This window comes from Tiliqua scincoides, chromosome 2 (assembly GCF_035046505.1).
Source record: "Tiliqua scincoides isolate rTilSci1 chromosome 2, rTilSci1.hap2, whole genome shotgun sequence".
Taxonomy (NCBI): domain Eukaryota; kingdom Metazoa; phylum Chordata; class Lepidosauria; order Squamata; family Scincidae; genus Tiliqua; species Tiliqua scincoides.
This window is the reverse complement of record NC_089822.1, coordinates 42,114,562-42,186,650: the sequence shown is the minus strand read 5'-3', so window position 1 is coordinate 42,186,650 and position 72,089 is coordinate 42,114,562. Positions and strand designations below refer to the sequence as shown.

Genomic DNA, 72,089 nt, shown 5'->3' with positions numbered 1-72,089 from the left:
CAAACCAAAGCCACTTACAATGCAATAAAATAGAACACATCAAGTAAAACAAAAGAAGTGGTTTTTAAGAGCAGTATCAAAGGAACCAAAATCCATAACTGAAAGCCCAGATGGGCAGCCCAATCCTATCCCCCACTGGTCCATAGCATGCAGCACCATCTGCAGAGTGTGTGTTGCGTGCTGTGGTGGTGGTGACCAGATGGCCTGGGACAGGCAAATAAAAATATTTTATACATATGTCTCCAGAGCCCATCTGGCTGTCAGTGGGTCTCCTTGGAGCCATGCCAACTCCTTTGCTGGCATAAATCTAAGGAGAGTCAGGTGGCAGGTCCAGGCTTGGAAAGGGGGATTGGATTTGGCACACATTGCTGCTCCTGAGATCCAAATCCTCCCACCCTGGCACACCCCTTGTTCTTCCCCCAAATACCCTAATCTTCCACTGAAGGACCCACAGCCTGTTTCCGCTGCCACTTTACCTGCTCTAAGTGGTTGACTGGCAGGTGTGTGTAGGCCCCAGTCATTTGTGCCAATGGCTCCAGAGTTCCTGACAGCAGCATAACTTTTGTGGTGCTATAACTGCACTTAACAGCAGCGGATTGTGAGATCTGTTGCCATGGGCCCTGGATAGGATTGTACCATCAGTGTCTCCACCACAACCACTGCAAATGACACTCTCCTCCCAAAGCCAAATGAAAAAGTCCAGTTTTTATTATTCTCCTAATAGAAGGGGCACAAACTAGGAGCCAGCTACATCTCCATAGGGAGAGCATTTGAGAAGTTTGGTGCCCCTGGCACCTAAGAGTATGGGTGTGATTCCATGGATAGGACAATATATGTTCAAATCCTGTACTATCCACCTCTTCCTATATTTATATATAGTACATATACAGTATGTCACTCTCTTTCCTGCACATTTGCTTCCACATGCATTCATGTCACAGGAGCATCTCAGAAAATGAACTAAGGTGGATGATCCCTAATAGACACTTCTCACCTCTGAACTTGCTGAAGTACACCTGCAATTCCTTCCTAGGATTACATGAAAAGGATCCCACTGTTTCCTCAATAGCAACTCTAACCCCTTAGAGTGGCAGGAAACCATAGAGCAGAGATATCAAAGCAGGGTTTTCTGTGGATTGCAATGACTAGCAATGATTAATTCATAGACCCTTATGGCTGAAAGATACTTTAGCAACAAGCTGTGCTCCCAATGGCTGGAAATTATTAAAATTATTAATGGAAATTATTAAAAGTGCACAACGTGCCAATCCAGAGGGGAATTACTAGATTCACCACCCCCTCTGGAACAAGTCTTTGGGCTATTGGAGAATGTGCTGGCACCAGTTGAATCATGGGCATTGAAGGAAAATGTAATGTCAAAAGAAAATCACATTTTTCACAGGAAAACTCAAATCTATCACTGTATCTCCTCAATGCATTATGTCCCCAGGAGCATATGCAGGTGGCACACATAACAGGTGAACATGGCAAATTACTGTGACTTTACAGTAAATCCCACAACATGGTGGTTTAAAAAGAGGGGTAAAAGGTGGGGTCTATAGGCAAAAACAAATACAGTAAAGAAAAAGTACTGCCGTAATGATAGAAGTTGCCAGGAGAATGTTGTAGCTGAATCTGTAGACATCACAAGCCCAGTACTCTGCAAGAGGGATCTGAAGGCCTTAGGAGTGGACCTCAACAAGTGGGAAACCCTGGCCTCTGAGCGACCCGCTTGGAGGCAGGCTGTGCAGCATGGCCTCTCCCAGTTTGAAGAGACACTTGGCCAACAGACTGAGGCAAAGAGGCAAAGAAGGAAGACCCATAGTCAGGGAGACAGACCAGGGACAGACTGCTCTTGCTCCCGGTGTGGAAGGGATTGTCACTCCCGAATTGGCTTTTTCAGCCACACTAGACACTGTTCCAGAACCACCATTCAGAGCGCGATACCATAGTCTTTCGAGACTGAAGGTTGCCAACAACAACAACAACTGTACAGGGTGTCCACAAAAACACTCCCTGATTTCATGATGTTATGATATCTGAACTAATTCAAATATATTGATAAACGTGTTGTGAACCGATTCTCTAACAACAGTTATTTCATTTCTGCTGTACCAGAGAGGACAGTGTATGGCCTTTCTTCTTTGAGGAAGGAACTGTTACTGGTCAAAGTTACCTGGAGATGCTGACCAATTGGGTGTTTCCACAACTAGCTGCTGAGGGTGATGACTACCTTTTCCAGCAAGATAGTGCTCCGCTGCACTGGCATCTTGCTGTCAGGAGATTTCTCAATGAGCACCTGCCAAACAGATAGATTGGTTTGCTGGACGAGATGATCAGGTGTTCTGCAAGTGGCCTGCGAGGTCACCGGACCTAACTGTTTGTGACTTCTTTCTTTGGGGGTACGCGAAGAGCACAGTTTAAGTACCACCACTACCTGCAACCCTGGAGGAGCTGAAAATTTCGATCACTGAAGCAGTTTGCATGATAAATCCAGATATGCTGCAGAGCGTCTCGACCGAACTGGACTATCGCATCCATGTTTGCCGAGCAACCAGAGGGGCGCACATTGAGTGCCTTTAATGCTACCCTGTACCACATGAAACTGAATGAAATCCTGCAACTGAAGCCACTAACTGTGAAAGATTATTACAATAAAGTTGCATGTTATACCTGTTTGAAATCAGGGAGTGTTTTTGTGGACACCCTGTATTAGAAATAAACACCTTATTATCCCTCTCCCTTGAGGGGTCCCATCTGCCTGTCCCATTCCTCCCCATAGCCTTGAATCAGAAGGATCACCCTCATCCTAATCCTATGTGCTACCAGTATGCTAACCCCCAAGTCCAGGAACCAAACCTGCAGCCTGGGTCTATGGAGACCTGCACCAGCTATTTACCCGTAACAGGTCTGAGTAGACCCCTTAAACCCTTTACATTGTAATGTGCCAGTCTCCCCCGCTTCTCTTCCAGCTCCCATTTTTCCTAGGCCAGAAAAGGAAGATGGGGCAGAGCAGAAGAGGAAGATAAAGGAGAATGTTGACTAGAGCACCAGAGCACTCTAGCCCAGGGGTTCTCACACATTTAGCACCAGGATCCACTTTTTAGAATGAGAATCTGTCAAGACCCACCGGAACTGATGTCATAGCTGGAAGTGACATCATGAAGCAGGAAAATTTTTAACAATCCTAGGCTGCAATCTTACTCACACTTACCCAGGAGTAAGTCCCATTGACTATCATTGATAAAAGAATATACATAGTGGCTTGTTAAAAGTACAGATCTGTAACATTTCCCCAAATGTTACATGTTACAGGTATGTTACAATGTCACATACCATGGGAGCATTGTCTAATTCAGGCATAAAACTGGTTTGTTGTTGTTGTTGTCTAATATATTAAAAATAAAATGAATGGGGATCCACTTGAAATGGGCTCGCAACCCACCTAGTGGGTCCCAACCCACAATTTGAAAAACACTGCTCTAGCCTATTATCTTCCTTTCCTTCGCATTTCCTCTTCCAGTCTATTCCTATTTTCTTTTTTGTATTCAGGGAGTGGGAGTTTAATTTTTTTTAAAAAAGGATCAGAAGGGAGAAGAGGCAGGAACTGTCCACCAATCCACTATCTGAGGCAACTGTTGCAGTCTTCCTCATGGATGGGTCATCCTCATTCGTATTTCATGAAGATACATTTAAAAAGGAACCTGAACCTTTATAAAGCAAAGATTTTTAGTAGCTTGTGGAGATCCAGAGAAAAAAACTCAGTTCGGGCAGCTGCACACCCTAGGAAAGCATCATTGTCTTGTATTCATTATTTTAGTTCATGTACACTCACTGTTTAAACAAACAAAAAATGTTATGCTTCTTAGATGCAGGGAAGCATTTTTCTCTCAGTGAAAGATGGACCATAAAAAAGGACCAGGAGGAAACATAAAATCAGTAATGATTTGCCTTGACAAGGCCTGCCCGCTATTAATTTCTATAGCAATTTCAGTAAACCAAAAGCTTTACCATTCTCACCCCATTAATTCCCACAATAATTAGGGGAGGTAGTTGAGGCTGATTACAGTCACTTACCCATGGCCACTGATTGAACCCTATCATTTTGCAAGAGGGGCTTCCACTCCAAACTTACAACCTATACCAGGTGATTGTGTTGGGGGAAAAGTAACAACACAAAGGTTCCTCGACTTTCCTAAGAAAGCCTCCATGTAAGAGCCATGCACAAACATAAGTTTTCCTCACACCTGCAATTTAACAGAGACAAAGGCAGTGCAATGGTTAGAGTACTGGCCAGTTGGTCAAACTACACAGGACATTTACTGCCTGAGTAGTAGTTGTGTGTCTTTCTGAATAGCAACTAGAGGCAGTCTATTCTGAGTGAAGTTAAAGTCCCTTCTCCCTGCCACCATAGTCCCAATCTGAATCAACTCTCCAGAGCTGCAATTTGGAAATAAAAGATTGCACCTATTAAGCACACAGTAAATGCCTCATCTAGTTTGAGTCTAACCCTTTTCATATGCTGTGGCTATGTAGAGTGCTAAAGGGGTGGGGTGGGGAGAATGGGAATACACCAGCTATCCAAAGCTTCCCTGCACCAGTGCACTCCTTGGCCATGCCTGCTGGCTCTCCGCAATCACTGTGTCTGAGCCTAGCTCAACCTGCCTCACAGGATTCTTGTGAGGACAGAATCATCAGGTTGAACTGCAGGAAGAAATTCTTGACAGTAAGGGCAGTTCAGCAGTGGAACAAATTGCCAAGGGAGAAGGTCTTCCTCATTGGAGAACTTCAAGCAGAGCCTTGACAGGCACCTAATGGAGATGCACTAGGGGGATTTCCTGCCATGGGCAGGGGGTTGGACTAGATGTCCTTGTTGGTCCCTTCTAACTATGATTCTATGAAAGTTGTGTGTGTGTGGTGGGGAGGAATCCAAGCATACCGTAATGAGTACTTTGCAGAAAGGGCAGTATAAAACTGTAATACTGTTAAAAGCTTGATTGCCGTTGCAGAATGGAAACCATAGCTGCCTAGATAACAAAATGGTGCAAATCTTTTCCCCCCACTCATTAGTATTTTCTTTTAATGACAGCACAAAGCTAAGCCACAAGTTTGTTCTCCTGTTACAAACTTGTAACAGGACCTATTAGAGAACTGTCCCTTCTTTTTCACTTGTTTCCTACCTGACAGTCTGTTGTGCTCTGAGCAATCTTTGGCCTTTCTGATGAAGAGGACTCCCTTCTAAACTCTCCAGGATACTTTGAAAAATAAAAATAAACAAATAGTTCCACTCAGAAAGAAGCGTATGACAGTTGGTGCTTGGCATTACTAAAAGTTAAACAAAGGTCAGCTGTTTGTTCAAATTGTAACATTTCACCTGGAGCCATTTCACCTTTTACTTTCTGAACTTCTGCTGCGTGGAAGTGCTGGTTCACTTGCAACGTTAAATAGCTGCTGAGGGAGGGTGAGGTTTTTTAGTGGGAAAATGAAATGGAGCAGTAGCATCACTAGGGAGTGCAGAGGGTGTGAGTCGCACTGGGTGATGCTCATGGGGGGGTGACATCACTACTCACCAAAATTTTTAAAAACTTGGCATTTTCTAATAATACCATCATATTTCATGTCAATCAATGTGTAATTTCATGCAGAATGCAATGAAACAAACCATGTTGAAACACCTCTATTCTATCAAATGTTATAGCCAAAAAACCCAGCAGGATGGGGTGATGGTACATCACCATGCCCACCACCTGGAGCATTGCCCTGCCCACTGCATGGGAGGAGGTCCATCATGGGGTGATGCGCTAGCCTCCTGCGCCATGTGACACAAACCCTAGTCGCACCACCGAAATGGAGACAAATGCCTTCTACTTCAGCAATGATCTGAGTTCCACATGGCTGCTACCCATGAAGAGAGATGCGATTTTTCAGTGATATTGAAATGAAGACACATAACACCGCTTTCAGTACTTTTTAAAAAAAAACACCCGCCCACCGCCCACCCCCCAAAAAATCTCTAAATATTGGTCACTGTAGACTGGTTGGATTGGACTGGGGGGTGGATGGGTAATGACTCTGGCTGCACTATACCACTTATATCACCTACCTAGTACACTTTCAACGTGATTACAATTTATAAAAATTGTAATTTTTATTACAATGGAAATATTGGAAAATTGGATAGGATCGGGCTCTAAGTTGCTGTACCTCCCCCAAATGGATTGGCTCCAGAGCTGACCCAAGGCATCCTGACACCTGAGGAGGCATTCCAAATGCTCCGCTTACCCAATGTTGTGCCAGACTCTGCTCCTCCCACTCTCTAATATCCTAGTTTCGCTCTCTCCTCCACATTTTCTCTTCTTCTCTGTTCCCCTTTCCCCTTTTCTAATCTGGGGAATGGGAAGGAAGGTCAGGAGAAGCATGGAGGCAGACAGGTATGGATAACCCCCCACCACCACCACATAAATCTGCTGCCTGAGGCAATCACTTCAGTTGGCCTCATAGATGCCCAACCCTGCTTGACTCACCTGAATAAATGATGGAGGGCTCAATCCTATCCCCTCCACTGCCTATTGTTGCAATGGTGTCAAAATGGTAATTGGTCCATCCTATGTGGGGGTAGTCAGGTCTCTTCTAGGTAAGGGAGTAATTGTTCCCTTATCTGGAAGTAAGCTTCTGCAGTGTGGGTAGGTCTATTTGAACTTACAACAGCCATTTTGCTGGTGCAGGTTTGCTGCACCGCCAATCCTGTCCCTCCTCCCAGGACCTGATCCACCCCCTCCCCACTCCTGTTTTGCCCTCCCAGCACTCCTCCTGCCATTCTTGTCAAGTTACCTGCTCCAATGAGTGGGGGAACATCCAATGATACAGGTGGGAAGGTGCAAGTCTTCCCACTGGTGTCCCAGAAGTGCACTAAATTACATGCTTTATATCAGTTGGCACAATTGTAAAGAGAAACCAGCATCAGCCAGTTCTTCATAGTAAATATAAGATGGTGCTGTAAGACATTTGGATCTTTGGCATTGCTTCTATTGCACTCTCTGTGGCACACGTATCCTGGAAAGCATGAACAAGCCTGAGAAAAGTGTTCACAATCAACTGTTTATGGACAAAGCGTTGGTCTTAATGTTCTTTGGATTCCCTTCTGAGAAACAGCAATAACGTTGGTATGCTCTAACCAAGGAATGTTGGTTCAACCAAGCAGAACCAAGCAGAACCAATGTTGGTTCAACCAAGCATGTGATACAGTTAGTGCTTGAATGATGGGGGCAGAAGGCAACTTTTGTGGTGGTCCCCTTATCTACTGAAATCAAAGGTTATACAAGCACAACATGTATACTTCTCCATATAAAAACCCCTGCATCTGGAAAGCTAATCGATCAGGATAACAGGTAGAACAGATGCTTTTTCCTGCGCCATGTAAACTTTCCATCTATAGGGAATTGTTGACATGAGAGAGCATTAAGTCACATGACTGACTAGTTGCAGTTTGAAGTGACACTGCACTTACCATCCTATTAAGACTGTGTTTTTCCTGAACATGCTGCTGTTCAGTGTGTGTGTGTGTGTGTGTGTGTGTGTGTGTGTGTGTGTGTGTGTGTGTGTGTGTGAATTCATACAAGATGTAGAAGCATGGCTGATGTTTTGGTAGGTCCCTTACAAAAATAAGAGTAGGAGAAGGGCTGCTTCTGTTTCTTGGAGGCCCCGGATTGGCCCTGGTTCTTGGTTTCTTGGTTAAAACAGACAAACCCATTGAGAACAACCGCTGCCCAAAATGTTCTTAAACAGCCTAACCAATGTAGTAATTCAATTGAGCTTGAAGATATATATTACACACTATTTGAACAGTAAACAGGATTGTTCAGTTAAATCTGTAGCAGGGCTCATTCTTTAATTAAACTAAACCGATCTGCAAATGGAGTCCTGTTCAAACATACCACTGGCATGTGGCATGTTTGAACAAAGCAAACATTCTGAACAAAAGACAAAAGAATGATTGGTGGAAAGCAGCCTAGAAAAACACATTGACTATAGTAGCCCTTCTCAAAGATGAGAGGGGCAATTAACTAGCTTGGAGGTACTGCAGGCTAAAGAGGGTGATCCACTTGTATGATTTTAGGTGCTAGAACAACATGATCAATCATAAAAAGAGCTTCTAATTATACATTTTATATGGGATGGTAACCACTACTGGTTGGATACTTGAGAAACCGATTTACAGATATTTATTCAAATTTGAAAACATATTTGCAATGCATTTTTGCCCTCTTTTAGGTTAAATATTTATTAAGAAGATTTCTAAACTACTTTTCTCCAGGTGATAAATATTCAAATGTTTTCCAACAGGTCTGATCCTACTAGAAGCAGTGAGTCACTTTTCCCAGAAAGTTCCAAAAGAAGTGCTTTCCACGGAAACAATAACATCCCCTAAAAGAACCAGATTCAAATGTCGTAGGCTCAGTTGATCAAATCCCCAGCTTAGCTCTTGCTTGGTGCCTCTGGTCATTCACGCCATTGCTGCACCATTCAGTAAGTGTGAATTGTTTTTCTTCCTGGTTTTTACACTTATTGTTGATGTCCACATGGGAGAAATGTGTGAAAGCTATCAACAGTCTGAAATTGGGGGCACTGACCCCCAACTCTTCGTGTGACTACACCAGCTTGCAAGAGGGAACAGCTGACTTCTATTACCAGTAGTTTTGATGCCTCAGATGCAGTTGACTGGGTGGCAGTGCTGCAGCTAGTTGGAAGCTGTGAGGTACTCAGGAAATCAATGGAGTTTCAACTGGCCCTTTCAAACCTCAGGCCTGGATCCTCAGTCTACTCTAAGCAATGTGTTTTTCAAGAAAAGTTCAAGTGTCTTTCTCCATGAGAGCCTGTCTTTCTACCACAGCAATGACCAGGCTTCTTTCTGCTCAGTTTGGCTGTAGCTCCATCTCCAATCAAGACAATGTGCTCCGTAGTTCTAATGTTCAAAGAACTGCCCTGGGAGAGATGTAAAAACTACCATCTTGGTTACCAGAAGAAGTGAAAAAAACCCAGTGTGACTCCCTGCTATTTTCAGTTCTCCTGCAGCCTTCCATGTACAAAATTGCCCTGGGAAGGGAAGAAAGAGCCCTTGCTGGCAAATGTACAGTCCCAAGATGCATTAAACACAGTTTTCTACATATGCTGCTTTAAGCATACAGGCACACCACCATCATCATCTGAACAGTATTAACATATACTATTAGCCCACGTTTAGAAGCTCTGTAGGATGTGAATTAAGTCGGTCATTTTCTACCCCAAGCAGTGATTCAACAGTGGACACAGAATCCAAGGCAACAATTTTGAGTTTGGCTGGAGCTAACTTATGGACTTTTGTGACTGTCGCCCTGCTGTCAAGTGTAAATGAACACCAGGGACAGTGTAGAGGTTGGCCAGTGTCAAAGTTTGGCCAGCCAGAAGGCTCTTCTTCCAGTACACATCAGTCACTACCATTTTCCTCCCTATCCACCAAAGGGAAGAATGGGAGAAGCTGCCTCCTGCTGTTGTCACCCATCTGTTTGAAGGGCCCCCCCCCCAGCTTTGGCCAGGGCCTCTGTCCAGAAGCCTGATACCAGCACCACTGAGCTCACACAGCTGTCTCTGTGATAACCAATCATCTTTAAGAAGCAAGCAAAGTTGATTGGACATTTGGGGGACAAGAAAAGATACCGTTCTGCACATCTACCCTCGAATCTACCCATCTACCCTCGATGCTCCTGCATCTCTATTTCTTTAGTTTTTCACATAGCACTCTCTGTTCACTTTCTATGTCTTTTGGTTGAATTAATCGGAGAGTTTAAATAAACAGCTGGAGACAAGTTGCTAAGAATGGAAAGTTGAAGGTTGTTCACCACTGCGGCTTCCTGCTTGCTCACAGTGGACAGAGGAGGCAATGCGTGGTGTCATTAGAGCCCTCTTCAATAGCATGGATGGCTGGGAGGACATGTTTGCCTTTCATTTATTCAGCTACTGTTAGCCGTTGTCATTGTTTGCCTGCAGTAAAACTGAAAATGTGTCATGCACTATTACACAAGCAAATGCTGTGCCTCAAAATAAACACACACGATTAATTTGCAGGCAGTAATTGAAGTAAAAGCAGATGTTTCCTATATTCTTTGTGATTGCTTAAACAATGGAGATCTCTTATATTAGCTTTCAATCACTTGGGGATGTGCACTAGCAGGAAAGAAAGATACAGTGCTGATGAAAAGAACCAGGGTTTTGAAAGGGTTCTTTAGTCTACAACCAAATTAAATTCAGCCAGGATAGCTCTTTTAGATAGTTAAAAAATTAAAGTTAATGACTCACTATAGGCAATGGTTCAGTCACCAAATTATGGTTTTCATTGACTGTATTTCCTGATTGGATTTAGCCAATTAAAGTCAAATGCTACACCATGTTACAAAAAAACTCAAGTGTCTCCCTGTTAGTACCTGGTATTCAGTGTGTGAAAAAGGACTCTAGCAAAATAACTCTAACTCTACCACAATTTACTGTATTAAGGTTGTATTCCTCCTGTAACAACATTTACTTTTCTGAAGTCCTATTTCATCACTGCTTTGTACAACCTGTGACATACAGCTGAGCATTTGTTATCAGCAACAACTGCGATTTTCCCAGTGATATGGTGGGTTAATTTATGATCAAAAGAGGCAGCAGATCACAATTTGGAAGAGAGTTTGAACAGGGTTACAGTTCAGGGGCTAACCCATAACTATGAGCAAAGAATGGTCTGGGAGCTGATCCCCAGCAACTTTTCTCCATTTATACTATTTTGAAAACATTATAAATGTCATTGATGAGTGACCAAATTGAAGGTCAACCCCTATGCTATCAGTCTTAGCCAGATCCATCCAGCTTCCAAACCTTGCCTTTTGTAATAGCAAAAGGTATAATAGCAAAGCCAAAAAAATCAAATTTAACAGACAGTATTTTCTTTTTTCCTAGAGAAGTGATTCTCAAACTTGTTTAGCACTGAGACCAACTTTTTAGAATGACAATTCTTCAGGACCCATTGTCATTAACTTGGAAGTGATGTCATTAACTTGGAAGTGATGTCATAGCAACCAATTCATCAATTAAGTAAATAAATCGAAAGTTTACAATAATGGTTAATTTAGAAATTTATTTAAAATAACCTGGAAAATTTTTAATACCCTCATACGACAAAACCAAATCAATTAAGTAAATTAAAAGTCTACAGTAAGGATGTTAAAAAATTTATTTAAAATAATTACCCTCCTAAACCTCTCAGGCAGTTGCTGATTTGTTAAAAAAAATTCCCCAAACATCCCAATGGCTGCATTTCTATCCACACTTACCCAGAAGTAAACCCCACTACTATTAGTGTAACAGGCATATACATAGTAGCCTGTTAGAGGTACAGATTTGTAACATTTCCACAAATGCAGTCACATACCATGGTAGCAGCAAGTCTAATACACTAAAAATACACACTGAAATGAATGGGGACCCACCTGAAATTGGCTTGCAACCCACCTAGTGGAACCCAATCTGCAGTTTGAGAAACACTTTCCTAGAGAACATTCTGTCTTTCAAACAAGATTGCAAGATGTCAACCTGTAGATTATGCCTGCACTTTTAATAGATCAAAAGCAGCAAGAGAGGACATAGCCATTTTGCATCTTGCGCTTCCCTTCTTTTAGCTGCTTACTTCTTGGGGACCATTGAAGTTGGCTTGCTTCAGAGTTCTTAAAAAAAAAAAAGGTAATGAGCACAGTAGCCCCAGTGTCCTTGTTTTCAGTAGAAGACTAAGGTCCCAATCCTATCCAACTTTCCAGCATTGGTGCAGCCACAATGCAGCCCCAAGGTAAGGGAACAAATGTTTCCTTACCTTAAGGAGGTCTCTGGAACTGCCACCCCACCACAGGATGCAGTGTATGCCCCATTGGCACAGCTGCACCAGCACTGGAACATTGGATAGGATTGGGCCCTTACACTCCAGTTCTATCCTTGAGATATGCCAGGATATCACCACGTTCACTGGCACAATTATAGCCCTGTGGGCGGAGAAGTCTGTCCACTAATCGATGTTCCTTGGACACCAGTGCAAAGTCAGAAAAACACCATGTCCGTACCAGCACAATTCTGCAAACAGAGAGGCCAAAATGAGGAGGAGTTTGTGGTATAATGTGGGAGGGACATGACCAGGATGAAGAGCAACTGAAATATACCATATAGGAACCTCCCCCAAGAGGAAAGACATGCCCCTGACACCCCAAAAAATGTTAGGTCAATGGAAGAGCTAGTCTCAGTAGGATTAACCCCAAAGGGAAAAATACAGCAGGGAAAAGCAGCAGAAAATTACAACGCCTGTGCCCTGCCCACTCCTCCACAACAGAGCATAGGATACAAACTACATTTGGCAGCCAATCACAGTACGCCAACACCAAGCCCATGCCAAGAAGACTACAGCTTAGATGATAAAACAGGTGGCATGGGGCTATACCTCTTCAGTCTTTCAAAGGGGAACATTGATGATGGTGAAAGGACACAATTTGGGTGCGCTAAAGAGGTAGTTTCCACAAACAACCCTCACAACATGTATGGCAATATATATGAACACTTGCTTTCTCAGAATTCATATTGAAGGTACTCTGCCCCAAGAGGAATCCATGCACAAATACCCATGTAGAACCTCAACCTCACCACCCCAATGGGGATGCAAGGACAATGCACCCTATACAGGAAAGCATAGGGGTGGGGGAAGGAATTTCATGCTGCAATGTATGATGCTGCATCTCGGTGTCATGTCTCTGCCACCCTGCCTCCTGATCCCTCAGTCCCTTCAGGACTGCACCATTGCTACAGGGACTTAAATATTGATCCTCTGCAGAATTCCATTGCACCACCACCACCACCATGACCCAGGAGAGGAAAAGACAATGTTCAAAGCCACCATGGTATCTCTGTGGTCTGTATCGTATGCTCTCCCATAGGAATGTGAACAGGGTGGAGGGATGGCAAAAGCTGGGACTTTCTAGAGTTTTCTTCTGGCCCATTTTTTCCTGGGACTTTGAAAATGCCTACTCAGCTCTGACACCAATGTAGTGTTTTGCTGGAGTATGCCTGCCAACTGAAGGGGATTTAGGATAAGATGTACGTCGATTTCTCTTGTACCACCCATGTCCTCCCATATCTCCACCTCATTTGTGAGTTTACATCTGTGATAGTTGTACTTCTGTCATAGATATGTTGGCGCAGCCTTCTGCCAGCTTCTGTGTGTATCCATCAATGGAACTGGGGCTACAGTGATGGAACTATCATTACGCTGGCGCAGCTGTCTGAAGGCATATATTCTATGCTTCTCAGACTAGCATTTCAGAAGTATAAGCTTGCACCATTCGGTTCTCTGCAGCAGAATATATTTAGCTGTTGTACCATTGGGTATTCCACAGCATAAACAAACCTATAACTCAGAACCACCACCGCAGGAACAATATTTACGAAACACAAAAGCACCGTGCTCATCTTTCCCTGATGCTACTATGTGGGTTATTGTTTTTACATCTAGTCATAAGATGACAGCAGTAGACAAGACTGGAGAACTTGCTTCATTTTGTTGAACCAAATGTATCAAATATTTCTTTAGGTACTTCATACCAGCATAGGATTGAGGGTTTTTTTTTGGAAACTGGTAATTCATGGTAATTCTAAATTAAACTGTAGATCAATACCTTAAGCCTGTATTGAAAATCAAAAGGTTAAAAACAAATATACTTTTTGAAAAACCTACTGGATTTCAAGCCTGTGCATTTCAAGAAGAGAAAGCAAGAACTTTTAAAGCAGTAGTGTAAGGCTACAGCTTGTAATACATAGTTATTGACAATAATATTTGTATGTGACTTTAAAAAAAAGTTCTCAGAGCAATACATAGATAAACAGTTCCCTGTCCCAAAAGAGCTTATGATCTAAAAAAGATCTATGTAAAACTAACACAGAGGTGTATGTTGTCAACCTTCAGTCTCGAAAGACTATGGTATCGCGCTCTGAATGGTGGTTTTGGAACAGTGTCTAGTGTGGCTGAAAAGGCCGATTTGGGAGTGACAGTCCCTTCCACACTGGGAGCAAGTGCAGTCTGTCCCTGGTCTGTCTCCCTGGCTATGGGCCATCCTTCTTTGCTTCTTTGCCTCAGTCTGTTGGCCAAGTGTCTCTTCAAACTGGGAAAGGCCATGCTGCACAGCCTGTCTCCAAGCGGGCCGCTCAGTGGCCAGGGTTTCCCACCTGTTGAGGTCCACTCCTAAGGCCTTCAGATCCCTCTTGCAGATGTATCACAGCTGTAGTCTACCTGTAGGACGCTTTCCTTGACGAGTTCTCCATAGAGGAGATCCTTTGGGATCCGACCATCCTCCATTCTTACGACATGACCAAGCCAACTCAGGCGTCTCTGTTTCAGCAATGCATACATGCTAGGGATTCCAGCACATTCCAGGACTATGTTGTTTGGAACTTTGTCCTGCCAGGTGATGCCGAGGATGCGTCGGAGGCAGCGCATGTGGAAAGCGTTCAGTTTCCTCTCCTGTTGTGAGCGAAGAGTCCATGACTCGCTGCAGTACAGAAGTGTACTCAGGACACAAGCTCTGTAGACCTGGATCTTGGTATGTTCCGTCAGCTTCTTGTTGGACCAGACTCTCTTTGTGAGTCTGGAAAACATGGTAGCTGCTTTACCGATGCGTTTGTTTAGCTCGGTATAGAGAGAAAGAGTGTCGGAGATAGTTGGGCCAAGGTACACAAAGTCATGGACAACCTCCAGTTCATGTGCAGAGACTGTAATGCAGGGAGGTGAGTCCACATCCTGAACCATGACCTATGTTTTCTTCAGGCTGATGGTCAGTCCAAAATCTTGGCAGGCCTTGCTAAAATGATCCATGAGCTGCTGGAGATCTTTGGCAGTGTGGGTAGTGACAGCTGCATCGTTGGCAAAGAGGAAGTCACGCAGACATTTCAGCTGGACTTTGGACTTTGCTCTCAGTCTGGAGAGGTTGAAGAGCTTTCCGTCTGATCTGGTCCGGAGATAGATGCCTTCTGTTGTAGTTCCAAAGGCCTGCTTCAGCAGGACAGCGAAGAAAATCCCAAACAAGGTTGGCGCAAGAACACAGCCCTGCTTCACTCCGCTTTGGATGTCAAAGGGGTCTGATGTGGAGCCATCGAAGACAGCAGTGCCCTTCATGTCCTCGTGGAAAGAACTGATGATGCTAAGGAGCCTGGGTGGACATCCGATCTTGGGGAGAATCTTGAAGAGGAATCTTGAAGAGAATCTTGAAGAGGTAACATTACACAGAGGTAATGTTAACCTAATGACAGATGTCATCACCAAATAAGGTTAGTGGTTGAACAGAAAGCTAGAAGGAGCAAGGCAGGGTGTGGACTAAACTGGGCACACCTCAGTGAATCTTTCTATCCTGATATTGACAAGCTGACAGGCTACACTCTACCCCTTAGAAGCTAGTTATCCATCTCCCAACAGTGTTGTTCTTGATGCAAACGATATTTATATGCTGCTTTTCAATAACATATAGCAGAGAGAGAGAAAGAGAGAGCGAGCAGCTATTCACCCCAGCATAGCATCTTCTCCAGGGGCTGTTGCTGGTGATTTACTTGTGCCTCTTCTAGATTTTGAGCTCCTTTGGGACAGTGAGTCATTTTTAAACTTCTTTAATTTTAATTTTTTAATTAAATTGTATTAAATTTAATATTAACATTTAAATTTTTTAATCTTTAATTTTCATAATGCCTCCTTGCCCAAGTATCAAAGGATATATACATTGCACTGCAAAGGATTCATAATTAGACAGCAAGATGGTGATCCATTTTTTTTTCAGCATCGAGTTGAGATGTCACCATGTATAAGAATAGCAATGGTCATATGTTCTTCCTGAGTAGCTGATGCCAGGAATCCACCAACATGTATCAGCTGAGCTGCAAGTATTTATCGTGAGAAAAGAGGTGTATCCTCTGCGCAAATGCGTGCAAATGGAATATTTGTAAAATGAACAAAAAACAATGATCCAGTATTGAGGCAACTAGATGCCACACACGATCAGGTTCTTCCATTAAAAAAAATTATTATAATAGCAGACATGCGGATGGAGGCAAGACTGAAGCACTGTGCAAGCCTGTAATTGTTTAAAATCCTTAAATTCCCCTATACAATATATTCAATTTCATGGAAAGACATGTCACATTAAAAAAAAATTATATTCCTTTGTATACTAAAAGGTATTTTGAAAGTGGTTCAGTGAATAGTTTAGAAGATGTACAGTCCTGCTCCCATTTGCGCATATCTTTTCCTACTACTACTGACCTTTCTCATTGCTTTTGGGTCAGAAAACACATGTGTGTCTTATCCATACTCTTATCCATACTGAAGACATACAAGACTGTAGTGTCTTATCCATACTCCCACTATTTTCTCTCAGAAGCTCTATTTTCAAAAGCTCCGAGGCTTCTCAAAATTTCTGCCATCTCTATTTTTACTAAATGCACCCAGACTCTCACAACCTTTATCAAGATGAATTAACACAGAAAAACCACCACTCCCTCTTCCTTACTAAAAATAATGAATGGAGATTAGAATCACTTAACAACCATAAATATGATTTGCATTTTAACCATATTGCCACCCCCAGCCCTAAATAACCAATCCAGGTGCCTCCAAGTCATCCGATGCCAAGGCCAGACATGAGACCCACTTCGGTCAGCACCACTCCACCACCGAATCCTAAAACTAAACTTGAAAATGCTGAAAGAAATATGTTTTACCAATGCTTAAAATTGTGCAAGGAAACGTACAACAAAAGCAGAACAAATAAAATGCAACAATCCATGCTGTTAGAATACAGTGGCAGCTTGCAAGAACAAGGTGTGAGGACCTCAGCCCAGTTACCTAAGACAGAGTACAATAAGTAGTAGGTTCACGAAACAAGTAGCAAATGCAGATTGGGAGGGGCAGAACAAACGGATTCCAATCTTCTCTTCCTGAAATTTGAAAAAAAAAAATACAAGAAGTTGGAGGCTGGAGGAAACAGGACTGAGTAAAGTGAAATGAACAAGGTTGAGCAGAGAAGGAAATTTTCAGGAGAAAGGAAAGTCCCTGAAAGAGAAGGGGGGATTCAAAGAAGGGAGGACAAAGACTGATGAAACAACTTGAAGGGCATAGTGGGGAGAAAGGCGGAGAAAGGGGGTAAATAACACAATAGAATGCTGGCATAGCACCTGAGGATTATATGGTAGACATGTCAAGAGGTAGGCATGTCAAATGGTCAGGTCAAGAAATGCAACCCACTAAGAAAAGCAAAATATGTTAGCAGAAGGTGGTCCTGTCCACCTCCTCTTCCAATATTTGTTTTGATGGCAGGAAAGCCTGACACTTTTAGCCATCTCTGGATGTACCCACCATCAATAGTCAGTAGGACTCCCAAGTAGTACTGAAAATTGCTTGTAAGGTCCCTGTGGCATATAAAAGAGACCTCCATCACAATAGAATAGAACAGAATAGAATAGAAACCCAGCAGAGGTGTATGCAGCAATGGAAAAAGGGCTCAACTAAGTCCAACTTAGTCCATATGGTACTAAGTCCATATGGCTAACCACATGGCTCACAAGCTAAGTTAGAGTGGCCATAAAGGGCAAGCAAGCTTCCTTCTGTAAATGGAAGGAGGAGAATAAAAAGGAACATAAACAGTGGCAAAAGAAATGTAAAAAGGTGATACGGGAGGCCAAGAGAGACTATGAGGAACACATGGCCAGCAACATTAAAGGGAATAATAGCAACTATTAACCTGCACATGCCTGATCTCGTCTGATTTCGGAAGCTAAGCAGGGTCAGGCCTGGTTAGTACTTGGATGGGAGACCGCTTGGGAATACAAGGTGCTGTAGGCTTATACCATAGTCTTTCGAGACTGAAGATTGCCAACCAAAAGTTTCTTCAAATATGTAAGAAGCAGAAAACGTGCAAGAGAAGCAGCTGCCCCTCTCAATAGTGAGGGAGGGAAGAGGAGTTAAAAGGAGACTTAGAGAAGGCAGAGAAATTAAATGATTTCTTTGCATCTGTCTTCACGGCACAAGACCTCAGGCAGATACTGCTGCCCGAATGACCCCCCTAATCAAGGAATTATACTGGATAGAGGTTAAGATGTTTCAGACCTAATTGACAAATTAAAGATCAATAAGTCACCAGGCCCTGATGGTATCCACCCAGGAGTTATTAAGGAATTGAAGAATGAAGTTGCTGATATCTTGACTAAAATATGCAACTTGTCCCTTGAAACGGCCATGGTGCCAGAAGATCGGAGGATATCAAATGTCACACTGATCTTTAAAAAGGGAAGGAGAGGGGACCTGGGAAACTATAGGCCAGTCAGCCTAACATCTATACCAGGTAAGATGGTGGAATGCCTCATCAAAGATAGAATCTCAAAACACATAGACGAACATGCCTTGCTGAGGGAGAATCAGCATGTCTTCTGTAAGGATTAGTGTTGCCTCACAAACCTTTTAGAAATCTTTGAAAAGGTCAACAGGCATGTGGATGTGGGAGAACCCATGAACATTATATATCTGGACTTTCAGAAGGCGTTCGACACGGTCCCTCATCAAAGGCTGCTGAGAAAACTCCACAGTCAGAGGGCAGGTCCTCTCCTGAATTAGGAACTGGTTGAGGTCCAGGAAGCAGAGAGTGGGTGTCAATGGGTAATTTTCACAATGGAGAGAGGTGGAAAGTGGAGTGCCCTAGGACCTGTACTTTTCAACCTGTTCATAAATGAACTGGAGGCAGGGCTAAGCAGTGAGATGGCCAAGTTTGCAGATGACACCAAACTTTTCTGAGTGGTGAAGACCAGAAGAGACTGTGAAGAGCTCCAGAAGGATCCCTCCAAACTGGGAGACTGGGCAGCAAAAAGGCAGGTGCATTTCAATGTAAGTAAGTGTAAAGTAATGCACACTGGGGCTACAAATCAAAACTTTAGATTAGGCTAATGGGTTCTGAGCTGTCTGAGACAGATCAGGAGAGAGCTCTTGGTGTGCTTGTTGACAGCTCAATGAAAGTGTTGACCCAATGTGCAGCGGCAGTGAAGAGAGCTAATTCCATGCTTGGGATCATTAGGAAAGGCATTGAGAATAAGACAGCTAATATTGTAATGCCATTGTACAAATCGATGGTTAGGCCACACCAGGAGTATTGTGTCCAGTTCTGGTCACCACATCTCCAAAAGAACATAGTGGAAATGGAAAAGGTGCAAAAGAGAGCGACAAAAATGATTACTGGGCTGGGGTACCTTCCCTATGAGGAGAGGCTACAGCGTTTGGGCCTCTAGAAAAGAGGCGTCTGAGGGGGGACATGATTGAGACATATAAAATCATGCATGGTGTTGCACGACCTTGGGAGCAGCAGGACTCAGAGGCCCAGCTGCTGGATGTGATACAGGGGCAGAAGCAATGAATAGACAGCAGACAGGTTTCAAAGTATAGATGTGGGGGGGGGGGGAGAGCCAGGAGTTGAAGAAGGAGATAGATCCCTCCCAGCCTCCTACAAGCCCCTTTTATTCATTCTCAGACAATTCAGAACAAACTGAGTTTACTGTCAGTCAAAAGATTACACTAGCTGCAACCAGCTAGCAGCAACATTCCACAGACTACGATAAGAAGCGCATCTCCAAAATACTCTCCATCCGGTTGTTTACCGCACTGGGCTTGAAGGCTCAGCATATTCTGAAGGCCAGCAAAGTGTGTTCTGCGCAACGGCAAATGTGTTTGCCTGTTATTGCCAAATATGCTAAAACATATCACAGCCCAGTGCTTGTGCTTATAATCACCACAGCATGGGAAGGATAAAGTGGATAGAGAGACGCTCTTTTCCCTCTCACATAACAGCAGAACCAGGGGACATCCACAAAAGTTGAGTGTTGGGAGAGTTAGGACAGACAGAACAAAATATTTCTTTACCCAGCATGTAATTAGTTTGTGGAACTCTTTGCCACAGGAAGTAGTGATGGCATCTTGCTTGGATGCCTTTAAGAGGGGATTGGACAAATTTCTGGAGGAGAAGTTCATTACGGGTTACAAGTCATGGTAGGTATGTGCAAGCTCTTGGTTTTAGAGGCAGGCTGCCTCTGATTGCCAGATGCAGGAGAGGGCACCGGGACACAGATTGTGTCTGTTGTCTTGTGTGCTCCCTGGGACATTTAATGGGCCACTGTGAGATACAGGAAACTGGACTAGATGGGCCTTTGGCCTGATCCAGCAGGGCTCATCTTATGTTCTTGTGTTCTTAATATAGGATACACTGATACATATATCAATGCATGATACATTGACTTGCAGTCCCTGAATTCTTAAGAGATACTCATGTTGGTGTTGGTTAACAGACAGTTTGGCTTGACGAGCCAGCAAAAATGATGGGAGGAGCAGCTGGAAATAGGATGATCATATCCAGATAGTATCCAAATCGGAAACCCAAGAGATACAAGCTTAATGGAAGAAGTTATAAAAATGGACTTTAAGGCTGCTAGAATGTTATTATTAAAGCCATTTCTGCCCAACGTTGCATATACACAACAGGGATCAAATGTGTACACCTGTGGGTTGGGCAGGGATTGGTTAATAATTACAAGCAGTGTACACCCAACCCATCTTCCATGATGCAACTGTCAATGGTGTAGAAAGCTCCCAGGAAGTCTCTCCACCACTCATACTTAGCATGAGTAAAATTGTTGTATCATATGCCATGCCTGGGACATCACAGCCCCCACATACACATCCAAAGACTGCTCATGTTTTAGTACATTCCTAGTCTGGGGGCGAGGAAACAGTCTTTCCAATTGAAATAGTGTGATGCTGGGAGGTGGAGAGCCTTCAGGATTTGTTGTTCAGCTCCCCCCCCCCCATGTTGTGCATTTCTGTTGTGAAAGCCCAAATAAATATATAACTGCTCCTGAGAGTTGTGGGGAGGGGCATCGCTACCCTTTTCCTGCAGGCTGGGTAGGCAGAGGGATGTTCAACCAGTTTGGTGAAAAACTGCAGGCGGGAGCAAGCGCGGGCAAGGGTGACTCACGGTCAGTCCTTTCCTTCTCCAAGACTACTAAGAAGCTGACCGTCGATCGAGTCCATTCTAATCTCTGAGAACCTTTTGGGCACATTTTTTTTTTTGCCTGCCAAAGTCTACAGGAGGCTTTGGACCATCTGAACCAGAGAGCTTCAGAAAGAAGACATCAGATCAGGGAAGTCACTGCTTAAAAGGAAAAACAAACAAACAAAAAAACACAGGTTGTTGATTTAGATCTGGATCAATTAGCAGCCTCAGGGAGCAAACAGAAATTGACCAACCAAAGGTGGGCGGTCTGTGGCCGAAGTCCTGTCCTCACTTCCCTGGGAGGAAGCTCCATTGACTACAATGGACTTACTTCTGAATAGACAGGCATAGGATCTGGCTCTGATGCTGCAATCCTATCCACACTTCCCTGGGAAGAAGCCCCATTGACTACAATGGGACTTACTTCTGAGGAGACAGGCATAGGATCGGGCTCTGAGGCTGCAATCCTATCACACTTCCCTGGGAGGAAGCTCCATTGACTACAATGGGACTTACTTCTGAGGAGACAGGCATAGGATCGGGCTCTGAGGCTGCAATCCTATCACACTTCCCTGGGAGGAAGCTCCATTGACTACAATGGGACTTACTTCTGAGGAGACAGGCATAGGATCGGGCTCTGAGGCTTCAGTCCTATCCACACTTCCCTGGGAGGAAGCTCCATTGACTACAATGGGACTTACTTCTGAGGAGACAGGCATAGGATCGGGCTCTGAGGCTGCAATCCTATCACACTTCCCTGGGAGGAAGCTCCATTGACTACAATGGGACTTACTTCTGAGGAGACAGGCATAGGATCGGGCTCTGAGGCTGCAATCCTATCACACTTCCCTGGGAGGAAGCTCCATTGACTACAATGGGACTTACTTCTGAGGAGACAGGCATAGGATCGGGCTCTGAGGCTTCAGTCCTATCCACACTTCCCTGGGAGGAAGCTCCATTGACTACAATGGGACTTACTTCTGAGGAGACAGGCATAGGATCGGGCTCTGAGGCTGCCCACAGGCGCTGGCGAGCAGGGCATCCACCATGGACAGCTCCTGAGAGGCGCGCGGCATTTCCCCCTCCTCTTCCTCGCCCTGGTGCCCCCTCCCCGCGAAGCCCGGAGCAGCCCCCGCCCGCGCGCCCGGCAAACGCCTCCTGCTCCTCCTCTCCCTGGGGAAGGACCGTCGAGCTCCGAGTCCGGGAGATTTGACGTCAGGGAGCGCTTTCGTCGTTTTGACGTGTAAACACACTCATTGCCATTCTGGCTGTGGCGGGTCTGGGTCCGGATCGGCAGGGAGGGCTGCTCCATGATCTCAGCAAGACTCCCTCCCGATGGACCGCCTGCTCCTCGCGTAGCAACCAGAGCCAAGGAGTCCTCCACGCCTTCGTTCAGTCCGCCCTGCTCCGGGCACTGGATTGCCTGAACTCTTCCTCCCTGGGCTCTCCGGGCGTCATGGAAGGGAGATGCCTGCTGGTGGCTCTGCTGGGCGCCTCCAGCCTGCTGATCCTGGCCAAGGCAGAGAGGCAGTTCCTCAATGAATGGGCAGCAGAGATCCCGGGAGGTCCAGAAGCGGCTAAGGCCATAGCAGATGACCTGGAGTATGAGCTTTTGGGGCAGGTAAGGAGCACCCCTTGGCTGGCACAGATAAGTTGGCTCCCCCCCCCACACACACACGCTTTCTCTAACCCATCGATTTTCAACCACTGTGCCGTGGCACACTGGTGTGCCACAGACAGTCCACAGGTGTGCCGCAGGACTTTGGGGAGGATCATTTCTTAGTTGGGTAATGGGGGGTTTGAGCCCCCTACCAGCAGCATGGTGTGCCTTGGCAATGGTCCAAAAACTGATGGTGTGCCTTGACAATTTTAGCGTCTTGTCAGTGTGCTGTGAGATGAAAAAGGTTGAAAATCGCTGTTCTAATCCAACTGAGTTGGGTTGATGCCTCCCAGTGTTATAGATATGCTCCTGATGTAACTGACCAGAAATGGAAGACCTGTTACATGCAATTGGCAACTGTGTGTTTATGCCTATGGCCACGCTACACACCAAAAGTGCTTTAAATGATTGTACTTTCCACCTTTCTTTTCTTTAAAGGGTGAGGGATTCCTTGTCCTTCCTGGTCTTATAGCCCCCCTCATCCTTTGAGCAACTCCTGAGAATTTCCAACTTCTCTCCTGTTCTGTCTTCCCAAGATTGTGGTTGCTTAATCTCTTACTCCCCCCCCCCCACCCTTGTACAGGGTATTGCTTGAAGCCTGGGATGACTTGGTGCCAGTGGCTAGAGGGCTGCATACTCCATTGAGCTGTGCAATCAGTTGCTTTCCCAGAGACAATACTGAGTGCAGTGAGGTGGAGTGGAGTAGCAGCAGATGCTGGAAATTACAGCTCAGGGAACTGAAAGATGTCCACCAGGAGGAAGCCCCACAGGGAATTCAAGAGGGCTTTGCTGTAACCCCTGCAGCTCCCTGAGTGCCATTAAGGAACATGTTTTAAAATTCCTCTAGCTGGATCTAATTCTCAGGACCGATTTTAGTTGCTGGGGCTCAGCTTTGGGAGATGTGAAATAGGAATGGAATGGAGAAGACTTCTGTGCATACTCAGAATGCTCTTTTGTTACAGGCACCTGCAGTTGTGCAGGCAGAACACCCCAAATTTATGGACCTAGCTCCCACAGTCAGAGATGAGCTCCAACGCCTCTCTTTGTTTAATTTTTTTTAAAGGACAAATGACTAAAGTTCCTCTAGCCCAGAAGACTGGAACTATTTACCACCTCTAGGTCCTTTATTTTTTAAAGGAGACCTTTGTGCCTCTGTGGATTGGTGGTGCCATGTGGCAGGCTCTGTGGGTCATCCAGTGGGACTCAAACTGGAAGGGGGGGGGAGGGCAGGAAATCAACCATTCATCATCTTCAACCATTATGCTCCTTTGTAGGTAGTTTCCTCCATATGGTCTGCTTTTCCTTTTGGCAAGTCATGACATCAGTGTTGTCAGGGCTGAGTAATTTCATTTATGTAATAGCACACCAAGGCTTCTGTTATCTTGTAGAGCTTGCTAACTGTATCCTGCAGTCCAGCTGTTGACTTCGTCAGTGTTGAGGAAACCAAACTCTTCTGGTTTGGTTTCTAAAGGAACAACCCAATTCACAGCACAAAGACAGGCAGTGATACTGAAAATGAAAAAAGGTGGAGATCAAAGTCTAACATCTGCTCCCTTTATTACCCTTCGTTTGCCATCATCTCAGGCAAGCTCTGATGTTGGTGCTGAAAGCTAATGTAACCTTGTTTATTTGTTTGTTCCACAAATGATGACTAATAGCTGAATTCAGCGAACTGCTGTGCTTGCAAATAAGTGTGAGGGGATCTGATTCACTATTTGTGCCATGTGTCATTGTGCCAGTAACACAAACTGACCCCAAATGGGACACCACTGGATGTTGATAATATTGGACTAGCACCTGCTAAGAATACTGGTTGAATCAATGTAGCAGCACCTAGATGTGGACTAGTTATAAGGGATGAACAGCAAGACAAGTGCAGGTCTAAAGCCAACAACTCCAGATATGCCAGCCCACGGGCTTTTCTACAACTGTGGAGTCTGCTACGTGGCTGCAACACAAACCTGTTGCCTGCAACAATGTGATGAACTGTTATTGAGGGATTGCAACTGATAGGCAGCAAAGCAGAAGAGATTTGCACTTGCTCTCTTACCCAGGAGAGAGAGTATATATGAAGGCAGGTTGGTGTAGTGGTTTGGGGTTGGACTTAGACATGGAATATCTAGGTTCAAATCCCTGCTCAGTCATGAAGCTTCCTGGGTGACCTTGGGTCAGTCACTCTCAGCCTCACCTACTTCACAGGGCTGTTGTGAGGACAAAAGAAGCGGAGGAACTATGTATACCATCCTGAGTTTCTTGGAGGAAGGGCAGTATAAAAACGAGAAAAATAAAATAAATATTGTGGATACGAGCAGCTCTAACATTAGGGTTCTTCTATCTACTCAAATCTGCTAATTCTCATATATGGCAATACCGCCTCTTGATTAATACACAGTTTGATTTGAGCTAGTGATCTACCCAGCTCAGCAGGAGAATCTGATTTGCAAGCCAGAATTCACCCCTGAAATTTATGAGTTATGTATGGTGAAAGAAGTATAATCAGCATGTATTTAGAAATGTCTTCTTCTTGATGGTCTCCTTTTTCAACATGAGTCTGGAATGAGAAGGCAGGTCTTCTAGATCAAATGTTATTGTTCCACTGCTACAATTCTATTCACATTTACCTGGGAGTAAGCCCCGTTGAATATAACAGCCCAATCCTATCCCCACTTACCTGGGAGTAAGCCCTATTGACTCTAGTGGGACTTACTTCTGAGTAGCAGGCATAGGATTGGGCTGTTACTTCTGAATAGGCATGCATAGGATTGAGCTCTGTTGAGTATGAGTCCTGGTCCTGTAAGTAAAAAAACACTGCAAAGAAACAAAACTGGGATATGAACTTCTATGGCCCAATTAGTGTGTGCGTGCGTGCGTGTGTGTGTGTGTGTGTGTGTGTGAGAGAGAGAGAGAGAGAGAGAGAGAGAGAGAGAGAGAGAGAGAGAATACTGGCATGGGTAGTTACATGCCCCTAGCAAGGTCTGACCAAAAACACTACAACTTTGCCATGAAGCCCCATGCTGAAACCCCTTTTTTCTGTGGCAGTCACCCTGCATTCATAATGTGTGAATCAGGCAACAGATGTAGTTCTAGGGGTACATAATTTCTATCCAAATTGAAAATCTAGTAATAAATAGTGTGGGACCAATCTCATTGCTCTTTAATAGAAGTGAAATCACTCAGTCGTGTGCCTCTGGAGTAGTTACTTTAAATGTTCTTTTTAGAACTCTAATAGTACAATTTTAAGCATGTCTGCACAGAAGTATGTCATATTGTGTTCAATAGGGCTTGCTCCCAGGAAAGTGTGTATAGGATTGTAGCATAACTGTGTAGTAGCTGCCAGCCACCTTTTGATTCTAGTATATGGTGTTTATCCCCATGTCTAAGTCCCCAGGTTTTCTTAATTTGTTACATATTGTGGTAATTGAGTAGTACTATGTTCCACTTTAACTAAGGAATCTAGAGCAATATATACTTCACAGTATTTGAATATAAAACAGAATAACAAATCCAAAGCAAACTGTCTGACTTCTCTGCTGAGAGATATTTTAATAAGCTCTAAGATGTAGAAAAACTTCAGAAAAAGTTTGGAAATTTGTAAGAAGTAAATGGCCATTGAAATAAAACTGTCTTCTCCTCCCCCATTGTTACATACAACATGAGTTCTATATGCCAAAACATTAAGTGGTGAAAATAAGAGTTCTAACTTTGAAGCAAGAAACAATTTGAGTCTTAAGTCTCGAGTCTATACCAGCTATTTTGGCAGTGCAGACTTGAGTTCAGCATTCGGTGAGGCAGAGCTCCACTGGTCCTACCCCCTCCCATCCTGGTTTTTTTTCCACCCCACCCTCCACCTGCCCCATTCCACCCACTCGCTGCCTCCCCCCTGCCCTGACACTATTTACCATGGGTGGTGCTGTTGGAACACCAGCTGGTCTTCTGAGTGGCTCTGAGGCTCAGCACCAACAGGCACTGGCCAGCCCCTCCTCTCCGGGTGCTGCAGAAGTGCCTTATGGAATGTTTGTGACACCCTGCACTGGCGCTGCTACTGTTTAGGATTAGACCCTAAAGTTTAGTGATTATCAGTTGATGGTGAGAACTGGAGGGCTCCTAAGTACACTGCATTCAGGCTGCCAGTAATTCCAGCTGGAGTGGATCTAGAACAGGAGAAGATGATAGGGTGTGGAAAATCAGTCACGAGGCAAGTAACTTATGATAAGGACAGGGGACCATTTGGATAAGAGAAAAAGTAGGGATGTCGAGTTTGTGTGGGAGTCTGTGTGTGATTTATACTATTGTTATTTTGACATGGTTGGTAAGGAATTGGATTGGACTAAGGAAACAAGGAAACTAATACTGTAAAGAGATTTTGTTCCACGGGAAGAGACCTGTTGTGTTTCAGTGCTCCAGAGCAATTTCAGATCTCAGCAGTAGCTTCTGCAAGTGCCCCTCAATCTGAGCCAATATATTTGCACTCTTCTTTCCAGCTGAGTAGGGAGAATTTCTGTAATTCCAAAAAGAAGTCACCAGGGAGAAAAGAGAAAATTGGGACATATCTAAATGGGGAGTATAGTGACAAAATATGCACTCCTTCCCATTTCTTAGTCCTGTTGTATACCAGAAGTATAACTTTTTGTTTCTGTTCTGTAATTAGCATGTACAATGGATCAGAGTTTCTCATTCTTTAAAGATGTAAAGATGTTTTGAAAGTGGGATCATTGTTTCTGGCACACACACTCATCCACTTTTGATTCTGGTAAACAGTTCTTGCATTTTTAAATATCTTAGCTTATTATTTCAAAAACTTGCAAACTGTGCTCGGCCAGAGGCAACTGTGGGGCAAAACAAATATGGGTGTCTACGCTATGGAAAGTAAAATAACTCTTGGACCGGTTTCTTCAACTCTCTTAAATGATTGTCTCTAACCAATTCCTTCTTTTTACAATTGGCTCTACTCCTCAGTGGGTGTTTTATTGTTTCTTTGAAACGCATCTAATTAAATACAATGATCAATATTTAGGTCCTGAAAATGTTTTCCTCTTGAAATCCATGAAACAATCAACAGTAACATTAAACATATTCAGTTCTTTGAGAACAAAATACTTTCACAAATGAAAACGACTCCCTGATGGCATGGAAGTGAATGTTTTCAAAGAAAACGTGCTTTCAAAATGACAAACAGGTACTCATAAAAATGATTAACTGAAATCTCAAAAAATTAGACACTTGAATTCAGGAGGCCCATTGGCAGCCAGGCAGCTTAGGAGGAAGTAAGTAAGGAAAATCTTGTCTTTTGTGGGCTGTTTGGTTGCCCCAACTCCATAGCATGCATAGTGTGCACTCTGGCAGCGGCACTGTGTGCTATTGACTGGCAGAAGATAGGATTAGGCCCTTAGGATGCAACCCAGTGTCTCAGCCATACATTCAGCACTCCACTTAATTTGATATGCATTGCTGTTTGAGTAAAAAAAGAAAAAAAAAGAAACAGTATATATTATATATTTGCAATTGCTTTTATTTTTAATTGAGGACACCAACCATTGGAAAATATTGGGGGCATATAATTCTGGTCCTCCAGTCCTTGTACCTGTGTTTCGATATAAAGATTTTATCAAGAAAAATCAAATTTTAAAAGAATTGTAAGGCATCTCTGGGAAACCCTTCGTTACCAATTGCTCTCAACTGTCATTCACAATGGAACAATATCTCAGAGGTGGTCTTGTGTCTTACAGATTGGATCGCTTGAAAATCATTACCTATTTAGGCATAAGAGTCATCGCACAAGGTCTCGAAGAAGTGCTACTCACATCACTAAGAGACTCTTGGATGATCATCGTGTAAGTGTTGAATTTACAGTTTCCCATACTCCATCTTCTAATAGCCAATTCAAATGTCTGGAACTGTTGTGGAAACTTTCCAACCTATTAAGAGTCCAAGTATCAGGGAGAACATTTGTAGCCTTGCCTTATAGAGGACACTTCACACAGGAAATTTTACTCCATATGAAATCTGAGGTATCACCTTGATTTCTGCACATATGAATTGGCTTTCATCTTACAATAATGCCATATTTTGGCTTATCATGACCTCCAAATTGTGTAATCTCTGAACCATACCCTGTTTTTTGCCTCATTTAAAACCTTGATTCTAAATTTGGTGTCTGAGTTTTGCATCACTGTGGTTGCGGCAGAACATTGTATCACATCAGAATATTTATAAACCCTTTTTCTGCAAGCATAACATTCATTGACATAATGTTCAGTCATTATTTCATATTTAAGGAGAAAAAAATTGAGCACTTTCCAAAGTAGCAGGTGGCATTTCAGAGATGATCTTGCATTTATGATTTATGATTCCATAAATGATTCAGATTAGTTCTTGAGCTAATGAACTGCAATTTCAAAATTAGGAAGTTCAAAAACACAAGTATATTGCTTGGCAGTTTTACAAGACCCCCTGTTCCCAAAATATACTTTAGCTCAAGAGCAACCTACTTCAAACTGGTTGAATTAAAATACAATGTGCAAAGGCAAAAAAAAGAAACCTGCCCCATCTCCAACTTCATATGCACATTCCAATAATTTGAATATCAACCACTGAATATGGAAGGGGAAAATTTGACCTGCAGTAGTCTGCAGGAAGAATTCATTTTTTGCAGTTTCAGAATGAAAACTTATACTTTCACCTCCAATAGTTAGGTCACACCGGTGACCAAAAGCGCTGACCAAAAGAATAGGCACAGCACCAGTTATGACCATTTAATTTGGACAGGTGTCTTGTTACGCTGTCTTTGTCTCTGTGCTCGCTATGCTCTCTATTGCTTTAGGACCCAATCCTAACAGGCCTCAGTGCAGGCACTGAGCTCCAGCACTGGTGCTGGGTATTGCAAACATGCCATAAGGCATGTCCACGACACCAAGTGAGGAGTCAGTGCTAGCACCAGCCCAGCACCAGTCAGCTCTGAGCCCAGTGCCAGACAGACTCTGCCCAGAGCATGATAGGAGCTCCGGGCAGTGGTGAGGGCCTTGGGGTGGGGGGAGGCATTCCAGGGGAAAGATGGGGCAGGGGGAAGAACTGGGGCAGAAGGAGGGTGGGACTGGTGAAGCCCTGCTCTGCCGGAGCGTATGGTCTGTGTTGGGCTGAAAAGTCCGACACAGAACTCCTCCAGTCTGCGCCAGCAAAATAACTGTGGCCCCTGTGCCCTTTCTTGAGGGAAGGAGACTTTTGGAGGAGGCCTCCAGTAGCTCCGGCGGTGCCACTGGATGCAATGATAACTATTTTGGCACTGCTGCACCCCGTGGAGCCACCAGGGATAGGATTGAGCTGTTAGGGTCCAATCCTATCCAACTTTCCAGCACTGATGCAGCTGTGCTAACAGGGCTTGAGTTGCATTGTGTGGTGGTGGGGGCAATCACAGAAGCCTCCTCAAAGTAAAGGAACATTTGTTCCCTTACCTTGGGACTGCATCAGCGCTGAGACATTGGATAGGATTGGTCCCTTAGTCAATATAATTCCCAACTATCTGCTAGTAAATATATGCACTCATAGAAAATTAATTTGGGTGTAACCCACTAACATGGATGGACTTGTTCTATTATTAGCTATGACCTAATAGTAACAGTTTTCTTACTGTGGCTGCTTTGCAATGAGATGCAATTGTGGTGCCATTTGGAGCAACATATGGACTGTGAATAACAGCTTCACTCCTGGTATAACAAGACTGTCTCTTCCATACTCTGTGCTATAATTGTTTTCTAGTTCATACAGACAAATGTTAAGCTGTAGACCAAGTAGTGACACTGATTAGCATTTTATGTTCCTGAGACAGTTCCGCTCCTCAGATAGAGAATATTTTATGTACAATGAATGCCAGCCTTACAGGTACAATCAAACTATTGTATTAGTCTACCCCTCCCAAATGTGTGAGGCATGCCTTATGGCACAATGCTATGCATCTCTGCTCAGATGCAAGTCTTATTATATTCAGTGGTGCTTACTCCCAGGAAAGTATGTATATGATTGCAGCCTCAATCTTTAAGTTCTCATGCAGTGCAATCCTGTGTATGCTTTCTTGGATAAAAACTTCCATTTTAGAGGGACCAAGGTCCACCCCAGATGTAGAGTTATTCCATGGGAAAATCCATCTATGAGTCATAGTCATCACCTTCAAACCCACATGGGATTTGCAACCAAAAATGAATCCAATCCATGGATTTATTTGTGGCAGAAGCTGTGCTAGTCCCTCTTCCAGCACTGCCAGTCAGTGCAATCACTTCCAATGTCTGCAAGTATCCCAGCAGTACTAGCCAAACAAAATGGCTGAGAGTTTCCCCTGAAGATTTGCCCTTCTGAGGGCAGTAAACTTCCTGTTCCTGCAGTGTGACAGTGTGTTTTATGCTTACTGTGTTTGTTTACTGTGCCATAATGCACCAAGGCTGACTCACTTGCATGGGAGCACCAATGGCTCAGAATGCCAGATGCAAGAGATGGCACTGGGATGTGGGTCTCTTGTTGTCTTGTGTGCTCCCTGAAGCATTTGCTGGGCCACTGTGAGATACAGGAAGCTGGTCTAGATGGGGCAATGGCCTGATCCAGCAGGGCTAGTCTTATATTCTTAAGAGCTCCTTGGAGCTTACATCCAAGCAAGCAAGCAAGCATAGACTCTTGCCCCCAAAGCAGCACACACACACACCCTATGTCATTAGTCATTTTAGATGATCCCTCTGTGAAGTGAGCAAGAGAAAGAAAAAAGAACTACTTCATGGAAGGAAACCCCATGTTTCCCAAACCCCAATGCAGACCAATGCAAGTGGAGATATGGTAGTTTGTGAGGAAAAACATGTGAGAAATTGACTCTGCAAGGCACTGGAAGGACTTATTGATCCTTCTTCCCCACAATGTGCGCTGCACATCTATAACACTTTCCTAGGAATAAGCCCCAGTGAACACATGGAACTTACTTCTGAGCAGGCATGCACAGGATAATATAAACGGTGGCACCCATGGCACCTTCCCCCTTTGCTCCCTCCAACTGGAAAAAGATTGAAGCCCTGGCAAAAGGGGCTTTGAAAGGGTGGCTTCCCCCTCCCTCTCCTCTCCTCCTCCCAAGATTCCAACCAGAGTCACAGAGCAAAGGATCAAGCAAAAGCTTCCTTCCATGTGACTGGCATGGTTTCAACCCTGATCACAGCCCCCATGTGTGGAAAAAAGCTTCCATTGCCTTTCCACAGAAGCTTTTTTCCATTAAAAATTTTACACCAGAGGGGTCCACAGTCAGGTTTGGAGCCATGGTGGGGACAAAGTACTAAGTTCTTCTGTGCCCCAGCCATGATTTCAGCCTATTTTATCCCCTCACATGTTCTTTAATAAAGTCCCAAACCACATGGTTGACTTATACGTCAGTTCGGCCCTTACTCCCTAGTAAGGGATGCGAAGTAAAAATGCATAGGGTTGCTGCTGCCTGGTTGTAACAAGTCCTGGGTCCTCATATGCTCTGGGTGTTGACAAATATATTTCAGGTATCCTGGGCCGAACAACAGTATGGAAAGAAACGAAGCAAGCGTTCCGTATTGAGAGACTCGGCAGCAAATCTTTTTAATGACCCAATGTGGAGTCAACAGTGGTACCTGGTAAGGGTTTGCATTTCTGCGTAGGAGAAGAACCCGTTCACATGTCTATGGAATTGTGCTCTTTGGATTTGGTTGCTTGTTCAAAGCTGCGATATATAAGATATGGCATTCAGCCACAGGTAGATCTGTGCCTATGCATACTCACTGAAAGAAACTGAACTCACTGGACTGGGATGCCCCTACTTGTCCTCTTCATGTCTAGTTCATGTCTAGTTTTCTCAGATGGCAAGGACTGGACACAGCCCAGAATCACAACTCTTGACAAACCACAGTTTCCAAGTTATACAATTCAAGATTGTAAAATGCAAGCTCTTTCACTGAATGTTTTCAGCTTTTGAGATGGAATGTGTTCTACAGATATTAAACTTCTGGTCTTCTGCAGCACTGTCTACCAAGTATTGCTTTTGCCATCTCAGACCGAGAAAAAAAAAATCACTGGATATCATAGAACAAACCTGTTGCTTAGAATAACTTCCTGAACTGCAGTTAAACATACACTTATCCACTTCAGTATTCTCTACATGGAACAGCAACAGTTCCCTGAGGTTACAGATGCAGACCTTTCTCAGCTGCCCCTGGAAGTAGCAGGGATCAAACTTAAAGCCTACTTTGTGTAAATCATACTCTTGATTACCACTGAGCTTTAGACATCCCACAAAAGTGTCAAAAAAGGTAATAAAATTGGCAATCATATGCACACCTAATTGGGAGTAAGACCAATTCAACTCAGTGGAGTTTGCTTCTGAGTGAACAAGAGTTTGGCTGCCAGACTACCATTCACAAGACAATTACTGGAATCTAAGGCTCCTATGCACATTCCTAAGCTCCATTGAACACAATGGGACTTTCTCCGGAGTAGACATGCATAGGCAGTGAATCCCATAAAGCATAATGGGACTTACTTGTGAGTAAGCATGCTTAACCATGGGAAGAAAAATGCAAGAATGGTTGAAGTGACACTCTTTTTAGTCCTCCTGATTCAGTTAAAGAAACCTGCAGCTTGAGCCTATGTTTATTCAAAAGTCACCTCAGACATTGCTAGAACTTATTTCTGCATAAACAGCTTTCGAATCAGAGTGTTAAGCACATGCGTAACACTTCCACTGAAATTTGACTCAGACTGCTTTGGATTGAGGCTATTGTTCTCACAGTCTAACATGTAAGAACCAGAAGTAGGAGGACCTAGCTCCTACAAGTACTAAGCACTTCCCAGAGATAAGTAGCAATGACAATTATTATAGGACAATGGCTTGGATCTAAAATGTTCCTGTGCCAGCAGAATGCACTTCCACTCATGTTAGGAAGCTGTCTTGATTTCCACTGTAATGTAGCCTTCAGAAATGGGGTGGTCACATTGTCAGAAATGACATTGTTTCAACAGTTGTTTTTTTCTCAGATGGCAGGCAGCAAAGATTAATCTCAGCCCTGCCCCCCATTTTTCAAGGGCTGGCAGCAGTCTGTTGACATTACCAGGCCCACTTTGCAACCTAACCAAGCTCACATCAGAAATCTCAGGTTTTGGGAAGCACCTGCCCTGCCAACTTTAGTCAGATGTAGCTTTTCAGAGTGTACAAAGGGCTCCAATAGAAAACTTCATCACATAGGCAGAATTGTCATACTTTGGGTCCAACTGATGAATACAAAGGAAGTATTAAAGTTATGACTGGTTTTATGGCAGTCTTAAGTGCAATATTCTGCACACAAAAAGAAGTGTACATTGTGTGTGAGACTATATAGGAACATTCTATTTATGAGATAATCTTCAGAGTTCTTTTGAAGGTAAAGGTCAAACTAGATGTGACCCTAAACCTATAAGTTAAGCTTCCACTTTTGAGGGTGTATTTTTAAGCAAATAACACACAGGGGGGAGGGGGTTTGAAACCCACCCCCCACCCCCCACAATAGATAGGAGGCTTTGGGACTTTGTTCCCATTATGGTTCTTATCTCGATAATGCCCCCAACCCATGCACTATTCCCCCTCTCCCCACTGAAATATTCCAAAGTCTTCAATCACTGGAAGTTGCACATGAGTACATGTGAGATTGAGTACATTTCATTCATTAAAAGGGATGAGGGCAGAAGAAATTCCCAGTGGATTGGGCCCATTCCCTAAAGGACAAGGACTCCACTCAGACTGATCTTTTGAGGCAATGTAACTTGGTTTTCTCAACAACTGTGGCATGGATGTAGAAAATTCTTACTGTCTTTTAATTTTCCTAGCAAGATACAAGAGTCGTTCCATCTCTGCCAAAATTGGATCTCCACGTACTTCCTGTGTGGCAAAAGGGGATTACTGGCAAAGGTGTTGTCATTACTGTGCTTGACGATGGGCTGGAATGGAATCACACTGACATTTACAATAACTATGTGAGTAATACCCCATCCCCAAACAGCCATTCAGGAACCATTTCCAAGATTAATGGCTAGACTCCAAAGGAACCTGTGTTCTAATCTCTGTTTAGTCAGGAAACTTATTGGGTTACCTTCACACTGGGCTTGAGGAGGCAAACCAAGTGACTGCCTGACATGCCACATTTGAGAGTTATTTTTTCCCATTAAATCCCATTAATAAAATTAAGGGCGCAATCCTAACCAACTTTCCAGCACTGGCCTAGCTGCAATGCAGTCCCAAAGTAAGGTTATAAACATGCCCTTACCTTGAGGAGGCCCCCTTGACTGCCTCCCCACTGCAGGATGCAGTGCATGCCACATTGGCACAGTTATGTCGGTGCTGGAGAGTTGGTTAGGATTGCGCCCTACATTACAGTATTGCCCTATGCTTCGTTTTACTATTTTGTTGCTGTTATTGTTCTTAAACCTTGTAAACCTTGTAAACCTTGGGCAGGAGGTCGGGTCTAGAGGGTAGAGCCTCAGTTTGCCTGAAGATAACATCTGCAGGTCGCCAGTTTGAGGCCACCGGCACCGTGCGACCTTGAAGCAGCTGACAAGCTGAGCCGAGTTATTCCATCTGCTCTGAGCGTGGGAGGATGGAGGCCAGAATGTGCGGCCAGATCAAAAAAGAAACATCTGAATGTTGTGGTTTCTTGAAAGATAGAACCTTCTTTCAAATTGTAAAAATCCCTACGGGGATTTAATTAGCCTGCCTATGTAAACCGCCTTGAATAAAGTTCGAGGAGAAATCTGAGGACCAAGAAAGGCAGTATAGAAATACCTTTATTATTATTATTATTATTATTATTATTATTATTATTATTATTATTATTATTATTATTAAACTATCCTGGGGGTTTTTAATTTAAAAGGTAAGCCATAAATCTCGCAGATGGAATATACAGAAGTAAATCTCTGCTAAGAACCAATCTCAGGAAAGGTCACTAATATTTAGATAACTCGTCTTGTGATTTATTTATCGCCATTTTCTCAGAAGTCAGATGATAGATCTCAAAGAGGTTTCTTTTTTTATCCATGCTTTTATTTTGTGTCACATATAGGATCCTGAGGCAAGTTATGATTTCAATGACAATGACCACGATCCATTTCCGAGATATGATCCAACAAATGAAAACAAGTGAGTAAACCACCTGCCATTAGTCCCTTCCTCGTGCACTGCAAATTCTCACTAGAAACACATCTTGAAAAACTGCTCTTGGGTGATCGTTAGTGGCACTCCCAGCAAGGCCAGCATGAAGTAACTGGATACTGTCATGAGGAGCAGCAAAGCTGGTGGGGTGGCAAACTGACAAGCCCTCAGGCTGTCTGCCTGCCACCCTCTCCAGCTTGTCTCTCCAGTCTGCTCTCCACTCTTCTAGCTCCCTCCAGTGCTGCTGGAGGAAGAAGGAGGAAGAAAAGAAAGCTGCAGAGGTTCCAGATTGCCTCCAAGTGGGCAGGGACTGGCAATCCAGAACCTCCCGTCCTTCCCTTCCCTGGAGCTCAGAACACACCTGCCCCCCTTTATGTATGCTCCACTCTCAGCATGCTGTGCTCCTGTGCATTCAAAATAGGAGCAGCACAGAGGAACACACTAAACTCCAAGTAAGTAAAGGGAGGGGGCACCGCTCTTCCCCCCTCCTTGTCAAAGGGTGGTGCTGTTGGAGGAAATTAAAAATAGTTTCCTCTTTGGGGGGACCCCAAAGAGTGGACCCCCCTTTGGGTATCACCCCAGGGAACCTCCCTCACCCAGCTGACTGCTATTCAATTAAAAAAAGACAAAGAGGCAATGGCTTGTTAAAGTTGCAAAAAAGAAGTTATTTACTTACAGTTCCATGGAGTGTATATTTACAGCATCTGATTAGGATCAGAGGTTCAGCTAACACTTAGAGATAGCAAGGCCCTGGAGCTGCCTCACCCTGTTTGCCTTGTGCTCAAGATGGCCTGGGCATCAGAGCCCTGGTGTGCACATCTTAACAGGTTGGTGGTCAGAGGACAAGAGAAAGTGCTCAGAGGAGAAGGGAAGGATAAAGGGTTAGAGCCACACCCCACAAGGATCACAGAGAGAACAGGTAGAAAGGTCAGAGTCACTGGGCCATAGCTTGACCCCTTCTGGACAGCATCCTGCCCTCTCTGGACAGCAGACGGAGTTGCACCAACTCCAACAGGTGCAGGCAACTGTTTGCTTGCCAATCCTCCTCTCTTTATCAACACTAGGACAGGTGCCCATGTGTGCATACTCCAGGCACAGCGAAATGGGAAAGGTCTGCGTAGCAGGGAGGCATGGGTTGAACTCTCAGAGTTCTTAAATCATGTCTTCATTACTCGTAGACTCGAGTAATGGTGGTAAAACCCACCACATGGAGTTTGATGTGTATACTCCACACAGGAGTATATGTGAGCCTTGCCATCCTTCACTTATGGAAAGCAATTCACTTGATTGTGCTAAGCTTTGAAAGAGAGTAGACATTGGGAGGTCCAGTCGCAAATTTCCCACGTCAGATCTGCTTTGCCTATGATATGCCAGGATATGGCATATCATAGGCAATGCAGAGTACCTGTATTTTGGCTCATCATATGATGGTTTTGGTGTACACCTAGCTTGAAACTCAAAAATCATTTACAGCAACTCCATACTTTCATACAATCATAGAATGTTATACTGCACTGGAAGGAACCATGAAGACCATCTAGTCCAACTCCCCTGATCAGTGCAGGCAACTGCTGCAGCTTTCCCATCAGAGATAGCCCACTACCCCATGAGGTAGTGGTGACAGCATTAGCACGCAACTATAGGCATTCCCTTGTATTTATAGGAGGTCCATTCCAGCCTCCCCCTCCCCCACAGATACAGAAACCGCAAATAAGAGGGAACCCCACAGAAAGAAATAAAAAGCTTACTTTTCTCTCCCCTGCACCCCCCAAGCCCATTATCTTCATTTTGCAAGCCAGCCAACTGGAAGGTTAACTGCAACTTTAGCAGAGGAACGTATCAAGCAGGCAATTAGCCTGGATGCTAGAGGAAGGAGAATGAATCCTGCCTCCTGTTAACATTTGTTCTCCTTCCTCTAGCTTCCAGGCTACTTACCTGCTTGATACATTCCTCTGCTATTACTGCCGGCAGGCTAGCTTGCACAGCTGCCAAAATGAAGGTAATGGGCACGGAGAAGCGTGGACACCCAGATTCACTGGTACTGGATTTGCGGATATGGGGGGGTGCCTGTAATTGTAATTGGCAGCTAGGATGGTCAGTGTCAGTGTGCAGCCAATTGCCATTTAGACTAACCATTCTGTGGGATGTTGGTTTGGTCATGTGGCTCAGTCCAAACACATACCCTTGCTGCATGACGGAGCCACCATTGACCTGCCTGGAACTTCACAGAAGCTTCTCAAGCTTCTCTGTTCTTTTCTATTTCAGAGTTTTGATTTGTCTTTTCTCATTTCCTTTGGATGACTCAATGCCAATAACTTTCCTGATATGACTCAGTAGATTAGGTTAGTTCATGCAGTGTCTGACTGATCACCGTATGTGGGGGTACAGAAGGAATTCATGCCCGGGATACATTGCCTGATTATTGGGTTAGTAGCATACAGGTTGACACTGTGGTCTGACTCATATGGAGCTATTGACCTATAAGTAGTTCTAGCTGTGTACCTGCTCTGTGTGGAACATCATGACCTGACTTGCAGACTGTATGGAACTGATGTGTGTATGATCCAGACTTTGGTTGGGAGCCTGGGCTGACACTCTTTTAGTTCCCTTCTACTTAAGAACATAAGAACATAAGAACAGCCCCACTGGATCAGGCCATAGGCCCATCTAGTCCAGCTTCCTGTATCTCACAGCGGCCCACCAAATGCCCCAGGGAGCACACCAGATAACAAGAGACCTCATCCTGGTGCCCTCCCCTACATCTGGCATTCTGACTTAACCCATTTCTAAAATCAGGAGGTTGCGCATACACATCATGGCTTGTACCCCATAATGGATTTTTCCTCCAGAAACTTGTCCAATCCCCTTTTAAAGGCGTCTAGGCTAGACGCCATCACCACATCCTGTGGCAAGGAGTTCCACAGACTGACCACACGCTGAGTAAAGAAATATTTTCTTTTGTCTGCCCTAACCCGCCCAACACTCAATTTTAGTGGATGTCCCCTGGTTCTGGTATTATGTGAGAGTGTAAAGAGCATCTCCCTATCCACTCTGTCCATTCCCTGCATAATTTTGTATGTCTCAATCATGTCCCCCCTCAAGCGTCTCTTTTCTAGGCTGAAGAGGCCCAAACGCCGTAGCCTTTCCTCATAAGGAAGGTGCCCCAGCCCCGTAATCATCTTAGTCGCTCTCTTTTGCACCTTTTCCATTTCCACTATGTCTTTTTTGAGATGCGGCGACCAGAACTGGACACAATACTCCAGGTGTGGCCTTACCATAGATTTGTACAACGGCATTATAATACTAGCCGTTTTGTTCTCAATACCCTTCCTAATGATCCCAAGCATAGAATTGGCCTTCTTCACTGCCGCCGCCCATTGGGTCGACACTTTCATCGAATGTCCACCACCACCCCAAGATCTCTCTCCTGATCTGTCACAGACAGCTCAGACCCCATCAGCCTATATCTAAACCCATAGAGTCTATACTCTATGACTCTAGGTTAGGGTGCAATCCTAACCACTTATGTCAGTGCTTTCCAGCACTGGCATAGCGGTACAAATGGGACATGTACTGCATCTTGCAGTTGGGTGTCACTCAGAGGCCTCCTCAAAGTAAGGGAATGTTTGTTCCCTTACCTCGGAACTTCATTGCCCTTATGTCAGTGCTGGAAAGCACTGACATAAGGGGTTAGGATTGCGCCCTAAGTTTGTCTAGTAAACAGTAACATTCTATGGGCATATCTCCACCACTCATTTATATTGGTTTTAGACCACTTCCATCAAGCTTCTGTCAAGGAATGCTAGGGAATTTTGGCTTGGAAATTTTGGAAATTATGAGAATTCTCTGTTGGATATCCTGTCACCTCAGAGAACTACAATTCTCTGGGAAGAGGAAATGACTGCTTAACCAGTTTACAATTATAATGTAGATATGCCCAGTGTGTCCCATTTTATGACAACATAACAATACCATGAACTCTCTTCTTCTTGTCAGAATCTAAACATGTGAGAAAGAGAAAGCTATACTTAGGCCTAGGAGTCCAGGGGGACCTGTGTGACAGGGATGTGTGTGACCGTGTGTGACCCTTGAATGAGGAAGTATAATGAGTGGGTGATCACAAAAAGTGTGTGTTGTGGTAGCATAGCACTGTTTATATTGAACATGCCTTCAGTGGTTCTAATCTGTGAATTCACAGGGCAGTGAGGTATGGAGACTAGGCACTGTATTTAAGAATGCAGTGCTTCCCTCACAGGTACACAGGAGTTCAAAGAATAATGGCACAGAAATTCTTGTCTTCGACGGGGTAGATGGCTTATTTGGTTTCTGTTTATTTGAACTTAACAAAACATTTCAGTATCACAGATTCTCCCTGAGCACAAACAGCTTTGGCCTAAGTGGTTACAGTCTAACTGAGGAAGGGACCAATCATATCCAACTTTCCAGCACTGATGCAGCTGTGCCAACAGGGTGTGCACTGCATGCTGCAGGGGGGGGGGGGCAGTCACAGAGGCCTCCTCAAGATATGAGAGAGTTTGTTCTCTTACCTTGGGGCTGCATTACGATTGCAGCAGCACTGGAAAGTTGGTTAGGATAGGGCCCAAAGTGAGTTAGGGCCCAATCCAGATCTTTGCACACCAGCTCACCAGCTCACCAGCTCACCGCCAGCATGCACTGTTGCAAATGTGCTATAAGGCATGTTAGCGAGCCTTATCACAGGCCCAGCACCAGAGCTAGCCCAGTGTGAGCCGCACTGGGCCAACTGTGGTACTGGGTCCAGAGCCAGCTTCCAGGCGTTCCATGAAAAGCGCTGGGTGGCAGAGAGGGGTAGGGGGAGGCGGGGAGGAGGCGTTCCAAGGTGGGCTGAGGGTGGGTAGAAGGCGTAGCAGAGAGCCAGCAGGGTGGGAAGGGGGTGGGACCAGCAGAGCTCAGCTCAGCTGGATCTGGAGTCCATGCTGGGCCGCATAGCCCGACATGGGACTTCTTGATTCTGGGTGAGCTAAAGAGCTGCCACAGAATGGAGTAGCCCCATTGTGGAGCTAATTTCCTTACTCAGGGGAAGGGGACAAATGCCCTTTTCTTCCAAGGAGCCACCAGTGATTGCCTGGCATGCTCAGGATGCCATGGTAGCCATTTTGGTGCCGCAGAAGCCCTTAACATTGGGCAACTCAGGATTGGGTTGCCCGAGAGCTATCAATTCAAAGAGTGTATTTCAGTTCTTTGAATTTTGCCTGAGGACTTTACAGGAGCTGTGAATTTTGACTGAGAATTTTACAGAGGACTTCCTATTTCACTGAAATAATCAGTATTGGTTAAGTGTTATAACTGTTGCCTAGGAATGGGAACTCGAATCAGGTGATTCGAGTCTGAGTTGTGAAAAGCAGTATTTTTTGCTGACTCATGGAGACTCGAGTCACCTATGCTGATGACTCGGGCATTGACTCTAGTCTGAGGTCACTTGACTTGGCACTGATTCCCCACACATACTCACTAGAGTCTGTCTGGGTGTGCTTGCTTACTTTTTTCACTGTGTGAAAGGTCTCGTGGAGCCATCATTCAGACTGGGTGAGCAAGCAGGAAAGTTCCAGCCAGGAGGTAGGGAAGGGTTAATGTTTTGCTTTTGCAACAGGTGGGAGGACAGAAGGCTGGAGCAAGCTGTCTTACCCATTTCTAAAGGCACCACTGGTCATAGGACAAAGGATGGGCAGTCTGGTTTTTTACTTTGGATGAGGGAGGGCGGGAGGAGGAACCCAAGAGGGGTTTGCCTTGGAATTGGCTGGAGAAGCCTAGGGAGGGGAAGGAGGCAGTTTGGAGCAATCACACTTTCCAACCACGTGGCTGGGTCTTGTGGGCTCCAGTAGCATAGCTAAAGGGGGTGCAAAGCACTAAGTTTTGAAGAGAGTCTCACCTCAGCTTGCAAAGCACTACCTGTTGCATGGAGTCTTACCGCTAGCTGACTGGCTTGGCTCTGAAGCAGGGGCATGCAGTGCAGGGCAGCAGGTGAGGCAGAACCGTCCTATTGTAGTCCATGGAAAAACACTGCAGCTGCCCCACCTCCTTACACCCTAGGAGGTTCTCCTTACATCCAAGAAAATGGGTGTAAGGAGAGCATCCTTGGGTGTAAACAGGTGGGGCAGCTGTGGTGTTTTTCCACAGACCATGAAGAGGCAGTTCTGCCTCACCTGCCATCCCCTCATTGCATGTCCTTGCTCTGAAGGGGAGGGGGCTGCTTGCATGCCTGTGGTGAGACTCCATGCAACACGTAATGTTTTGCAAGCTGAGGTGGGGCTCCCTGCCAAACTTAGTGCTTTGCACTCCCTCTGGCTCGGCTACTGCTGGGCTCCATTGTTACTTGGGAGGAGGAAACCTCACTGAATGGCTGTTGCAAATGGAACTACTTCTGAGTAGAGCTGCAAAGGATTGGGTTGTCCTGGTAAGCTTCTCAACTGCTGTGCGTGACCCTCCTCCCTCTTGCTGCTTTTGTCCCCACTCCCATGCAGTCCGACGCACCCCCACCTGCCTTGTTTACATATGGAATTGGATAGCAGGGGAGTGGTTAAAGAGAACTCCAACACACACACAACCCCCGGCGGCAGCTTTGTTTTTTTCCACAACTGGCTTTTTAAAAGGAACGACTTGGGACCCAAGTCTTTTCGAGTCGCAAAAATGCTCAAGGCAACGTGGAAAGGAAAGTCCATCTGACTCATTTTCGAGCCGAGTTGCAGGGTGGAGACTCGTGACTTGAGTCAAGTTGCACTTGACTTGCGCATTCTTGCTGATTCCCCTTGGAATCTGGCATGACTTCAGCCATAGTGTAGCTCATGGAAGGTGTCACAAGGAGTTAGTGCTTTTCTAAGGTTTTGAGGGGGTTGTTAAAAATTTTTTGCCCCTGAGAGCCAGATGGCGGAGTTGTGCCACTGGACCTCAGGCTCCCCCTTCACAGTATTATCACCCAGATAGACTGTTGTACAGGATGTTATATTCTTGGCCAGAAATCACTCTTACCCTAGCCTGCTTGATACACAGTGACAGACCAGCCCAAGATCTCTGGCAACTATGAGTCTCCCTGGCTCCAGTTTCCACTCAGCTCCAACAGAGCAAACACCTCCCATTCCAGCAAAATGCCAACAACCAACTCTAAGTTCCTATTTAACATTGCAGCAGCCTATACTGAAACAGAAATGTAGTATATATGGAATGGGTTCAGAAGGGTCTTTGTTACATGCTTACATTGGGCCTGAAGAAATAATACCCAGGCACTGTTGTTTTTTTAAAAAAAGGTGATAGTTCATGACTCATCACCAAATCTCCCTGATCAAGCAAGCACAGACCATCCAGTCATCATAGAGAAAGGCAATGGGGGTTATTCTGTAGATTTTTTTTTTTGCTTGAAAAAATGAGTGAAAGGAGAAGAGAAGCAGCTCACTGCAGGTGTGTAGCTCTGAACAGTGGTTGTTAGAGGCCAATTAGGATGCCACTGTTCATAATGACACAATAAGGATCTTACTCTATGGTTCCCCAGCATCTATCAAGCAAAATGATATTTAATTCACTATGTTGATGCTGTTAGAGCTGAAATAATATCATCACAGAGTAAGGTTTTCAAAGGATAAATGTTTCTAGGTTTCTGAAAATACATCATTCTGCTTAGCTGCAGCAGTTATCGGCAATGGGAGACCATTATTCTCTCATTCAAATGGCATTATCTCTAAAATCTGCCATCTCTGTCCAACATCCACTCAATATTAATATGTAAATGGAATTCAGACTGGGCGCATTCAACAGCTCCATTGCCTACAAAGCTATACTACAAAATAATGCAGCTTTCTCGCGTGGGAACCATCATTATATGTAGTGAAAGTCAGGGAATCACAGAAAATATCAGGAAATATTTCCCATTTACCCATGAAAGAAATATCACAGTATTTAGGATGAGCTGCTCATTTAAATTCTGTGGTCTGCTTTCTTGAAAGCCGATCTGTACATCAGGTAAATTGTGTTCTTTGCTTTAAGGAAGTATTTGCGTTATTCTCTTGAGACGTTTGGTTTGACCCTGGAACGGTTTCACAAAATGTAGTTTATCATTATATGCAGTAACCTCAGCATATTGTATGCACCCATTACGGCTGATTCCTGTTGACTCCATTTGAGTGATATATCCACATGAAGACATATTCAATAACAGTATTTGTAGATGATCTGTGTGGGGCTGTGATTTTGTTGCAGGCATGGAACGCGATGTGCGGGAGAGATTGCCATGCAAGCTAACAACCGAAAATGTGGAGTTGGAGTTGCATACAATTCCAAAGTTGGAGGTAGGAATGCAAAATAATAATTGGATCTTAAGAGTAATTTGCTTTGATGAAGCTCATTGTTAACTGGAGACTTATGTCTGAGGGGCTGTTGAATATACAGAGCAAAGCAATGCTCATTTGAGCAACTTGAGTAGGTGATGAGAGGACATTACAGCAGTCCTCTGTAATGCATATTGATGGGTGGGATCACTTTCTCCCCCTCCCCATCCCTTGCTTGCATAGGATTGGTTCAGCAAAAAGCCAAGGTGCTTTAAACAAATCATGAACAGTTTGGCTTATTTCCAAGCCAATCTAAATTTGGCTTACCTCATCCCCTGCTCCCACCCATCCCAGATTCCCTCCTACTTCACTTTCTGGACTGGCATGATAACGGTCTCTCAGCAAGCTGCAAGAAAGGGAGGGAGGGAGATTTACTACTATGCAGCATGCTAGGCCACCTGCAAATTGCCCAGGTGAAGCGCAGTTGGCAGTACGTCCTGGGAAGATTACATTTGTAATGGGTTCTTGTTAGGGTTTTGGCACAATGCATTGCAGTTTCCCATGTGCCCAACGGGGTGGGAGAAGAGAACATCCATCCTTTTCTCTCCCTATTTGCTGCAGTTTGTCACACTGGTGCAGCTTCATAAGAACATAAGAAGAGCCCTGCTGGATCAGGCCAAGGGCCCATCTAGTCCAGCTTCCTGTACCTCACCAGTCCAGTAAGGAAGATGGGTATATGGAGAAGGGATTTGGGGAACTAGTTCAGTGTTTGCTGAATCTGATTTATGCTTACAATGCTTACAATGTGGGCTATGCAGGCTTCCCCCTTCCTTCCTTCCAAAAATTAAACAAAACCCTACAAGACAAACATATCTCCATTTTCCTTTATCTTTGAAAAGGTAGGTGCTTGGCTTTCTAATAATTGCAGTTTTGACTTACAAAAGTTGATGAAAAGATTCCCAATGAACATCCTAGTAAGTGTGCTTAAGATTGTAGTCACAATTATTTTTAGCATTGCCAGACCGATTACTGTGTTCTTTTACTCTATGTGTAAAGAAAAGGAAAGAAAGAACAGACAAATCTAGCTATGCTAAAATAATTTTGGCAGCAATCTTAAACCATTTCTGCCCAGTCCACAGATGTACACATTTGATCCCTGTTGTGTATAAGCAACGATGAGCAGAAATGGCATAATTACATTTACTAGGGAGTAAGTGCCATTATACAGTACACAGTGGGATTTACTTCAAAATAAACATGCATCAGGATTGTGCTGCATATATAAATCCTATGTATTACTTAGAGCAGTGGTGCCAAACCTTTTCCCAAAAGTAAGGAAACCACAAAGTCCTTGCGGGGAGATGCCAGGGTGGTGGTGATCTGGTGGTGACAGCACTTCTACGTTTGCGCCCCTTCCACTGTCTCCGAAGTTTAAAAACGAGGGTTTTCAGACTTACCCAGCAGCGGCAGCAGGAACCTAGGTTTTGCTACAACTCCACCCACCAACACTTCCACCAAGTTAAAAAAAAATAGTTTTTCTACTTTGGCAGTAGTGGCAATGGCACAAACCCGGTGGCAATCACCACCATCCCACTGTCATAACTATCCCCAGACATTTGGTGTTTTGGACAACATATCCTTAAGGGGGAATGTAATGTTTCTGATTGCCCTAAGGTTTTGCAACATCCAGGTTGGGAACCACTGACTTAGGTTAAAAACAGTACAGTAATATGCAATTGGTGGGGGTTACTTTTCAGTACAAAAATGACAGGCATGTAGCTCAAATACCTTGTTAAACACAACTAAACTTGTAAAGTAAAAGCAGTTTTTTTTTCTCTCCAGATTGCTTTACTAACAATGTCAGTCAGGTTTCCAAATTAGTTTCTTGGTAATGTTCACTTCATGACTTGTCTTTCTTTTGAGTTGTATGCTAATGTGGTACTGTGGGGGGGGGCTTTCATATGTACACAGAAAGAATTAATAAAAAATCCTGATCAACAGGGGATTCTCAACTACTTACTGTTGTTGAGCACAAGAGAAGACAGGCGGATTGGGCTTTTAAAAAAAAGGTTATGAGGATAGGGCAGCCGGCGAAGCAGACAACTGTGCTAGCGGCTGCTGTCACATTTTGAATTTTGTGTTAATAGTCTTCCATTCTCCTCTGCTGGTTTGAAGATGTCAGTCACTTTTCTGTCATCCTGCTTCACATTTTCACACCCTGCTAAATGAAACGACTGGTTCTCAGACAAGAGCCTGCAAGGGGCAAAATTCTTGGAACAGGACGACGTTCCAATTAAATGCTGGAATATTAAAGTCCTCAAAAAAGCATTATATTTTCAGTCCCATCTAGCTTTTAACAAAGAATAATGTACTTACATGCCAGCAAACAATGCTTTATAATGCTAATATTGAGAGAATACAAAATAATTGCCAGTCGGCCTCTTTTTTCCTCTCTCCCTTTCTAATATGAAGGCATAAGAATGCTGGATGGAATTGTCACCGATGCCATTGAAGCCAGTTCAATTGGTTTCAACCCCAATCATGTGGATATTTACAGTGCCAGCTGGGGCCCAAATGATGACGGGAGAACCGTAGAGGGGCCTGGCAGGTTGGCACAGAAGGCTTTCGAATATGGGATCAAAAAGGTGAGACTCCTAACAGAGAAATCGGCAAATCTTAACAACCTGGGCTAGAAAACAGAAAACAAACTTGATTCCTGCAGGTAGAAGATATTCATTCATTTTTGTTTTCAATTACTCTGCCATCTCCAAGAGTGTTTTAGAAAAGTGGCATCTGTCCAGAGGCAAAGCGAAAGACAGAGAATGGCTCAACAATTAAATTCTAAAGCTCAATGTCTGCTCTAGCCTGCATTGTCTTTAAAGATTTATTCTCTCCCTCCCTCCCTCCCTCTCTCTCTCTCTCTCTCTCTCTCTCTCTCTCTCTCTCTCTCTCACTCCTTGCTTTTCCAACTTCCTTCTCCAGGTTTTTGTCTGCTTGTTTTACTTTGAATACTAATGAGACTTTTTTATTTTGGCAAAGAGTGACTATAAAATATTAATGCAAATGTTCTGTTTCATGAATATTGCATTTGTCTCTCTTTACCAGCCAAGATTTGATGCCATATTCCATAAGCCTGGCCATGTAAAAATCCCGTTATAATTAAGATGGCCAAGAATACATGCTGAGGGTAACATCCTTCCATGCTGGCCCTTTAGAACTAGATAAAGTGGGACAGATTTTTATAGACAGGTACATATGAAATATGTGGCACATCGAAGGTTGCTCTACCCTAGGCGTGTTTACCTTGCAGAAGATCCCAGGAACAATTTCCAGTAAACCTTAAGATCTCTGGTGACACTTACACCACCAGCTTGAAAATTTCCCCCAAAGGAAGAAAATAGCTTGCTTTATTCATTCTAATCACAAACCAAATCAGATCCTGTCATGTTCCTGATGATGTCATCCTGAATTCAGGGGTCCCCACTCTTGCATCCCAGTGAGTTTTCACTATTGTCACCAGTCTTTTGTCCATTGAGGAAGCTGACAGTAGGTTCAGGGGAGAAGGATGATTTACATCAGAGAAAAAGAAATAGTTAAAACCCTCTCTGAGGACAGCACATCCCAATCTTTAGATCAGCCCTGTGAGATTGTAATTAGGAAAACAAAAAACTTGGGAGAACCTGATCACTCAGCAGGGGTAATGCAATGAGGTCATGTGAAACAGTGACAGATTGGGGAATGTCATAAACTTATGTGGGGTGCACCCCGTACCACATGTCTTCCACTTGTCTGGCCACTGTTTCATCTCTTTCTTGTGTGCTTCTTCATCATCTCTCATGATGAACTCATGAGAAGGGGGGCCTTACTTCCTTCACTGCTAAGGATTGTGGCAGCAGTGCTGGAGAAAGGAGTGCACAGGAAGTAGTGAATTACTTACAAATATTACGAGAAAATAACTGTACCTGCTGTAGTTATCCTAGCCTACAAACCATCCATTTGGAAATTCAGCCAAGTAAATTAGTGATGAACCACTGTGTTCTTTATAACGAGGATATATTTGTTAATCCTTAAAAACTGTATGCCTCAGTAGATACTCTCTGCGTACACAATGAGCTATGTGTTCCAGCCACCATTTTTCCCGCTGCTCTCAGTCTCTCTCTAAGCATCCTGCAGCTGTTTGCTTCTTTACCATTGCTGCCTCTAACTCATCACCCACTGGGAACTAAAGAGACTGCAAAGGCGACTGGCTCCTGACATTAATTACTGGAATGCCATGGAACTTGAAACAACAGGAAAATGCCATTTATAGATTTCGATATATTTTTTTCCTTGTGAAAAGTACATGCCAAACATAGAATACTTGAAATGCCAATGCACTTATCTTGATTCATACACTAGTCATATAGGTAATGCAGCAGCAATAACTGCAGTACATGGAAATGAAATTAATTCTTGGTATTTAAGCAGTGTTTCTGCTTTTTAAAAAATATGTACCTAGAATCAGTGTTCCCTTACAGCCATCAGTGTTCCCAATTGTAGCCAATTGACTACAGACTATTTCTAATAAATGACTAATATGTTTGACGTTAGTGTGGGTAAATTATGAGATAACAAACAGCAAAAAAAAAATCCCACAATTTTATGAAATTGGACTAGATTTTGCTATAGGTGCATGTGTTTGCACTCTATACTTCTAAGGAAAAGTTTACATGATTGATTTTTGAAAGAAATATTCACCACTAGGACAAAAAATATCTCCAATTATTTCATTTTTCCCCAGCCTTTTTAAATACTCCCCTGTGAGATGAAATGGGCACTGCATGTCAATTGCACAGTTGCGTCTATGCAGGCAACCAGGTTATAATGCAGAAAAGGCATGGCTGTTTGTTGAATGGGGCCTTTCCTTAAAGAAACATTGCGGTGTTTCAAGTACTTCTCAGAATGCAGTTGGAAATATATTGTTGCTGGGAAAATGGGATTCTCTTCCTATCTAGCAAGGTCACTGCAATGCAGAGGGGCTGATTAGAGTGTGCAAAGAAGGGATCTGTATGCAATGGAAAGTGTCCCACCACTAGCTGCAAGTCTTCAAAGGTTGTCTTGAGACTTTATTTGGACTCAGTGTGGAAATGAAACTGACAAAGGGCTTCCCCCATATTTTGCTTTGATATGAAATACAGGTTGAGTCTCATTATTTGTGAGAGTTCCCTTCCGAGAACTCACGTGGATGGCAAAAATCAAACTATAGCAAATCAATTTTTTTTTAAAGTCTCTTTTCTTCAGTGATTTAAAAACAGCCTTACTGACCTTTGTAATGTACACAGAGTCAATCAGTCTCTGTCTAGGAGCTTAGGCTTCACTAGAAGGCAGCAATCCCTCCCTTCACCAGGAGTCCCAGTGAAGGGGGAAAGAATTGAGGAGGTGATGATCGCTGCCATTTAGCCTTCTTTCACATGCTCAGGGGGAAGGGAGAAGTAAAGCCTGCAGAGAGAATGATTGATGGATTGTCAGCCTGCTGCCCGATCTGGCATTATTAAACAACTATTTAAAGGACCCTTCTCATCAGCTTTGAGATAGAAGAATCTGTGGATAATTAGGTTACACCTGTAATCACTTGCATGACTGTCTCTCTGCAACAGTAAAAAGCAGTTTTTTAAACTGTGATTTTAAAGGGGTGCATTGTTTCTCTTCTCCAGGGATCAGCACATTCCTTTTCATTTGCAGGGGCCATTCGTGTTGAGTCAAATCTATGTATAAAAAATCCATGTATAACAAGGTTGGACCTGTATTCAGTTTAGTTCACCCACTACTTTCTCTTTCCAGAATAAATGCTCTCCCTTTCATGTGCTGCAGTGCCCATTATTTATGGCCCAATCATTATAATGTGTGACACCGGTTGAACGCACGTTTCACCAGCATAGTGTGCTTTCCGGCTCTTGCAAACACCGCTCTGTTCATTTCCTACAGGGTCGACAGGGAAAAGGCTCCATTTTTGTCTGGGCTTCTGGGAACGGGGGCCGCCAAGGAGATAACTGTGACTGTGATGGCTATACCGACAGTCTTTACACCATTTCCATCAGCAGTGCGTCGCAGCAAGGTTTTTCTCCCTGGTATGCAGAGAAGTGCTCCTCAACACTGGCTACAGCGTACAGCAGTGGGGATTATACTGACCAGAAAATTGTAGGTGGTTTTTACCAGATTTAACCAGCTTTTTTGGAGGATCATGCATAAAACAATCGGGGGGGGGGGGAAGTCATGTAACAAGTACTCTATGTTCTAATATGCCTACTCTCCCATAATGGAACCCTAAATAGTGTACTGTGCCCTTATTATTTACACTCAACAGTTTTTTATTTAAGTGAAATAAGTACACTATAGTTTATCCTGAAAAAGAATATTATTCAATGTGTAAGAGGAGAAGCATCATCTTAAGTTGTCACCTCCTGTGTCACTTGGAAGGATCAAACCACTTCTGAAAGCATGAAGACAGTTTTGTGGTATATTGTTCCTTTAATTCGTACCCTACTTTCTGTACTTCCTGTTTTCTATTTGAAATTAAATTCAGTGAAATGAAGTTTACCATTATGGCTATTGGGTACCTGTGAGCATCTTATGTACTGCTTCTAAACATGTGAGAAGATACAGAGGAATCTTTGTATCTTTATTTCAGAGGAATAATCTCTATAAAAAAAAAAGAGAAATGAATTGGCTTCCAGAGTTAAATGAGCATCTCCTGAAAATGAGCAAGCTCCTCTTATTTCTTATAGGCTGCCTTTCCTCTGAGGCTTATCAGTTACTGCCTGGTGGATTGTCAACTGTTGAGTTGACAATTGAGTTGACAACTGCTGAGGATGCTCTTGCACTGCATATCTCTCTGTTCTAATCGCATGTCAAGATTATGACAGGACAGAGGCAAACTTATTACAATCTGGTCAGAAAAATATAACAATATAGACTGTGTGACCTGCTTGACCCATATTTCCTTAGGTAGTGCTCATGGGTGACTTTTACTGCCTGAAGCCTGATTGACACAAACAGTGGCGTTTTAAACAAAACTGTGCAAAGACTGCATCGTACAAGGAACTATCCTAAAGTATGCCAAAAGAACTCCACATCTGCTGATAACTGCTGTACAATGTCATTTGTCTCTGATTTACTCCTTCTCCACTAACAGCATTCAGTGTTTTATTGTGTTAGGCTGCAAACCCAGAACTAATAAGAATCTGCACAACTGTTAAAACATCATTCCCTCTTGGTATGAATCAGGCCTCTATATCACTTGGAGAGATGTTTTGGATGAATGTTTCCTCCTAAACACCTCCCTACACACAACTGAAGTCCCAGCCCTATTGGGGGCGTGCACTGCCAGAACTACCCTTTCATGGCAAGAAGGCTAGTTCTGGTAGCACATGCTTACAGCAGTGCGAGAGCCAGGCCACTTTTGTGTGATTCCAGGCTGCTACCATGGCACACGCAGCAGCAGTGACAGAGTGTCAACACCAGTAAGTTGGCAGTGGAGACATGTTGAGGGCAGGGGGGGGAGGCAGGGAGAGTGTCGGGACAGGGTGGAGGAAGGGCAGTGTTGGTGAGAGGGAGAGAGGGAGGGAGGGAGTGAATCTTGGCAGCATTGGCATATGCCAGGATCCTAGCCTCTATTTCCCAGGCCACATTGACCCTTTTCTCTCCTCAGGCATATGCCAGCAAAATGGCTGATATATGTCTGAAGAGACCAATAGGTGACTGGGCAGCCTACCTGGGAGTATGTAAAATATTACTTACCTCTTGCTGGCTGTCTGATCACCCCACCACCACCACTGGAAGCAGCACATGCTCCTCCAGTGTGGCTGCATGGGTGCAATGGTGGGGGATAGAGATTGGGCAGTCAGGCTATTGAGAAGACTCCATCATTGTAGAAAGATTTGAATTCTTGGAAAATAGAGGAACACATTTTGGACCAGATTTTACTTCCATAGAAACATGAACTATGCTATGTCTTCATGCCTACCTACTCCTTTTGGTGAACTGTTTGCTTCCTAGGTCAATACAAGGGAAGGTCAATATGATGGATAATATTGGTGTTTGTTTTGGGTTAATTTTGGATGCTTAACCAGTGGCCTTCCCAATGTAAAGAGGCTCACACTGACTCGATGTGAGAACCCCAACAATGAAAAGCCGCTGTCTCCATTAGTCAAGGACTGGGGGGGGGGAGGGAGACACAGATATGGGAAGCAACTTGGCCCTCCCAAGTGTTTGGCAACCTGAGTTGAAACCACATGGAAGTGACAACACTACCAATCCTGTAATGTAAAAAACAAAACGAAGCTAGTCCACATTTGCAAAATTGAAATGAGGAGGGATCAAAAGTGCAATATGTCAGAAAGGTCACTCTTTCAAATGAACTCTGTTTGCACTGTTAAGTGTCAATCTGTACATCTGCACACACACAATACAGTTCTTGACGTCCACAAATTGGAGCTATATGGCTATGAACACTGGATATTTTATTTAAATGGGGCAATTAATTCACTAGTATACCATCTGTTTCATTTTACAAATTATAGTGCTGTGCTTCTGTTGAAGGGGAAGAAGAACATTCACTCTCAACCTCTATGCAATATTAAAGCAGGCAATCATTTTGAAATGTTCTAGGTCCAACATAATGATATGTTTTATGATTCACCAGTAACTCTGAAACACTTATTTTTGTACTGCGGGGATATCAAGAATAAGGCTTGCTGTTTTATGTGGGAGTATGTTCCTTCAATACAAGGTATTTGGGCACAAAAATGGTACTTAAATTAGATCTGGCTAGGAAGAGGTTTCAATTCTCAGTCAGATTATAGGCATAAGTGAGTATCTGCGCAAGGCAATGGTATTTTGTCACATTTCTATTGTGCTTGTTTCTTCCAGATAAGTGCTGATCTTCATAATGAATGCACCTCAACACACACAGGAACTTCTGCTTCTGCTCCTTTAGCTGCAGGGATTTTTGCTCTGGCTCTGGAAGTCAAGTACGTTTTCTCTTGCTCCCCCTTTGTACCCTCTCTCTTTCCCACTTTTCATCATCACAGTGGGTGGCATCCAGAGGTGTTGTTATTTAGCAGCTATTCTTTTATACAGACAGAAAGACTTTGTACAAAGTTGCTACTTGGAGGAAGTTACTTCCATCCCAGACTCATTCTTGCAGTAGCAGAAGTCATTGCACTTTGCAGGGCCCAGGTCTACCAGGCAGGTAGACCTGGGCTCCTGCTGGAACAGGCTTGCATCCTCTTCCACACATTAGGTTAGCTGGGAGGACCAAAATGGTAAGCATTGCAGGCACCGCAACGTGCTGTGTAAACAGCCCTCCCACACACATTTGGAGCATTCCAGGCAGCGACTGCAGCATGAAGCAGATGCTGTTTGGTTCAGCAAGTGCCTGCACGTTGCAGTCACTGTCCACTGCCATTGGCTCCGATGGCGAATGGGAGGGGCCGCTTACATGGCATGTTATAGTGCCTGCAGTACTTACTGTTTTGCCCCCTTTCTAGCCATGCTACTGCTTGCACAAGCATATATGCAACCTGAAAATCTCTTCCACTAGTAGTCATGCTGCACTGTGCAGTACTGCTAAAAGTCCTCCTGTGAATGTCATTTGGAATCCCACCCTGTCTAAATAATCACATCATCCAATCCAACAGGTCATGCCTCTAAAATCCAGTGCATTGCCTTTATTCAGGGACAAACTGGATCTACACACAAATATGTGTGATGGGAAGTCATACTTCCAAAGGGCAGTGCCTTTTATTTGTTAAAAAAAAAAAAAAGTTGGTTGAGTGAAGGGATGCGTGTGATCCTGATGGGGACCAGGGATCATAGGAAGGGGTTGTTGGCATCCTTCAGTCTCGGAAGACTATGGTATCGCGCTCTGAATGGTGGTTCTGGAACAGAGTGTCCTCTGCAGTGCGCGAAGCCTGGGTAAAGTAGGTATGGAGGATAGACTGTTTCCCTTGCAGCAAATCCCCCCTCTCCACGTCGCTGAAATGGTCCAATGGAAAGGCAGAGGCCAATATGGTTGGTTCCAGCGGCGTCGCAGGAGTTGCCAGAACGTGACTGTGTTCAGCCATGAACTGCCTCAGGGAAGGGGAAGGAAGGGGTATATTGCCTCTTTCCCCATGCGCAGTATTCAAACTAAAAATTCTTCGCCCACCCCCTAAGCAAGCAATTATCCTAACACTTGGGTTTCCTCAAATCACAGCTTTGAGAGCTAATTGCTGCTTGGGAAGATTTTCAGTTTGAAAATGGTGAATGCGGGAACAGTGAACTCCCTTTGCTCCCAGTCTCAACCAGGATCACAGCCATTTTTACAAATAAGAGGCACTTCTGATTGGAAGTACATCTATTTTGTCCCCCGGATACCACAGCTTTGAAACTGTCTTAACTATATAGTTGTATATAAGCTGTACAATCTTAACTATATAGTTAAGAAAACAAAATTGCAAGAAATGTCAACTATTTATTCTGGAATTAGGTAATGTACATGTAATGTGTCCGGTCATAACCCAGAGGGATTATGAAAATCTGAAAAAAAAAATTGTTTTCATTCAAAAATCTGATGTGAAGTCAAAAGATTGCAGTGGGGAAGGCCACTATAGTGGACAGTGCTTATGGCTGCTGTTCTTCCTATGAATTTCTGCTGCGGTAGGGGCAGAACTGTTGTTTGCCTCCATGTAAATTCCATGTGGATTCTGGACATTCTGATGTTGCATCAGGACAGGATGTGCAAGTTGCCTAAGTTTCCTGTTCTCCATGATAATATGTCAGAAATACAGTCTATGCATCCCTGCCACCCATCTGGGAAATGCATGCCTCTGTGTCAAGAGCCTGGACATTTCCTGAGGAAATCCAAGTTCTGCATTTCCAATAAGATGTAGCTGTGGAGCAGACTGTAAGCCCCTCAGGGCAAAGACCTTTTTACTCATGCCTTTTTTCTGATCTGGGCTCTCCAGCAGAGAAGGTTAGCCCAGCAATGAGCCTTATTGTGTACTTTTCCTGTTAATTGGCTGTAGCCAACTTAGGGCCAGTCCTACCCTGTGCTGGAACAGGCAAGCCAAGAGGCTTGTGCTGTATCCAGTGCAGGATAGAGGCAGGTCAACCAGAGACCAGCGGGAAACCTTTCCCTTTGGCCCTATGGGTCTCCTGAGGTGGCACAAGTCTGAGGAGAGTGAAGTGGCTCCAAACTCCCCAGGAACGAGGGTTGGGATCCAGCATAAGTGCTGGATCCCAGCCCTGCCTCCTGCTTCCCCTCGCTTGCCCCTGGAGCCACCGACTGCTCACCTCCCCCACCCAGGAATGCCTCCTCCCCGCCTCCTCCCCCCCCACCTCAGAAGCTTGCGTCAGCCGAGTTGGGCCACTGCAAGCATCGCTAAGGAAGCCAGCGTGGACATTTATGTCAGCCTCTGCAAGCCGGCGCACCAATGAGTGTTGGTCTGACTTCCTCCCAAGGAGGTGCAACCTCCTGGGCCAGCTCAAGGGACTTGCACAGGCCCATGGGCACCTGTGGATTGCGCCCATATAGTTGTACAATCTTACAGACCAAAATATTGTCATTATGTCATCATTTAACCACCCTAATGTATTAAAAAAATTAATCTGATTCTGGTCAAGTTCCTTATATTATGTACATATTCTTGGTTTGAAAAGCTTGCAACAGGAAAACCAGGCAATGGGGTTCTGGAGTCAGTTCTACTATGCTCCTTCAAGGCATCTCAGGGAGGTGGACAATGACATGAAATTGCGACAGGATGTGACAGAAAAATCAGTCAGCTTCAGGCTTATATACTTTAGGGCCAATAATTCCCTGCTTCCGAAAGCCAAAAAAAGAAATTGGAAGCAGCAAATTCGTATATCACTTTGCAGGCTCTGCCTTTGCGGAAGTATCCAGGAAAATGAGGTATCATGTCACTATTGCCACTGAAGTTGAGTTAGGGGAGGACATTGTTTCCAGTCTGCTACCCAGCCCATGCAACTTAGGCCTGAATCCTAGATTATATACACTTACTTGGGAGTAAGTTCCATTGAATTCAGTAGGACTTCCTTCTAAGCAGTTATGCATAGGAGGCTTGGAAAATTTTTTAGCTGTAGAGAAAGTTCTGCTTGGAGGTGGGAGTTCTCCTTAATCATGTTGGGAGCAAAAACATGGACAAGGAACCCAGCAGAGAGAAGCTGATTGGTGAGGTGTGATGATCAGGTATCATCAGAGTTCCAGGATATGTTGTCCAAAGGGGATGTCTAGGGATAGTCATGGATTCTGTTCAAGATCACTGAGTGACACATGTAGAAATTGACTAGAACTTTCTTTGTGATAGTCCTAATCTAACCTGGAGGGATATGCAACATTTGGTAGTCTGGACATCTGAATTTGATCCATTGGCCAACAATCCAGGATGGAAGAAGAATGGAGCTGGACTGATGGTGAATAGTAGATTTGGATTTGGCTTACTCAATGCTAAAGCACTGGTAGATTTGGCTGATCCTCAAACTTGGAAGGGAGTACCAGAGAAGAAAGAGTGCATTGTTAAGGATAACAGCTTTGAACCAAGGTAAGAGTTTCATAGGTAGTTCATAGCATATCTCTACAAATTATCTTTACATATCATGCAAATTATTACCTTAAAATTTTTTATAATTTATACACCACCATGAAACTGACTACAAAGAAAACAAGAATATATGTTTTCAAATGATTGCTTAGCAATTGATTTTCATGTAAAAACAATGTTTCATTTCAATTTCTTTGACTTTTTCTTATTTCTCAAGGATGTAGGAAATGGGTAATCAAAGATCAACTTTGCCTCATTCAGCTCAGTCTAAGATAGGTAGATAATAAAATTAACATCTTGCCCTTTGTAAAGCAACAATTTATTTTACAGCCAAAGTGGACAATGTAAGTTCTACCTCATATACAACTCATAGAGCTCAGTCACATAATCCATCCCTCAATCTGGTTGCAGAGGTCGTCTCTCCATGTGGCCATCATAAAAAAGACACAAACATGATGTCATATGATGCATGCCACGGTTGGATCTTTCTGCCCCCTGACCTCTTCAAATAGATCTGTTCTTTTGAGAATACCACTGAAGGAAGCAATTTGGAACCTTTAGAGGAAAAAATAAAGCCTTCATGGATATGATTAAACAAGATTGGTTAAGAAACACTAGCCTTGGTTTCTCCCATACATTGGGGAGCAAAACATTTTGGCATAAATTTACTTTCCTGGTTTATTCATCTAGAATGCAACTAAATAGGTTTCAGGTGAACAATAACTGAAGCCAAGAGTGCCCAGGCCCTTTTTAAAACTGTGGAAGGCCTCTCGAGCAGGGGTGTCAAACTCATTTCAGACGAAGGACCAAAGTTAGCATTCAGGGCACCTGCTGAGGGCCAGAAGTGATGTCATTAACCAGAAAGTGACATCATTAAGCAGCTGATAGCCAGAAATCAGCACTTTGATCTCATTAACTGCATTAACTGCAAATGACAGAAGAAAAAATCTTGATCATATTTCAAGGTATGGGAGAGCCCAATTTTCATGTGGGCTGCTGTTTCAGCAGTAACACCTCAGGATTGCTCAGCAGCTGAGAGCCTGAGGGCCAAATAAAAAGCTTCCAGGGGCCGCATCCGGCCCCCGGGCCTTATGTTTGACACCCCTGCTCTAGAGTGTTAAACATTCATTTGAGGTCTTCCTTCTCACAGCACCCTGTACGAATGTCTTCTCAATTGGAATGTACAATATGCCTGTGTTAGTGTTACCCCCCATGTGTGAGGGCTAAGGAAAGTGGCCATTTTGCCCCCTTCCAAATGCTTATATTTTCCAGATAGACTCATTATATCCGAGGTATCCAACAAAATCCATAGAACGTAATGAAACGAATGGCAAAATGATAATAACTAGACCATTTCCCATCATGCTGCCAGGTTATTAAGAGCAGGCGATGAAGTGTCCATTGAAATTCCCACAACAGCTTGTGAAAGTCAAGAGAATGCCATTAAATCATTGGAACATGTGCAGATTGAGGCGACGATTGAATATTCCCGAAGAGGTGATCTACATGTGACCCTAATTTCTCCCTCAGGTAAAAGAGACAAGCTATTCAACTTCTGCTATGTCTGGGAATTGTGCTCAAGACTCCACCAGTTTTTACATAGTTTTAATATTTTGGTCAACACAAGGATTAAGGACACTTCTGGGAAGTGGGGTACTTATCAAAATGCTATCGCAGAAAGAAAAACCCTGACATTTCAAATAAAATGGTGTACCAAGGAGGATGTTTTTGGATAGCATGAATGCCTACATGCTGTTATCTTTGAACAAGCCTATAAACATCAAGCGACTGTGTTCAATGTGCATGCAAATTCCTGTTAGGAGCAACAGCACATATTAGGAAGATCTAGCTGCTTTATAGTGGAAATATAAATATTTTCTTATGGAGGCCATGCAGAGCTTGAACTGTACTCACCCAGCCATTATTGCCTTGGCAACAAAATAGAGTTATCTCCCCTGCCCCCAAGGCAGGTACAAGGTAGATGGGTTTACTTGTGGATCTCTGAGTGACTTGCAATAGACCAAGAGATTCTGCCTCCTAGTTGTTCAATAATAATAGCAAAGCGCAATGCTAAAGCTCCCTTCTCCCTCTAAATTAGGCTGCTGAAGGAAGACACCTTGAATGAAATCAAAGGAATTTTTCGTAGGCTGAGTTCTAGCACTGAAAATAAATTTCTCAACTGAGCACATGCTCAGAGGCACTTTGTTCGTTCAGAGTAAGTTTATGATGGCCCCCATATGCCACAACAGTACAATTGGCTCTGGTTGGTGGCCCATGGAATTCTAGAGAAAAATTGTATAGATTCCATCAGCCTGAAGTCTGCTCCCTTATACTATGCCACTTAGGAGGCATACATCTCTTATGCTCAAGATCAACATGTGCAGGGATCGTAATATCTCTCATCAAAGCTAGTATTGAGCCCAGTAATGGTGTTTTTCCCAGTTTTTGGGTAAATATGTAGCCCAAGGGAATCATGGTATGAGAGTCCATAGCACTTGCCATGTTGAAAAATGGCAAAGCCATGTTTAGGGGGCACTTGACACAGGAGTAATTCAATTGTCTTCAACAGGTCTAATCTACAGTAGATGCATTGCCAATTGCACTCTTGATATTTCAGTCATCCAGGTTGGGGCTGGGGGATAAGAATAGACCCTCAGTTTGGCTGTACTTGTCATAAGAGGCGACTAAACAGCCACCGGGTAGATGGGACTTGATAGCCTGGGAAGGCAGCTTATCTGAGAGAAGGAAATCTCTGATTCCAAACCTCCACTGACTTGTGGCTACATCCAGTTATGGAAAAGGCTTCAGGAGTCAACCTCGAGGCAAAATCCGGAGCCGGAGTCCCTGAGGCAGTTTGTGGCTGAACACAGTCACGTTCTGGCAACTCCTGCAACGCCGCTGGAACCAACCGTATTGGCTTCTGCCTTTCCATTGGACCATTTCAGCGACGTGGAGAGGGGGGATTTGCTGCATGGATAACAGTCTATCCTCCATATCTACTTTACCCAGGCTTCGCGCACTGGAGAGGACACTCTGTTCCAGAACCACAATTCAGAGCGCAATACCATAGTCTTCCGAGACTGAAGGATGCCAACAACAGGTTGGGGAAGTGAAAATACAGGCTAACAGCCCAATCCACTGCAACTCCTCTCATGGTGAAGTAGTGGCACCAACGCTGCATTCGCTGCCTCCCACAGGAGAAATTTTGGCCTCCGGAGGCTTCCTCAGGACAAGGAAACTTTTGTTCTCTTACCCTGAGGTAAACCTGCACTGGCCCATTGGGTCTACTCAGATTTACATCAGCAATCTCGCTGGCTAAAGTCCATGTGGACCCAGGTCAAGGGATTGAGGCCAGGAAGGTGGTTACGTTTTGGTGTACATTGCCACCCTCCCTGCACCCTTCCTGGTAACAATCCCCTTTCTGCCCTCCCCCATCCACATCTGTTGACATGTGGAGCTGGCCACTTGCCATTTGTGGCAGCAGCCAGGTCATGCAGCATGTCACCTTTTGTGACACCTTAAAGTGCCTTAAGCCGCTGGAATGCTTGTTCTGTTGGCACTGGGAACCAACAGGACTGAGCCAAATAGCACTTTTCTGAGCATGGACAAAATGCTCCTGCTTCTACCAACACTATATTTTGAAGTTTATTCCCACAATCATAAGTTCTGAACAGTTATTTGAAAGCAAAATAAAAGCCCAGATTTGTCAGGACATCTCGGGCCAAAGCACCCACCCATCCTGTTTGTGGTTGCCTTCTCATTCTTCTGCCTAGGCAGAATGTGCTCACATTAAACAGGTTGTTCAATTTGTTTCCCATGTTTAGGAGTGACAATTTTGCACAATAAAAATTGCAAATGCTTGTGTCAGTGTATAAAGCTGCAGGTAACAGTTGGACTCTGCACAGGTACACAAGCATTTCCCATAGGTGTACATGGAAGCTTCCCATCTTTGTCCACAGATCCTTGCACTACAGCAGAGCCCATTCCTGATGTTCCGCCAAGCTTTGAAGTCACCTTGTTGGGAAGTTGTACAGGGGTTGGGATACAGGGCTACTATCAGACAATGTGAAACAGGAAGCCAACTAAGCTGACACGATCTCAGTCTTTCATTTCTTAATTTCCAGGACTCACTTCTACCTGGAAGTCATAAAATGTATACGCTTCTATGGCATAGACCCAGGGCCGGCGCTATTATTAGGCCATCTAGGCAGCCTCCTAGGTCACGTACTGACCTTTGGAGGCATAGTTTTATACAGTTTAGTTTTTTTAACCCATGTAAAAATGCAATTTATATATCAATCAATCAAATCTTTATTAAGGTCTCAGACTGGCGAAAATTTATATATTTTTAAAAGATACACACCACAGCATACATGAAAAGTGAAAATACATTTAATTTTTAAACTTACAACCACAAGTAGTTAGTCTTGCCTAGGGGACAAAATAGCCTGGCACTGTCCCTGCATAGACCAATATTGTTTAATGTGCTGAATCAGTTTGGCAGTGTATTAAGATCTACTGGTACTCTGAATCTCTTTGGATGACAAATCCAAGGCTCTGGAGGGACAACAAGCTATTTCCTTATTGCTTTTATCCTCCCACTGATCCCAAGCGGTACAAGATGTGAAACCAAAGCTAAAAGTGATACGGCCAATAAATCCCCAGCTGACTGTGAATTTGTCACTGTCTGCTGAACTGCACCAGCTTGTCCGATTGCAACCTTATACTGAAATGCAAGATTGTTCCTTTCCTTTAGGGACCAACACAGTCTTACTGGCTGAACGTCAAAGAGACAAGTCACCCAATGGCTTTAAAGATTGGGATTTTATGTCTGTTCACACTTGGGGAGAGGATCCAAGAGGCACTTGGACTTTGAAAATAATTGATACGGTGAGTAAGGAAAGCTGACAAAGCAGTCACACATGCACAGGAATAATCAGTGTCGTTGCTAGAGGGATGTGGGGGGTGCAGACCACACTGGATGATGCACTCGGGAGAGGGGGCATGACACCACTACTAGCCAAAATTGTAAAATCTTGGCATATTTGAATAATATTATCATGCTATATATCATTCAATGTGGAATTTCATGAAGAATGCAATGAAACAAACTGCATTTAAATATCTGTGTTCTGTCAAAGGTTATGGACAAATAACTAGAAAAGGAAAGCAAAACTGCTCAATATAACAAAAAGTAGATTTTCTTAGCTCAAAACTGACCAGTGAGACTGATTGTTCCAAGAGTCAATCAGATGTGTTATGACACAGCAGGAAATCAGTGAGGTGTTAGTGTGAGTCAGCTTTCATTTCCATATCTCAGAGCTAATACTAGAACTCTTATTCAGTGTTGTGTCTTCCAGTTGGCCTCTGGTTTCTGCTTTATTACTGATTTGTTGGGTGACCTGTACTGTTCTATATTAAAACAAACAAACAAATAAAGTAAATGGGAATGACACCAAACCTAGTGATGCCACTGCATTTAGGCTGTGCATATGATATTGTAATTTACTCTGTATGATCTGGTACAGGAGGACATCCATCATAGGGTTGACATAATAAGCTATTGCACCAGGTGACACAAACCCTAGTGAAGCCTCTGGAAATAATTATTGGAGGACCATGGGATCTCTTTTCCACCCTTTACCATTTATACATTAGATTCAAACAGTGTTTCCCAAACTGTGGGTTGGGACGCACCAGTGGGCCGCGACCTGATTATTGGTGAGTCATGAAACTGACAAACTGATAACTGCCAAGGAAAATGCATGGAGCTTTATGGAAAGTAAAACTGAGCCACAGTATGCATTTACTTGTGAGCAGGCAAATGTGCCTCCATCCATTTCATATGATGGAGCCCAAGATTTGCACACAGCCAGTCCCCAAGTTTAATTTTTGGCATTGTCTTGTCAGAGGTGTCTCTAGGATTTGTGTCACCCAGTGCAAGAGCTCATTGTGCCCCCCCCCCACCCATGATGGACCTCTTTCCATTCCAGACCGTACAGAATAAATTACAATATCATATATGCAGCCTAAATGCAGTGGCATCACTATGGTTTGGTGTAACCCCCAATAACTTTATTTATTTATTTATTTATTTATTTATTTATTTATTTAAAACAGTACAGGTCACCCAACAAATCAGGGACCAACAAAAACCAGTGGCCAATGTGATGGCACACAACTGAATAACAGCCCAATCCTATCCTTCCCTAGCACCCAGGGCAAAATGGTGACTGCTGTATCCTATGGGACCAGGGAAGCAGAGCCGTGTCTCCTCAGGGTACGGAGGACCAAGGCACAGAACCAAGGAGACCTGTGTCAGGTTTCCCAGCCTGCTGCTGTCTCTGCCCTCTCCCAGCCCTGCTCCTCCCCTCCCCTTGCCCTCCTCCCCACCCAGTTCTGCTCCCTTCCCGCTCTCCCCCTGCCCCGAAAAGTCAGGAACTCTCATCACCAGGAACTCTCAGCATCCATTTTTAGGTGCTGAGGCCCAGCACTGACTGGCGGCACATTGTTAGTGCCCAGGTCAGTGTGGCAATGGTGCCATGGCCCATAAGATTGGACCCTAAGAGTTCTAGTATTAGCTCTTATGATGAGAGTGGAAATAAGAGTGGAAATGAGAGATTGGCAATGAGAGCTGACTCACACTAACACCATATTGGTTCCCTACTGTTGCATAATAACCCCTCATTGACTCTTGGAACAATCAAGTCTCATTGGTTAGTTTTGAGTTCTAGAAATCCAGTTTATGTTACATAAGGCAATTGTGTCTTTTTTTCTAGTTAATTGGCCATAATGTTTGATACAATAAGATAATTCAACACGGCTTGTTTCATTACATTCTGCATGAAATTACCTTTCCAATGATATATAACATGATGATATTATTCATAAATACAAATTTTCCAAAGCTTTTCCAAAATTTTAGCCACTAGTGATGTCACCCCTTGAGGGTGTCACCCGGTGTGGTCTGCACCCCCCCCCAGCGATGCCACTGCTCTATTTAGGGCTGGAGAGCTACTACTGGTCAAGGCAGGAAGTTCTGAGCATTGGTCTAAAGTGGTTCACAGCAACTTCAAGTGTGCATGAACTTTCAGATCCTCATATGAAACAGTTACCCAAACTCTGTAACATTTAAAAATGATATTAGAGGGTCATTTACAGACTTTCCATCCATGGATAAATGCTCTGAATGTTAACACAAACTGGTCTACTCAGAATGCAGCTTCTCCTCTGTTCATGGCATTGCTTTCCTCTAGAAAAGGATTCTCATACTAATGAGCCTTCATAGGATCAAAGAAACCAGGATTGTTGTCACTGAGATTCATTGCTGATGAGTACAATTTGTTGTTAGATCCTTAGAACAACTATTTGTTAAACTGGCACTTCGATGGGCTATTTACATGAGTTATAAATATAAATGGGTAGTATAAAAAATATGCGTATGAAAAGTCCGCATTTGTCTCCCCACATGAGATGTCAAAACCATACAACTTAGGATGCAATCCTAACTTGTTCTGGAACAGGCAGGCCGATAGGCCTGTGCTGTATCCAGGGCAAGATAGGTTCTGGCTGGAGTGCAACTCAGAGTAGGGGGATTTTATTCCTCTTACCCCAAGAAATGCCCCCAGTAGCCATATGAGACTACTTGGATTTGGATTTCATAGGTGCAAATCCAAGTAGCCCATATAAGGCTCCTCAGGACTGGGAATTTGGATCTGCGCTGCACTGCTGTGGCCGATCCCACCCCCTGCCGGGGCCCTATTTGCCTCCCAAGCTGCCCTGCACCACCCAGAAAAATCACCTCTCCCATCCCTTGTGCCAACCTGCCCGGGGCCAGCACATATCCACTATGTTCAGGTGCCATGTCAGCTCCTCAACTCCAGTCTGTATACTGGCCTCACCTCCTCCCAAGTTGTCATGATTGTACTTTACAGCACATTCACAATGGCCAGAAGACAGCACAAGAGACTTGTACCCGCTCGGGGGGGGGGGGGGAATAGGAATGCTTTGCTAAAGAGCTAGTCGAAGAATAAGCTAAAACAATCCCAGAATATTAGTGGATGGTTGCATTAATCTTTAACAGGTTTAGCAATCACTATGGGAGTGCATCTAAGAATTGTTGCAGGAGAGAAGACTTTAATGTTTTTCATAAAAGGCCTATGCGGAGTCTCTCTGCACATTGTGATGGAAGAAAGCATTAGGATAATTGCTTTATCAAACATGCATGTATTTTGTCATATTTGGCAGAGTTACGAATAGCTGCAACAGGTCGTCATGAGGACCTAAAGATCATCAAGTTTTAAATTGATGTTTAAATATTAAACCATCTGCGATTAATGATTGTCATCTATTTTCCGTATTTTGCCTTCAAGCTGATACAGTTCTAGAAGACTAATGTCTATGTAATGATTCCTTAGTCTAGAAGAATGCAAAATGAAGGTAGAATCGTGAATTGGAAACTGATCCTGCACGGCACATCCACGCAGCCAGAGCATATGAAGAACCCTCGTGTGTACACATCATACAATACTGTTCAAAATGACAGGAGAGGAGTGGAAAAGATGACAGACTTTGCAGAGGTATCCGCCTATTCCCATGGTCATCAAAGTTTTTTCTTTTATTGTATGAAGCAAATTAGAGGAGGGGAGCGGATGATTTTCCATTCAAAAATGCACCCTTTTGGGATTTCCTTCCTTCTCTTATTTCCAAGGTTTTTCATCAATCTGTTTTTAAGACTAATTAATTTATGGAATGAACTGTCACTAACTTGGAGTATAAATTCCCCACCCCTCGTTGGTGCAGCCACTCTAAAAAGGCGCATGCTGTATCCAGCAAGGGAAGTGGATTGGGAGACTTCAGAGGGGAAAGGGGATTTACCCCTCTGTACGCCTCCTACTCTTCAGTGGGTCTCCTTGGACCTGCACCATCTGCTCAGAGGCTGCAAAAAGGGAGGATAGGATTTGGCACGCACTAATGCAGTTGGGTCTACTCCCCTGCAGCCTCCCCATCCCCGTTCCTCCCTCCTCTTTGCCCCATTTCATCCCTCCCCATCCCTGCCACTGCCTTACCTGCTCCATAGGGTCCAGGCAGATCTGGTGACAGCCTGTGGCAGCACTCCCAGTATGCCCATCAATGGAGTGCTGTGCACAAGAGCCCAATCCAGAATAGCAAATTCTAAATTGGTAACAGTTCGAGCCTATGCATGTCTACTCAGAAGTAAGTACCATTATGTTCAGTGGGGCTTATCCTCAGGAAAGTGTGTATAGGCTTTCAGCCAGGCAGCCCAATCCTACTGGCCACTTATGACAGTGGATATCCTGATCCACTGCTGTAACTGCTGGTGCAGTACCACAAAAGGCACACTACTGCCATGCTCTGTAGGACCGATGATGTAAATGACCAGAGACCCCATGTGCACACCATGGCTCACCCAAAGCATGCTGGACCAAGTATGGTGGCAGCAGGGGCAGGTTATGGGTGGTTCAGGGGCAGATCAGAGCATGAAGCAGGCTAAGCAGATGGTGAGAGGGAGTGGGAGAGATGGTGGATCTCGTGGGAGCAGCAGAGTTCCTATCTCCCTTTCCCAGCCCACACCAACCGCTGATGCTCTTTGGACTTATGCTCGCTAAGTAGTTGGCATAAGTCTGAGGAAACCCATTGGTGGCCAGGCAGCCTAAGAGGAGATAAGTAAAAATACATTTACTTATGACTCCAAGGCAATTGGGTGCCCCCCCCCCAATAAGATGCAATGTGCGTGCTGCTGGCATTGCAGCTTTGTAGAAACTGGTGGGAAATGACTGGGGCCTATTGGTCATGGTGGCTATAATGGAGCCTATATTTTCAGAGTTGGTTTCCTGATTGCTGAGAAACAACAGCGGGAGAAACTTTATCCATTTCAGATTATTATTTCAGATTAATGCTCTCTATTCCTTTCAGTCTAATCTTCAGATCCACAACTCATTAAGGGCCCAATCCTATCCAACTTTCCAGCACCGGTGCAGCCACAATGCAGGCCAGAAGTAAGGGAACAAACGTTCCCTTACCTTGAGGAGGCCTCTGTGACTGCCTCCCCACCCAAGGCTGCAGCTCACATTCCACTGACACCACTGCACCGGCCCTGGAAAATTGGATTGGGCCCTAACTCCTTATTCTCTCTCTCATGCAGAAAGTCAATAATTGGTTTCCAGTTCTTCATAAAATTTTATGTTGATTTCTCTTTAAGTAAGGTTGTAAGTTTATCCATGTCTGCAAAGTCCATAACTTTCATCTACCATTCTTCAATTGACAGAATATCTGTAGTTTTCCAATATTGCGCGTATTCTAGCCACACTTATCATATACAAAAATAAAATTTTGAATCATTTTTTCCACATATTCATCTATTCATGCCCAGCAAAAAAACTTCAGGTTTCATTTGCACATTTGTTCTGAAAATCAACTGTATCTGTGCACGTACTTGTTTCCAGTACTTTTTTGCTTTGGTACATGTCCACCACATATGATCATATATGATTCTCCACATTTTTTTTCAGTGCTCAAAGTGGTGTACAACAATGATAATACCAAAACATTAAATAAGACTCATTAAAATATTAACTCAGATCACATTACAGCTAAATGAGAACCTAATCACTTTGGTGCATAGTAGCTATGGAAAAACTTTAGTGTATTGCCTGCAGCCTAGGTTGTATGCATCCAACACCATGAATAGCATTCAGTTATAATAATGGCATAGGAAGTTGCCTTATTCTGAGATAGACCATTGGTCCATTGTGTTCTCTATTATTTACACTGGCAAGCTGCAGTTTTCTAGAGTTTCAGCCATTCCCAGTTCTTTCTGAAGACACCAGGGATTATCTGTATGCAAAATATATGCTATACCATGGAGACAGAGCCCTTCCCTTTCAGTCCATAGGAGCTTTTTGTGTGAGTATGACTGGGATGCTAATAATCAGTGATTCCTGATGTTTTGCATTTTTGTTGTTGTCATCATCATCATCATCATTTATATATACACATATATTTCAGGACCACACCACACAGGAGAACCTGAGTGAAAAAATGCCAGAAACTACCAGCCAGAGCATTGAGAAGCTTGAGAAGATAGTTCCATCAGAGGCGATGCTCCGTCTACTGCAGAATGCGTTTAGGGGTCAGGTGGCTGGGAATCGAGAACCAAAACAAACTCTAAATGAAAACCTAAATATTCCATATGAACATTTCTATCAAGCTCTCAAGAAACTAAACCAAGCCTCCCAGCTGAAGGATTCGGAGGAGTCTCTGTATAGTGACTATGTTGACCTTTTTTACAATTCTAAACCATACAAACATAGAGATGACAGACTACTGCAAGCCTTGGTTGACCTTCTGAATGATAAAAACTAAGCTTAAAGAGTACGGCACTAGGTTGGAAATATTCACACACACCCCCATCTCCATCATACACACCCATCTCCATCATACTCCTCATTTCAGACTAACTCCCTTGTATTCTGACAATCGGCACAACCTTTATTGCTTTATACTTATCAGCTACCCAAAGAAAAGGGGAAACAGAAAGGACAGTTTCCTATTCATGGTGCAGTGGCCACTTTATTCAAAGTCTCCAATAATCCTGAAAAAGGTGGCTTCTTCAGGAATGAGTAATACCACAACCTTGAGAAGACATTAGAAATTCACTGCTGTGATTGATGCATTAGGTCAGTCCTGTCTGGCACTGTCCCAAAATTTAAGGCTTCTCCGAGAATCTCCTGGAGGACCTCCTCAGTATTTTCCCCCACCATAGCAGCATATGTCTGAGCTGATGTAAAAGGAGCATAGAGCATTTATCTCCTTGGAAACTAGCCAAAGGCATGAATTCTTTAAGAGAAAACACATCCAAGGGAAATATAAGGATGGCCGCTGATGGCCTAATTCTGTTCAGCAATAAGTATTGAATGCAGAGAAGATACTCTGCTGTTAAAAGCTAGCAATCACTATATTTGTGTCTCAAGCTAAAGAAAAAGCTAGTAACCATTAGTTATCTCCCTGAGTTTCGTGGGTTCTTAATCTAGACTTCCACAAAATCTGACCATCACCTTTCACCTCCACTGAATAGTGCCTACATTTGGGAACCATTTTAATTTTTCTTCCTGATTTATATATCAAATTGTGTCTTTAATAATGCCCATGCACAGCCAGTCAGCTTTAACTTTTGTGGTGCCAAAAATCTGCTTTATTTTTAGAACCACCTAACTTTGCTCCCTTTAACAGGAGAACCACGTACTACATCTCAAACACACACAAATCTATGCTCATTATGCAGATCCTGGTTTCTGCAAACCAGTCCTTAGGATGTCACCATCAGCAAACCGCTTCCCAAAAAAAGAGAAGAGGCCAACACTGGCACCAGTTTTGCTGGTTTGGCTGGTGCTATGCCAGTGGCTGGGGGCAGGTCACATGGGATTGCATCCAGTTACTGGTGTTTGAACTCTACAGTCTCCCTAATGCCTCTACAGACATGTAAATGTGTTCATTTTATGAAAATGAGAACTAAGTTCATGCAACCAGAGAACGCTAAATACAAACACTAAAGCATAACAGAATTGGGACTATTTTCAGGTCTTTCTCTGAAAATGACATTATCAATATCCAACCTGCTTTCCCAGAACTGACTGTTGGTTGGCTGAAAAGCTAATGAATAAAAGTTTGGGAGCATTAAAAAAAAAAAAGACGAACTACTGTATTGTGGAAAACCTTTTTTCCAAGGAAGTCAAGAATTACCCTTTTCTAAGAAGTGCCTTGGCTGCTGTATCCAAAACAGGAATTCCTATGAGGAACACACTTTAGCTTGAACCCTGTCAAAGGATGAAAGGGGTAAGAAGGGAGAAACACAGAAGAACAATGAGGACCAGAAATAGTAAGGCAAAATGAGAGCATGGAGGCCTTGAGGGCAGTGAAGAGGACAGGAGAGAGAATAGAAAGTAGGGACCAAGTTGTAGCAGTGGTGACCCTTGATCCTCCCGGAGAAAGCATCACTCCCCAAAGACCCAAACAAATCTAAGATGATTGCGAGGTACAGCAGTAAGGTCCAGATAAAAGATAAGTGTATTGAGTCAAGTTGTAACTTCTCCCCACATACACTTTTTTGGTTGTTGAGAGTCTGTTCACCTCCGTTCTGTTGAATAAGGATGCCAAGTGAGAAAGTACTATTGAATCAACAGTTACAAAAATCAAGTAACATTGAGCAAATGAATGCAGAACGATTAAACTAATGTAACTGAACATTCACTGCTGGTAAAATAAATAGTGACAAACTTGGACAGCTCTCTTTTTTCTAAACAATATAAACTTAATTTCAAATCAAATATGTAATGCGGCCAACAGTTCTGCATGCTTACATTTTGTTCAAATCAATGGGATTTCAAAGGATGCACAAACAGAAACTGTCTTGTAGCCTTTAAAAAAAAAAAAAAAATTGGCTGTTAATATTTGGCTTCCATCTTTCCCAGAAGGAAAACATGCATGAATTTTCTTTCTGTAGAAGAAGCTTATGGAATGGTGGAAAACTACAGAGGAATACACAGATCCAATTCTTGAGATCATAATTCTTGGAACTCGAGTAATTTCAGTGGTATTTACTTCCATGTAAGCATGTTTAAAATAACTAGTTTCTCCTCTACTATTAAATCATTTTTTTCTGCAATTTTTTTCAAATTAAGAGTTCATATCAGCTTGGAAGACCCCCAATGCTACCAGAGTGCTTCCAAACCAAGAGGTTTACAGGTGTCAACAGGTAGTAAAACCCATAAGCAACATGGGCAGTTTGCCAATACCCATGCTGGTTATTGCTAGCCTAAAAAGACAAGCAATGATCAGCATGTATAGCATGAGTTGCATGGCAGTCATTGCCAACACAAAATCAGGAACATGTGTTGATGCTGCTGTTGGTGGGAATGTGAAAAATACACTTCTGGTGCTGAATATCAACATTACTCTAGTTTTCCATTGGTTTTGCTTCATGGTTTAGAAGAAGCAACAGTCTTGTGGCACTTTCAGGACTAATACATTTATTGTAGCAGAGCTATTCCAGAATTATTACAGTGCCCCCCCAAAAGTCACACTGAAGAGAATGACAATTACACTATATCATAAGAATTAAAATGTGATCTATTTCTTACAAAATTACATTTCTTCACCTTCTTTCCTTCATCCACTTGCCTTATTTACCTTAACCTTGTCACTGATAACTTCTAATGGAAGTTGGACAGTGATCGAATCACCTAAATAGAAAGGGGAATGAATAGCAATGGGCAATGAAAAACAAAAGTTTGCTGCTTCTAGCAACTGAGTTCTGAAGCTGGGAGATTCATTGTACATAACACAGTGCTTCTAGCCCTCATGAATATCTAGCTTAGATGATGCTACTTAACTGGCTGCATTGTTCAGGGAACAGCAGTAAAAGTAATTCTATATTGTTTACAAGAAAATTATCGTATGTCACTTTCAGTAACTGCAGTAGCAACACCCAACTGTTCCATTCAGGGTAACCCTGATAGTATGCATTTTTTGTTTATTTTAAGACCAGTACTTAAACTGCAACTAATGTTTCATGAGATCTATGTTAATCTGAGACAAAATCTGTTGCTTGAATGTTTCCAACCTACAATTCTTTGTACAAGTGTTAAATTATTTTTGTTAGTCTTTTCTTGGTGCCAGTATATGTTTTGTGAAAATGTAAAATGAAAGATAAAAGCATTTTATCTCAAAGAAAATTAACATTATATTTTCTTTACAGGTCTTTATAACATGTTAAAGCTTTTAAGAGACACAATTTTAAAAAAATAAAAAATAAATTATTGACAAACTTTAAAAATAATAAATTATAACAAACCAATTTTTGTTGCCTGAGCAAGAGAATTTCGTCCAATAAAGTATTTTTAATGGCATGTTGTAATGACAACAGCCACATGTATGTGATGTGATGTGATGTTAAAATTTACATTTGTTTTATCATTACATAATACAGCATAACGTGTTAGCAGAGCCCAGTGTGTGGTCTTAACATTTGTAAAGAAACACAACACAGAAACATCAAATGGAATAAATTTTTAGCTGGCAAATATTAGACGTGATGGTTCAGTCACTGAATGAAAGTATGTAAGATTGGCTGAAGGGAGAGGGAAAGCTTTTGCAATGCTCTAGAAAAATGTACAGCATCCTGTCAACCTTTGCTGTTCCAGTGTCACTGTTTTGATCTGGTAGCATCTTGAGTCAGCTTAGTAAAGTAGCAAAGTGCAA

General features: G+C 43.6%; 1 protein-coding gene across 1 annotated transcript; it reads left to right on the top strand.

Moving 5' to 3' along the window:
* The first annotated feature begins 22,569 nt into the window (after nucleotides 1-22,569).
* PCSK1 (proprotein convertase subtilisin/kexin type 1) lies at nucleotides 22,570-68,195 on the top strand. Its single transcript, XM_066613882.1, has 14 exons — nucleotides 22,570-22,734; nucleotides 28,500-28,604; nucleotides 32,286-32,396; nucleotides 34,618-34,764; nucleotides 35,850-35,926; nucleotides 44,165-44,253; nucleotides 46,705-46,877; nucleotides 50,197-50,409; nucleotides 53,140-53,240; nucleotides 56,577-56,810; nucleotides 58,183-58,340; nucleotides 61,567-61,700; nucleotides 65,228-65,389; nucleotides 67,839-68,195. The coding sequence occupies exons 1-14, from the start codon at nucleotides 22,570-22,572 to the stop codon at nucleotides 68,193-68,195; spliced, it is 2,226 nt and encodes a 741-aa protein (XP_066469979.1).
* Nucleotides 68,196-72,089: the final 3,894 nt, after the last annotated feature.

Bases quoted from the DNA above. Each gene is read 5' to 3' on its own strand.
- PCSK1 (XM_066613882.1), top strand. From the start codon at position 22,570: ATGGAAGGGAGATGCCTGCTGGTGGCTCTGCTGGGCGCCTCCAGCCTG. The intron at 28,605-32,285 runs GTAAGTGTTGAA...AATATATTTCAG, and splicing joins GACTCTTGGATGATCATCGT to GTATCCTGGGCCGAACAACA. The intron at 58,341-61,566 runs GTAAAAGAGACA...CCTTTCCTTTAG, and splicing joins GACCCTAATTTCTCCCTCAG to GGACCAACACAGTCTTACTG.